Source organism: Vigna unguiculata, chromosome 1, assembly GCF_037176805.1.
Source record: "Vigna unguiculata cultivar grain cowpea cultivar isolate G323 ecotype 2 chromosome 1, ASM3717680v1, whole genome shotgun sequence".
Taxonomy (NCBI): Eukaryota; Viridiplantae; Streptophyta; class Magnoliopsida; order Fabales; family Fabaceae; genus Vigna; species Vigna unguiculata.
This window is the reverse complement of record NC_140792.1, coordinates 26,631,409-26,703,497: the sequence shown is the minus strand read 5'-3', so window position 1 is coordinate 26,703,497 and position 72,089 is coordinate 26,631,409. Positions and strand designations below refer to the sequence as shown.

At 30.7% G+C, this 72,089-nt stretch overlaps 4 protein-coding genes and 3 non-coding genes across 9 annotated transcripts in view; 5 read left to right on the top strand and 2 right to left on the bottom strand.

Annotated features, from left to right (window-relative positions):
- MGP2 (MALE GAMETOPHYTE DEFECTIVE 2) overlaps positions 1–2,617 on the top strand; it is a 9,060-nt gene extending 6,443 nt beyond the window's left edge. The window contains exons 8-11 of the mRNA XM_028085046.2: positions 1,119–1,177; positions 1,314–1,462; positions 1,640–1,721; positions 1,805–2,617. Of these exons, the coding sequence (XP_027940847.1) occupies positions 1,119–1,177; positions 1,314–1,462; positions 1,640–1,721; positions 1,805–2,197 (683 nt within the window). The 3' untranslated portion in view covers positions 2,198–2,617. The remainder of the gene's footprint in view (positions 1–1,118; positions 1,178–1,313; positions 1,463–1,639; positions 1,722–1,804) is intronic.
- A 746-nt stretch (positions 2,618–3,363) lies between these two features.
- CCL (CCR-like protein) lies at positions 3,364–4,251 on the top strand. Its single transcript, XM_028062103.2, has 3 exons — positions 3,364–3,648; positions 3,749–3,907; positions 4,066–4,251. The coding sequence occupies exons 1-3, from the start codon at positions 3,464–3,466 to the stop codon at positions 4,139–4,141; spliced, it is 420 nt and encodes a 139-aa protein (XP_027917904.1). The 5' UTR covers positions 3,364–3,463; the 3' UTR covers positions 4,142–4,251.
- Positions 4,252–19,492: 15,241 nt separating this feature from the next.
- TRNAR-ACG (transfer RNA arginine (anticodon ACG)) lies at positions 19,493–19,565 on the top strand. Its single transcript has one exon. It is a non-coding gene; the product is annotated as a tRNA-Arg (tRNA).
- A 12,786-nt stretch (positions 19,566–32,351) lies between these two features.
- On the top strand, positions 32,352–32,454 carry LOC114165506 (U6 spliceosomal RNA). Its single transcript, XR_003599723.1, has one exon. It is a non-coding gene; the product is annotated as a U6 spliceosomal RNA (small nuclear RNA).
- Positions 32,455–32,888: 434 nt separating this feature from the next.
- LOC114165471 (small nucleolar RNA U3) lies at positions 32,889–33,113 on the top strand. The gene has a single exon (XR_014984735.1). It is a non-coding gene; the product is annotated as a small nucleolar RNA U3 (small nucleolar RNA).
- Positions 33,114–38,275: 5,162 nt separating this feature from the next.
- Positions 38,276–40,937, bottom strand: LOC114162308 (transcription factor ICE1-like). Of its 2 annotated transcripts, none has more exons than XM_028046154.2 (4): positions 40,018–40,937; positions 39,250–39,480; positions 38,717–38,887; positions 38,276–38,607 (listed from the first exon to the last, which is right to left on the bottom strand). In XM_028046154.2, exons 1-4 carry the CDS (start codon positions 40,840–40,842, stop codon positions 38,524–38,526), a joined length of 1,311 nt encoding a protein of 436 aa, XP_027901955.2. In that variant the 5' UTR covers positions 40,843–40,937; the 3' UTR covers positions 38,276–38,523. The 2 variants fall into 2 exon arrangements, with proteins under 2 accessions (XP_027901955.2, XP_027901962.2); XM_028046161.2 differs by having other exon boundaries at positions 38,276–38,604; positions 40,018–40,932.
- Positions 40,938–63,127: 22,190 nt separating this feature from the next.
- On the bottom strand, positions 63,128–65,848 carry LOC114173802 (zerumbone synthase-like). Of its 2 annotated transcripts, none has more exons than XM_028058418.2 (3): positions 65,692–65,848; positions 65,421–65,501; positions 63,128–64,120 (listed from the first exon to the last, which is right to left on the bottom strand). In XM_028058418.2, the coding sequence occupies exons 1-3, from the start codon at positions 65,844–65,846 to the stop codon at positions 63,325–63,327; spliced, it is 1,032 nt and encodes a 343-aa protein (XP_027914219.2). In that variant the 5' UTR covers positions 65,847–65,848; the 3' UTR covers positions 63,128–63,324. The 2 variants fall into 2 exon arrangements, with proteins under 2 accessions (XP_027914219.2, XP_027914229.2); XM_028058428.2 differs by having other exon boundaries at positions 63,128–64,117.
- Positions 65,849–72,089: the final 6,241 nt, after the last annotated feature.

Genomic DNA, 72,089 nt, shown 5'->3' with positions numbered 1-72,089 from the left:
TCATGTCATTGTCATTGATAAGAGTAATATATGCATTGAATTATTTAAGCATATGAAACACAAAAGTAAACGACAATTTGAATCTCCTCCTTGTTTTAAATCATGAAATAGCTCATGAGAAACTTGAGTCAATGATTCCATGCACAAGATTTAAATAGGAGTAAGAGCAAAAATAGAACTGGGATTCAAACATATGAACACAAATAAGAAGCAAAGTAGATGAACATATCATGAACATGAAGTAAATTGTGGATAGAATAGATCTACACAAATAATAATCGAACAAGTTAAGGATAGAAGATAAGAACTAGAAATCAAAGATAAAATGATAATAAGACTTTGGAGAATGGAAGAATGATTGTGCCACTTTTGTAGTGGGTCTTCATGTTCCTTCACAAAGATAAGCACCAAAAGTTGAATCACTACTTGACTTCCAAGAACCAAGACAAGACTCTAGAAAAGTGATCACTCTCACAAGAGCTTCTACAAATCTCTGAAATTCTCATATCATAAAAATGATTTACGAAGAGAGGGAGTGACTATGTATATAGCCACTCAGGCCAAGCTTTGGCTGAGAATTACATAGGAGAAACAAGAGAATTCAAAAATAAAATTCAAATTTTAAAAATTCTAGATCTAGATCAAGGGCCAAGATGATCTCCATGTTTTCCAAGATCGTGTCACTCTTCATACTTGGGATGCATCATGTAGACATCGAACATATTTTTGGCATTCCTCCAAAAGAACAAGTCTTAAAAGTTTACAGAGTTCCAATAATATTGGGTTCTACAACATAGTACATGATTGAAAATCCATTGTAGCTGACAGCTGCGGACATAGTATATTGGAAACAATTGTATTAAATTGAGAGACTTAAAACATATTTAAGCCTTTTAAAAAAGTTTCTATTTTGATAAACATGTAATAAAATGTTGGATTCCTGTAACTATGTGTTGACAAATATATTTATATATCTGGGCTTCTCAAGACATGGGAAGTAGAAATCGAGAAGTTCACTAGATATTATGAGATTTTAATCCTAATTTTTTTCTTTTTTTTTTGTCTGTTAGTTTATGGTATCTATATATGAAAGGATTAACACTTTTGTTCTTTTGCAGACACTGAGGTTCTCATAATCAAAAGTCTGACACACAGAGAAATCAACGCAGTTATAAAGGTGATAATCTGTTCTTTAATAACCATTTTATTGAATGCTTTTAGGTATATATCAGTACAGATGGGAGCAGCTGGATACCTAGCTACTTACTAGAATAGGTTTATCTACATTTTTTTTAAACTACCTTTTATTGCAGACCATACCCAACCCAGTCTATCTCTTCCAAGGAATTGTACTACGTCGAGGTGCCAAAGGAACTGGAATGAAATCTATTGAGTTAGCGCTCTCCATGTGTGATATCATTGATATATATGGGTTCACTGTTGATCCAGGATACACTGAATGGTGAGTTTCTATTTTGATATTGATTATTTCTCAAATTCTTGGTGTTTCCTCCATTGATACACCAAATCTTAACTTTTAAATTATTTGTTTATTTATTTTTGTAAATGTAAGGTTGTGATACTAAAAGACTTTCGAACATTTTTATCTTCCCTTTTTATCATTTGTTTTTTCTTATAGGACAAGATACTTCTCTAAGCCTAGGAAGGGACACAATCCACTTCAAGGAAGAGCGTATTACCAACTTCTAGAATGTCTTGGGGTATACATTAATTATAAATTTCTATACACAATATATTTAGAGTGTATATTTTATAATGTTTTCGATTTGGGTTTTATTGTCAGGTAATCAGGATTCACTCGCCCATGAGATCTAAGAGGAGGGAAGACTGGTCAGATATACCTAGTAGAGAAATGATAAGGCAAGCACATGCAGCAGCTTTGCGCTTGAAAAGGAATGAAGACGGTCATGGAGGTGATTTAGGACAGTTTGGCAATTGTAAGGTGTGGGGCAATGTGGATCCAGATAACAGTGGACCTGTCTCAGGATCACCAGACATGAGTGATGTCAGGAAATATTCAAATTATAGTAAATGGGAAGTGATGCCTTTTGAGAGTTTGAGGCGGGAAGCACAGGATTATTATAAGCAGATGCAAGGGGTCTCTCTATATAAAATGGATGGCAATAGGTTGGATGATCTAGTCTGTGTGAGACATTCCTTAAAATCTGAGGCGTAAATGGTGCCTTTGCTTTCTATTATTATTGTTTGATCGCGCCCAACCTTCTATAGAATCTGGGATGAAGTTACATTCTGAGGGCTGCTGTCATAGCCCCCCAACAGCGTTCTGTTTCTTCACTTATTGCGGCCAGAGCGTAGCACCAATCTCAACTCCAAGTGAAAAAATGGAGTGAATATGCATAATTCCACCAATCCAGGTGATTCACGTTAGGGTCAAGAAATTACACTACAGGAATTCTGAACCAGAAGTTTGTTGTACCATTTTTTTTTTCAGTTCTGGAATGGACAGTCCTTAGTCTGTGGCATGATAGGTGTCTGTCTTCTATAATGTATTAATTGGCTAAAGAAGTATCTGCAAAAAACATTTTTTTTTTTGTGATAATGGATAAAGAAAATGATAGTGAGCTGTTTTGTTTTACGAGATTTTCAATGTATTTATTTCGTTGCTGAGCTTCTTTTCTCCCCTTTATTCATGTTTTTTCTCTTTTGCTCCACTTGCCACAATTCTTAAGTTCTTATCTGGCTTTGTACCACAAATTGCTGCTTGAGTTATTTTGCTGAATTTATCTTTTCATTTGCTTACTAATTGGTCAGCCTCAAGAAGATCACTAGCTCTTCAAATATTTGTGACTCATGCAGCATGTTATCTGTTGGATGTAATACTCAGAGCTGATCCTATTCTTCTAACATTTAACTAGTTCTATTAGGCAATTCTCAATTGTAAAGATGTGCAGATAAAAAGTTTTGCCTTGTTAATTAATCCATCAGCAAACTCATTTTTTTTACATTTTATTTCGTTTTGTTCTCCCTTATCAGCTTGTCAATTTTACTGTAAAATTTATAACTTAATGATTTAAAACTTAATTCCTTTGTTTACTTAAAACATAAATTACTTTGTTTACTTAAAACTTTTAAATTAATAATTAAGTTGCATTTTACGGATAGAGCTTCTCTAACAATTGCTTTATTCATTTACAAAACTTAAATTTAAAACCTCAGATGAAGAAGGTAAATTTTTCCTTATTACAATGATCAAAAAATTCCAAGAGCATAATAAATATCTGGAGTTGATGGAAGCCGCTATAGCAGAACGATCCCCAACACAAAAAGACAACCTTATCCTACACCTTAAATATCTCACTTCATTCCACTCTTGCACTGTCATCCTAAACCTTATCTCACTCCATCCTCTTCTATAAATAGGAATCACTGCTCCTCATAATCTTAATCCAAGCTCAAAGTTCAACAAACCAACACCTTCAAGATGCAAACAGCTTTAACCTTTGCTACCCCCAACGTTGTGCCTTTGGCACCTACAAAGACTGTCACCCATCTCACCAACTTCCCTACCAAATTGAAATCCCCACGCTCCTCCCCTCGTTACTCTCCAATTAGGGTTGCAACCGCCGATCCTGACACTTCAACAGTGGACTATAACTCGGCCTTCTCGTAAGTCATTCCTTCTGACTTAAAACTCTTTTGTAAATTGAGATTTGCATCAAAATTTCATGTCTGAGTTTTTGTGTTTTAATGGCTGCTTTGTTTTCAGAGTGTTTCCAGCAGAAGCATGTGAAACTGTGGGAGGGGAAGCCTGCATGGCAGAGATGTACCCTGAAGCCAAGCTGCAGCCACAAGCCAAGAACGACACACCACGCACAGCTACAGAGAACGTTGAGAGAGAGTATCTTGAATACAATGATCCTCAAACGTAACCAAACAGATACCCTTTTACAAATACCAAATCAATTGAGATCAATTTTCAAACACTCTTTTGAATTCAGAATATACTCATTTTATGGACTTCATTCATAGATTTAAATGCAGAACAGTGGGAAAGCATTATGATATTGTGGATGTGTTTTGCAGGGTATTTCGGGGAGAGGCTTGTGATGATCTTGGAGGAACTTTCTGTGAGCCCGAGTTTCAGAAGAATGTCTTCTAAACTTTTCATATCAACTTCTAGTGATTGAAGTCTTTGGTTGTACAGTACTTAGATATAAACTCTGTTGAGTTTCGTATAAATTTTACAATAATTATACACTAAATTTCATAGCCTTGCCTCTCTCTTCTTCATTAATAGTTTTGACGATTAGTTTTACTATGTTACTGTATTGACAATTGAATTATTGGCGAATAAAAATCGCATACTTTTAAAAGATTAAAAGATTAATTTTTTAATTAAAATTTGAGGGGAACCAAGTTGTACATTGATTACTCTATATAGATTAAAATTGAATTTGAGCTTGTTTCTTATTTTAAAAAATATAAATTTAAATAAAAAGTTGTCTTCGGAAAAGCGATACCAGAGGATTTAGTAAAGAAATGGAGTAATAAAATTTGAATTCAAGTTACAGGAAACTGGCGTAAATATTGTGAATGCCTGTACGCGTTTTTTAAATATATATTAGACAATCATATTGTAATTTTATTAAATTAATATATAAAATAAAATTATATTTACTAAAAATATCAGAAATAATAGAAGAATAATAGTTAATAAAAGAAAAAATAAATATATGATTTTATAAAAAATTTATAAAATTAATAGTTAATTTTTAAAAATTTAATAAATAATTATATTTTAAAAAATAAAATTAAAATTTTAAAATATAAACATAAAATAAATTTTTTTTTTATATATTGCTATAGATGTTAAACCGTAACTTTTCTTTTGACTGAAGTTTTAAAATCGAGAAAAATCCATGGGTCCAATGAATGTAAATGCTTATTTAGGCTTTTGTTGTCTTAAAGCGAATACTAACCTACTCTAAAATCTAGTGCAATATATATATATATATATATATATATATATATATATATATATATATATATATATAACATTATTCCACAATTTTAAATTCTAAAATAAATTAAAAAATATTTTAAAGTAATTAGTTATCACATTGTGAATTGTACATGTGAGTTATACAGTGTAAGAAGATTTATATTGTCATATAATTATAAATCACCATAAGTTTGTTCATTTATTAAAAGCAACACTTAATAGATACGTCTAACCTGATTTCTGATTGATTGAAAATGCAAAAATCATATGTTATTAGTTTATAGAAGTTAAAGTAATAGTTATTTTTGAAAGGCTTCTTTGTAATTCTTATTATTACTAGGATATATATTCATTCTATAATGAACAATACAGTCAGAAACTATATGTGAAACTTTTTTGCCGATAAAAATAAAATATGTGAAACTTGAAAGAGGTTAAAAAGAACAGTGTTTGAGACAATTACATTAATTTTTGTTGATGGTATAATTGAATGTGTAACATCTGAATTGAATTAAGAAGGTGCAAAGCTAAGTAAAATTTTGCAGGAACAATAAAAGCAAAGTATAGTTGGAAATGTCTAGCATTAGATGGATAGGCATAGCACTGTATCAGGCACTCAGAAGCTAAGCAAATCTAACTTTCTGAGACTTATCCATTCACAATCTGGTGAATAGACATCTTTCAATGGCAGCCACAAATTTCAGATATTGCATCGTGAAAGATGTACAAGGATTTATTAGATCACAAGTTAGATAATTTTTTCCTTAAGCTAAAAACAACTTATACAGAAGTTAAATAAATATTTAAAAAGAGTTACATAATAGAGTTTTATAACTTTAGTTTTAGTTTAAAGAGAAATTGATTTTTATTAAGTTTAGATTTGTGTATATTAAACGGAACTCTAGTAGCTTAAAGAGAAAATATCAATCAATATGTAAAATGTTATGAAATCTAAACTTTGACCCAAAAAGCCAACAAAAAAAATTATAAATAAAACTTAATAATTAAAACTTTCAAGACAATGCAAAAACTTTAACAAAATTGAATGAAGACTTAATAATTAAAACAAACCATAATCAATTTAAAACATTAAAATAATTGTGTTGAATTCGTCGAATTTCTTTTGTCTTTTAACTTTTTAGATCCTTTACTTTTTTTTTATATATTTGGACCCTAATTTTTTTTTGAATTTTTACGGTTCAATTCAAACTAACCTAAAAATTGACATGAACACAAAAAATTGACAGAATCTAACTTGCGGTCAAAATTACTCATCGAAGAAGATCTGCTCACTAGGCGAGTTGTTTAACTATCTTTGTTCTTGTTAAGTGAGATTGTAGTTCGTTGGGCAAGATTGCATCGTCAAAAAATGAAAGTTTGTGAACAAAATGTCCCTTCAAATATCTAAACTCGTGTAAAACAATGTAATTGTATTTATACACGATTATTTGGGATTGTCTTTAACGGGAAACAAAAGAAAAGTTAATTTCCACGGATCAAATGTAGAAATATTTAATTAAAAAAAAATGAAAACTCTCAAAAGATAGATATACCATGATGCCCAATGATATTTAAAAGAAATTAATAATGGAAAATTCAAACCAGACCTTATTCTGAGTTCTAAATGATATAAGGAAAAGTTCAATAGAACTTGACTCTGATACAAAAATGATACGATCCTTTACAAAAAGACGACGATATTCTCTAAATTTGAATTTCTTTTGTAAGATAGATGAAATATTAGACATGATAAATCAAAGTTGATAATTTTATAATTATAAAGAATGCAGAATAAGACAAAGATGGATGAACGCCACAATCTAGCAAATTGATAAGTCGAAGGAAGATTCGCCACAAAGAGGTCACTCTTTGATAAGAACCAATAATAGAGACACCATAATCAATAGGATTATTAAGTCAAGAAAGATTTATCACAAAGATCTTAGTATTTGATAAGAACCTGAGGCCTAAGTCAAGAATAAAAAGAATCCTCTCTTTTTTGAAATAAAATTCAATATATGATATAAAGTGATTACATTTTTTGTAGGCCAATGTATTTATAGATCCTTTTAAGATAAAAGATAAAAATAAGCCCCATTACATAGGCTCAATAAATAACAAAAACTGATTTTAAAAATAACAAAAATTGTCGCCTAGCGCCTGGCTGCATCGCCCAATGACCAAAGGCGTCTAGTGCATAAAAAACTCATTCAAGTGTTCGTTCAACGACTCGTGGCTTGCCCAACGGTTTACATGACTTGAATTCTTTGAATTTCCAACTTCTTGGATCATCACGAGCTTGTTAGAAATTTGTTCTTCTTCTTTGACCTTCGAATTGTCATGATTCTTCTTCAAGTTCCTCTTGTATGGATTGCGAAGATAGTCCTCTATCACTTTTCTTGCTTTATTCCTTGAACTCCTTTCATTTTTGGTTTGTTCTTTGGTGTAGACTCTCTTTAGATGTGAACCAATCCCTAACATCTTGGGGGTGGGGGGTGGAAACCAAAGTGCAACTCAAAGTCTAAGAGGGATTGCACAAGAAAGAGCAAAAGCACTTCGAGGTAAGAAAAGGAGGAATGGCGCAAAACACTTGGGAGAATTTGCATTATTTGAGTTGTATCTTTTATTGTTTTTACTTATTGTATCCATAACCAAATTAGGTGACTTGGGGGAGCCTTTGGTGTTCATTAATCTTATAATTAGAACCTTAAACCTCTTTAATGAATTTTTTAGTTGGTGAGTGTGCGTCCGAGGTTCTAAGGGCCAACATGCCTCACCATTGGGCCACATAGTATAACTTGCTTTACTTTTCTTTATTTGTTTTATTCTTGCTTTTAGTTTAATGTTGATGCTGCAATGCAACCAATTTTTCCAACAAGTATATTGAGTAGTTTGTAGTACAACAAGTGTCGTCGATAGGGATTTGGTAGAAAACACAAGGTCTAACTAGTTTGAGTTGAATAAAATAGTGTTTGAGTTTCATAAAAAAATATGAAAACATATTTATTGTGAAAAATAGTATTGATCTAAAACAATAAAATTGGATTAAAAATAGATTTGAGCAAGGGTTGATTTCAAAGTTAAAAGATGTATTGAAGCTAGATTTCACTTCCTTGTCCCCGTCTTGTATTGATTCAGTTAATGTTTATAAAGATACAATCATTCATGTCCTAGTAGTTCTCTTTAAATGTAACTTTAGGTCAATTCCTAGAAACCTAGAGCCTAGGATCATCCAACTTCAGTATGATTCCTCAATGACTACTTGATGAATCATCTGCATTAAGACCAAGACTCTATAACCAACTAGACCCTTAGTTATATTCCTAGTATCTAAAAGCACGACGAGAATTAGTTGGACCACAACTTGGAACTAGTTCCCACTCAATCCCAAGCCAGTGAAATAAGACAAGTGATCAGTTCATCCAACAACAAGCATAAACTAATTCACAAACATGTAATGAAAGCATACTTTGATAAATGAAACAATGCCAATACAAGAGAGTTCCAAAGGGGTTGCATCTTTTCTTCAACACTTAAAGAGATTTAGCTCCTCATACTAGATGAGAACAGTACAACACATGGAAGTAGGGGTGGCAATTAGAGCCTGGCCCGTCGGGTCAGCCCGCAGGCCCGCAAAAAAAACACGGGGCGGGCTAGGGTAGTGAGCTCGTAGTGGCCCGACCCGCATAAGCCCGTAGCCCGCGCGGGCTGGCCCGCGGCCCGCATAAAAAAACTTGTACTTGTGTATATTAATTACTTTTTTTATGGGCTCTTGCATTAACGTTTCAAATTCTTGTATAATTGAAAAAGACAAGTATTATGTATTTTTTAATGTGCTAAAATTTAAACAATACATTGTGTATGTCATAGTATGAATATCAATTTATCATCCAACTCCTCAAAGTCTTTACTTAATTTTGTGAACTTCTTAAAGTTTTCCAATTTTTAGACATTGAAAGTTTTATCATAAAAATTAAAAAAATTAAAAAAATTAAAAAAAAATTAAAAAAAGCGAGCTAGCTCGCGGGCCAGCCCGCAGGCCAAGTGCAGGGCGAGGCGGGCCAGTGTTTGCAGCCCGCATAAAGTGTGTGGGCCGGGTCGGGCCTAAACGGGCCGGACCAGGCCTAAACAGGCCGGGCCGGGCCACATTGCCATCCCTACATGAAAGTGTCATCCTCTCTTGTACAATCAAATAATGTTTACTAAGTATAGGAAGAAGTGTCTCAAAGAGTCTCTCAAAAGAACCCTCACAAATGATTGCCTAAACAAGGGTGCAACTATGTTGTTATAAACTGTCTAGGGGACTAGGGATGGCAAATAAACCCACCCTCATTGCCTGAACTCGTCTCCATTTTGACAACAAATCTCCGCATTGAGTATGGGTATGGGTATAGGGAATCTTTGACTTTTTCAACTAGGTATGGGGATATACATATCCGCCTCGTTCCCGTCCACATCCATATACCCATCATCGTTTAAATTATTAAAATATTCATAGTTAATTAAGTAAAATTATATATATATATATATTATACATAATTTCTATTTTTTATTTCTTCTAATGGTTTGGTTTGCCATAAAATTCATTCACATCTCTAATATATTTTTCATCTTATCATAACCTTTATGCAATTATGTTCAAATGATGTATGTCAATTAAATATTTTTTATGTGTTGCATTTGAATATTTCTATTTTTTTAATATTTTTATTTATTGTGTATTTTCCTTTCATATGAGAACGTTTAACACTCTCAAGTGTTCAATATCATAAACCTTCAATTTACTAGGTAATATAAAAAAATTATCTTCTTTGCCCTATTATTAATTTTTGTTTCATTTGAAGAATTATTTTGTTTCGCTAAAACAATTTTCATTATTTCTCAATCATTGACTATGTTGAAAAGTTTTCTTAAATCTCTAAAGTATTTTTCATTTTATCATACTCTTAATTATATATTTGTTTTCCTTTGTGCGATTTCATTCAATGGTCTCTCAAATTGTTTCTAAGACACACATTTGATAAAATTTTAATATATTTATTTATTTTTTATTTTTATAATGTAAAATACTATTTTGATATATTTTATATAATTATTTTTTATTCTTTAACTCATTATCATACTGTAATTTTGTCACTATAATTGTATAACTAAATTTTATTTACTATAATATAAAATTTTAATGTAATTGTCATGAATTTCTTTTTATCACCAATCATAACATATATTGAAGTTCAAAAGATACAATATCTACGTTACAATTTTATTATTATTAGTTTAATTATCATTTTTTGTTTTATTTTGATCGTGTGATGTGTTATAAATTGTATTAGTGTATAAAAAAGAGATTCATTAATGTTTGCATATTGAAGTAAACAAACCTTTAACATATATTTTAATTTGAATATTTGTTTTGCTTTTCTATTTTTTTTAATTTAAAATTTATCAACTATAATTCATTAATGTTTTCATATTTAATAAATGTTTTGGTTCTCATGAAATTTTATTTGGTATTCTAATTTGAAATGTATATAATTATAATATAAGTTCATTCTAAATATTTGATATTGAAGAAACAACCCTCATCTTAATATTGAATGTTTGATAATATTATGTTTCCTTTGCCGTAATTTTTATTATTTTATAAAAAATAATTTATTAATATTGAAACAATAAAAATGCAAGTACTCATATTGGTATGAGTATATATCCGTTACTCGGTGGGGATGAGACAAAAGTTTGATACCCATTGGGTTTGGATATGGGGATGAGGATGATTTTTTTCGATGGGGATGGATATGGGATAGCAAAACTCGTCCTTGCCCTGCCCTATTGCCATCCGTATAGGGCACTACTTAGTAGAGCACTTGTGACACGAACTATAAAGGTTCCCTCCCTAGGTGGGTCTGGCTTAAGCCTCATGCTTTTGTATTGCAGCTCTTGTGATAACTTCCTAAAGAAGGAGTCTTCATGGTTTAGCCTCAAGTTCAGTACTTGAGGTTTTCTTCTGCACTGAGTTTGCTAGTGTGGCTCTAGCCTCAAATCTGCCGCTTAACTGCACCAGTGTCAGTTTTTCCTAGAATTGATTGAAATTCATCTATTTTCTTTATTTTCCACTTTGACTCTCTATTGATATTGGAAATTGCAAAAAAAGCTAAATTAGGTAGTTTTATACATAAATTCATTAAAATAAAAAAAAACAAGATAAATTCTAAATTTGCCTTTTCATTTAAAGGATATAAAGATCATGACTTGGAGCACATTTGAAGGATAGTTTTTAAGAAAATTAGTTTATGTTTTTGGACTTTGAGTTTTCTTTTAGAAATTTGTTATGTTTCTATGTTTTTGGGTTTTGAGCTTTCTTTTATAAATTAGTTAATGTTTTTATGTTTTGGGCTTGGGCCTTCTAGTAGGGTTCTTAGGTTTTCTTAAACTTATGTGCCTATAAATAGAGGTACCAAAATCTGATGTAGACATTTATATATTGAATTTGATTTCATTAAAGAGAGGATTCTCTTTGTTCTTGGCTTAGGTCTCTGGTTCTTATCAAAGATTAACATCTTTGTGGCAAATCTTCACTTGACTTATCAATCTGCTAGATTGTGGCGTCCTTCATCTCTATCTTATTCTGCATTCTTCTCTGATTTATTCATGTAGTGCCTCTTGAGGATTTAAATTCAGAAACGATCATACTCTTTTTCAGATAGGATCGTATCATCTAGGGTTTTTGCTTATAAGTAAAGATCCTCTGACATTGTAAAAACCACTTTCAAACTAGTAAAGAAATGTTGTCAAATTTATGGCATTACTTGTCACTTAGTCCCAACCTCTCTTGAGAGCATCTAAACACCACCTCACATTCACCATAATCGAAACATTTCTTCCATTTCCATTAAGCTTCCACCCACCTTAGCCTCTCCTACATTGCTTGGAGCCTATAGTTTGGAGGAGGAGCTATTAGGACATTTGTGTCACACAAGAATATTGTTTATGTTTTGATTTTAAAATTATCAAAAGAATGAAGAGTTTTTCAAGCATTACTAAAAGTTGTATTAATATCGAGTTCAAAATGTAAAATTGTTTCATATTCTGTAATTTAAATTGATTTTTAAAATAATCTTGCAATATAGAAATTGTGTTTGTTACATAATAATTCTAGAAATAAGAAATAATAATTATAACAAAAATAAAAATTTAAACTTTATTGACAAGAGTATTTCGATCATGGTACATGGAAGGAAGTTAATTTAAAACATCACACATTAATTGTGTGAAATGGATGTTCGAGAAATGTTTGGTCATATTGTTCTAGTGTGACCAAGTGTCTGGCCTTGAGAGCAATTTTTTGGAGGGAACTAAGACCATGCCATTTCAATCTATTCTTCTTGAATTTGGTTAACCCTTTTAAATTATTTTCATTTATCGATTTGAGCACATAATTGGCCTGTGTAAGTTGGTCAACTATCGTTGTGCTCGAGTTCGCAATACAGTTTATCTTGGGAGTCTCAGATATTAGGACCCTTACTCGTACACGAGTACCATCAATGGCCCTTAAACAATCATGTTTCATACAAATTAAAAGTGTCAATAAATATTGTTGCATTCGTGTGCTTTGAAAAATTAAAATTACAATTATGTCGATTGCTACCTTAAAGTACGAGTAAAATCGACTATTATTTAGGACATGTAGATGAACCTCTATCCCTAACGGTTGGATTATAAAATCTGACTCCAAAGTTAATTCCACTCAACACATTGTGAAAATATTTGCTAACAGTCGACCCAAACTGATGGAATAAAATTGACACTTTGATTCTTCACATTATGCCCTATGATGTTCATAAATTTATTTACTTGTTTCGCCATTGTTCACCGTATGACATCCTTCACTAACCTAGATGTCTGGAGCCGTTGACATAGGTTAATAAGTTCCTCCGGTCCCATCTAAATAATGTCATGACATCAATTAATATACACTAAGTAAGACATCAACTATTGTTTGTGTCGATCTTTGTCTAGAAAAAAATCCCTAACATTATTTCTTGTACTCAAATATATATTTAATATATTCAATGCATATGCAACAATGCATAACATTGTTGGTGTAGTTAGTGTTGTGCACAATTGCAATTGTTGGTGTAAGGGTGTAACTATATTAAAGTCCACACTTACAACATCATCAACTAAATATTTGGCATCAAAATATGAAACCTCTAATTCTTCCTTCATCTAAATTACCTTAAAAAAATATAACCACTATTACATACAAATAAAAATAAAGTTACATTCATTTGTAATTTATAGGCAATTAAATTACCCTTGGCCACACATAAATGTTTTATAATATTACAAAAAATTAATTTTCTTAACATTAATGGATTATTGTGTGGAAGTATATTAAAGTGAGCAATTATTATCAGCAAATTGATAACTTATATTCATTTTTTTTTAATGTTGTGTTGCATAGCTAACTTAGTTAGGAATTTAAAAAATTTTCTAATTTTAAAGAATAATTAAAAAAATGAATATTAAAAAATGTATAATAGACAATTCTAATTATATACTTTTATATATAACATTACGGTAGATGTTATAAACTATAAAGAGTAAAGTTATATAATGTACCATCAAGACAAAATAATACTTTCAACATAAAATATGTTGTAAAATAGTTAGAGAAATTTGTGTATTCAAAAACTCCTATTTTTGTTAAACTAAGTATAAAGTTAATTTTAAACTAACTAAAAATCTTATTAAATTGAGATGTTCGTACAATCTATCAATTTCATCTTTTGAAATTTGGATTATGAAAAATATATTTCTAGAGTGGGTTCCTAAATATTGATTAAAGAAATTAAAAAAAAACTAGTGTACATGTGTATAATAAAGTTATATCTCTAAATTATTGCTCATGACGTTAATCTTATAAAAAAACATCATAATATATTTTGAAACGATTTACTATAACTATTTTGAAACTAAAATACAATTCAATCTACATAATATATACAATTTCATGAAAAATCAATATTTAATTTCACTATCCATTATAACTATAAAAACTAACATGATCATGAAAATAAAAATGGTAAGACTATTAACATTCTACCTTTAGAAGAATTGTCAACCATGAGACACCGCAATGAACTCCACAAGCACGTCTTCAACCATAAAACACTTCCTGCAGGAATTCTACACAACTACTCCAACAACAAAATCGTTCATACAACACAAAACCACATTAAACAACTTTCAAAATGTTTGGAATTGGTTACATGCACAAGAGAATCGATTATGCAATGCTATTGTGTCCATGCAAGGCCTAGATCATGCCATTTAGTGTCACCCTCAACCTCCTTAGGTCACCATGGAGCTGCACAACCCAAGGAACCCTTTCTAGTATCAATTTTTCACCTTTAACCGCTTCCCACAAACTCATCACACGACGCCACATTTATGTCATGGACTGGAACTCACCTGAAACAGGTTGAAGCCAAGCTACACCACACCCTTTCCAGCATACTATCCAAATGCAACTTGCCTACTGGTATATCATATACTCCAACAACCAACTTGATATATTCATTGCTCTTTAATGTCTCATTGAAGACACTCATCTATGCATGGTCAAAGAAATTCAAATGAAAGTTGTGAATTGTCACCTCTAAAGTCTGGCATTTTTCCTGTGTAGTTTAGGAATCTTGCAGACCTGAGCTCCTTGAAGTAAAAGCATAAGCAATAGAAAAATAAACAATAGTGCATGCCATATAAACATATTATTAAATCAAGGGTGCTTTTGTAAAAGCACATCTTTCCCCACAAATATCTTCATATGAGGGGAGATGGCATGAAAGGTGAATCCCACATATCCATTCTCACCCCCCATAAATCAATACAAAGCAATAGAAAAAACCTTCTTAAATTTGTGCCTGCCATTCTCTCAAAACAGTAAATCTATCTAAAAGAACACAGTCTAAAACTATTTGTGCAAGATTGATGTACCTTATAATCTTCTGTAAGACCCAATATTTTCTGCCCTAAATTAAAAGGGGTGCCCCATGTGAGTTGGGCCTAAGGGTTGGCCCAAAGGGAAACAAACCCTAAGTCTACCCTAAACCTCATTCCTCTCACTTTGTTGAAACAGATTTCTTAACCCCCTTTGAGTAGCTGTCACCCTTTCTGATAGGGTTCAGCCTTAGAGCTCCGTCGCACTTGTTCGAGCCAGTTTCGTTCCACGTAAGTTGCATCCCATCCCATACCTTTCTTGTTTAGCAAAGTTGCTTCGAGTTCCAACTAGGGTCGTACTAAGTGGCTTCATGTCCTTCTGTTCTTTCGTTTCCAGCTCGCTAAACCGCTCTAAGAGCTGCTGCCTTTCTCTGTTTACGCCCAAGAATCCAACTGTTGGCCCTTTTCCAGGTAAGGGAAGCTAGAACCCCATTGTTTTGTATGATGATAGTTGTTTTGATGGTATTTCATGATTTTCGTGCTTGTATGTCACTGTGAGTGTATGGCATGATTTGTATTACTGTTTGGGCATGGTTGTGTGTTGGTGGTAGAGAGGAACAGTGGCGAGGTCTGTTAAACTCGCCCAAGCGAGCCTGTCTCGTCAAGGCGAGGTTAACAGGGGCTCGCCTAAGCATTTCGCCACGAACGGTCGCCCAGACGACCCGCTGTACTTTTGAGCGAGCGAACGTCTCGCTTAGGCGAGGAGGGTTTGGCCTAAGCGAGAACGCATGCAAGGTTCTTATGCTGAAAGTCGAGCTCTCGCCTAGGCGAAGGGAGCTCGCCTGAGCGAGGGTCCTCCTCGCCTGGGCGAGACCCTGCAGCCTGAGCGAGGTGCTGGGCGAGACGGGCGAGACACGGCGTGGTGTGATTGTTTTCTTGACTTGGTTGGTGAATGTATGTCTTGAATTTAAGTGTTGTGATGAGAGTATGAGATAAATGAGTATGCATGTGCGAAGTAAATCATAACTTGTGAGTAATGGGTTGGTATGAACTTAGCATGATAATTGTATGAGATGAGTCATGAAATTTAAATGATGAGTTTGGCATGAGTTCGACAAGAGACATGAAAGGGTTGGTATCAATGTGGCATGGTAATGATATGAGACGGAGTTCCATTTGCTGGGTTCGCGAATACGGAGTTGGCATGGTGGTCGGGACGTAATCCCATGGCCCCTGTTAGTGGATGTCCATGGTGGTGCCCCATTTGTATAACTAGGTAAGGATTCAAGGTAAGGTTGCATCCTGACACTCTAAGGAGTCAGTGAGTCTCACCTAGAGCGGACTGACTCCTATGGTGAGAGTAGCAGGAGACCTAAAATTCATTAAGGACTAACCTTGTGGTGAGGGAAAATTGATTCATTATAACACTTGTAACACATAGCTCGGGGGTGAGTAGAGGTATCCAGCACAAGTGCAAGCATCCGCTGAATTCGACAGGTTATATGTATCCGGATGAGACGAGTCTTAGTGTATTGTTTTGGAAGGTCATAACATGCTTGAGTGATGTATGTATAATTGACTGTGAAAGCATATCAGATTGCATGATAAAACCACTTTTGGCTCTAGCTTACCCTTTTGTTTTTGTTGTGTATCCTGCTGTGTGGTACTCTCTTTTGCGATGATCATCAACTTGTTGATGTGAGCAGATGCGAGGAACACCCATGGTCAATAGGGAAGTGATGGATCCGCTGCTTAGTCTTTGGGTTGACTTCTGCCTTTGGGCTCTTCATTTAGGGCTAAGGCCCATGTATTGTTTTCTCCAGAAATTTGTTTAAGTCATTTTCATTCTCTTACTGTACTTTGTACCCGGCATCATGGTGTATCTCTTTTATTCGTCCTCTAAGCAATTGGGATATTTATAGGAGTGACGTTATACTCTTTTATCCTCGCTTCTTATATTATATTGTGTGACATATCCTTTATTTAGCTTTATTAAATAAATGGGGTGTTACATCTTCCCTTGTAAGCTTTGTGAGAAATAGAATGCATCACTTTCATGGAAGATTGATACACCTTATAGTCAATTGTCTCACGACAAATTTTACTGTGCATTGATTCAATATATGATTAAATGAACTAATTTCTCATTTCTTATATCACAACTAGTCATACACATATTCGTATTGACTGAAATCATTAATTCAATCTCAAAATCAAGAATTGTACTTGTGTAACATGAATGGAGCAAATCAACAACAAAATTATACAATTAAACAACAACCAACGCGATAAGAAAAGCATCATGCAAGTGGTGGAATAATACCACAACAAAGTGTGGAAAAGTTATAAAAAGCCTAAAACTAACTTAAAAAAATGTAAGATCTAGCTCTAATTACCAAATGATGGAAAACTAACCTTGTGTAGGATTATTTATGATATTTTTCATTGAAGGATTGATAAAATTAAAAAAAGAAAATGCAATTGCAACAAGCAAGTGAAATTAATGAGAAGAGGAGGATTTGCCATTTTGAATGAGAGACTTAAAAATAAGGACCAAATGTTCTAATAAAGAACAAAGAAAATTCTCACTTTAAGAAGAATATTCAGAAAGAATCTACACTAAACCTTATATATCATGGATTTTGTACTCATGGCCCAAAAAATACTAAGGCGTATTTTATTGGCCTCTTAAAAAACTACAAAAAGTCTCTAGTTGTATGAAAATAGAAATATGTACAATGTTCAATACAAAAGTTTGTCTAAACAAGGGTGCAACTTTGTTGTTATAAACTGTCCAAGGCAGTGATCAGTAGTGCACTTGTGGCTCCAACTGAAGAGGTTTCCTCCTTGGGTGGGTTTGCTTTGTGGCTTAGGCCTCATGCTATGGTGTTGTAGCTATTGAGATAAATTTTTAAAGAAGGATTCTTCATGGCTTAGGCTTAGGTTCAGTGCTTGAGGTTTCCTTCTATAATGGTTTTGCTAGTGTGGCTTAAGCCTTAACTCCGTCACTCAGCTGCACCAATATCAGTTTTGCCCAGAATTGCTTGAAATTCATCCATTTTATTTATTTTTCCATTTTAACTCTTTGTTGATACTAAAAACTACAAAAACAAGCTAAATTGGGGTGATTTATACATAAATTCATTAAAATCAAAACAAGATAAGTGCCAAATTCATCTCAAGTTTATCTAATTTGGACAATTATCATTTAGTGTGTGTATAAATTTGCCTTTTCATTTAAGTTCTCTCATTGAGAAGTTTGGTGCAAAAGGCTTGAGGTAAACTTTAGTTAGGAAAGACTTGGTTATTAAGTAATTCAAGTAATTCAACTCTCTTAAGTCTCCTTAGGAATTTCTTTGAAAGAAAAAGTTTAAGTCTAAAATTAAAGAAGAAGTATAAACACGTCTAAGGATCCTTCTTACCAATTGGGTAGTGACTCTAGTGAAAAGACTCCTAAAAGTTTGAACCAAACACTCAAGAGCTAAAGTCGATATAAATTTGGAGGATGCAAGAGGCTATTTTAAAAGAGAAAGAGAAAATTGAAAGACAAACCCATCTTGCCATCCTAGGGAAGGAACTTAGAATCTTTAAACAATTAGAAGAAAAGATACAGGAGAAGATAAGGAGTATGAGCCATTCTAGAAGCTCCAAAACTCCTACACAAATCACACACTATGAGAAGGAAGTAGGATAGTGAACAAGTTCTATCGACCTCCTTCACCAAGAAGGTATATGAGAGAGCATGAACATACCCCTAGGGAAATTAGGGTAGATTTCCATCTATTCCATGACAAAGATGATGTGGAGACATATCTAGATTGGTGGATGAATGTGGAACAACTTTTTGCTTACCACCATGTGAGTGAGGAGAGAAAAGTTCCATTAACAACCCTAAGCTTTCAAGGGTATGGTATGTATTGGTGGACATCCTTAGAAAGGGAGAGGAGACTCACCAATTCTCTTCAAGTCCAATAATGGAAGGATTTGAAAAGTGCCTTGAGAAGAAGGTACATCGCCTTTTATTACCATAGGGAGCTTATGGACAAGCTCTGAAGACTTCATTAAAAGAGCATGATTATAGAAGAATATAGGCAAAAGATGGATTTATATATGATGAGGGTGGGAATTAGAGAGCAAGAAGAGACAACAATCTCTAGGTTCCTTAGTGGTCTCAATCTAAACCTAAGAGATAGAATAAAGTCGTTGCCCTCCCAAGATCTAAATAATTTGTTCCTTACACTAAAATTGATTAAATAGTTTTTTATATGTAAATTAAATGAATATAAACTTAGGGTTAAATTGGACAAAAAATAAATAAAGGTAAAACCTTTACAAAAGTAAATATTTGACCAAAGTTACATATTTTTCAAATATCAAAGACTAATTGACTTCTTTAAAATGAAAAGATTAAATTTTTATTTAATATTCTTTTTAAAAATGGTGATTAATCACTTGAACAGTTATTTAACTAGAAATCATAATTATCGTAGAATAAATTTTGTTAATGTTAAGTAAATGTTTACCTGTTGATAATTATATCAAACAATTTATAGTCATCAAGATGACTTCATGGCCCAATGGATAAGGCGCTGGTCTACGGAACCAGAGATTCTGGGTTCGATCCCCAGTGAAGTCGTGTAAACCTTTTAAACTATTTTTTATCACTAGTGAGGTTAAGAGGTGTTGACACATATAATAGCCAAGATGAATAAAGTTCTATTGAGAGTGAGGATTCATGTAAGTATAAAAGTTGAGAATGTCTACACTTGTTATGGGGATATTAAGAACATCTTTCACACAATGTAAAGTTTTAAAACACATTTGCATTAACTATTTTACTCCATCCCAAACCATACAAACTTCAATGGCCTTATGAAGATAGAGACATGGTAGACATGATTTAGGATTATTCTGATTGATTCTCTAAATGGGGATATTAAGAACATCTTTCACACAATGTAAAGTTTTAAAACACATTTGCATTAACTATTTTACTCCATCCCAAACCATACAAACTTCAATGGCCTTATGAAGATGGAGACATGGTAGTTAATCAACACACTACAAAAAAATGTTACTTTATAGGGGTTATTAAAACCCCACAAATAAACATGATTTAGGATTATTCTGATTGATTCTCTATGTGGTGTTTGTAAATTTTTTTTTGAAGAGGTTTATGACCTCCACAAATTATAATACATTTACTTCATTAGTTTTACTCATTTCCTCCCAAAATTTTACTCGTCTAAAACGTTTTCCACAAAATAGAAAACTTAAGTGTGTTCTCCCTCAATCACTCGCATCTTTGGCTCCGTCGTACACTTTGTCACTTACGATTCTAGCTTCATCGTCCACTCCGTCACGTGCCACTTCCATTGTGTCACTCCATCATAGGGGGCTCTATCGCTCATCGAAGTTGTTCGCCCTATTCTGTTATTCCAGCACTCCATCAAAGTTGTTTGCAACTTTTATGAGCCTTCACTTCCAATTGATTTCTCAACATTCCACTATTTGTAAGCACTCATGGTACCACAATTCATAATTTTATATAATTTGTCACACCAGAGAATGTTGAAACCTAATTTTTGATAGTTTGCACATAACAATCCGAATAGAAATATCACACTTGCATACTCATTCATTGTTATGTTTGCACATGTATTGACATTCTTATTGCGGTGGATTTTTCTAGTTATCTTAGTGTTAATATTTCACTATTTAGTAGTTGATAGAAGAATTTTAGTTATCTTAGTGTTAATATTGCTATGTTTATGATTTCCGCAAGTAAGTCATGTAAAATATGTTGAAATTATGATTCTATTTTTTTTCAAGAGAATTTTCAAGAAAAATCATTTATTTCTTCATTCATTTGATAGATGGAGACAAAAAAGGATAATTAAAGACAATCAGTACTTGTAGCTTTCTTTTTTCTTTTTCATATTTCGTCTATGGTTGAAAGCTTTCAGAGATAAAGGTACATAATAGTTGCATGTCTTTAAGTAGACACAAAATTGTAGTACTCGTCATTTTCTTATCATCTGCTAGTTTTATTAATTTCTTTAACTTTACATTTCTTGGTGTTTAGACCAAACTTTATCATAATTATATTTTAGAATACCACCCATTTTTCTTACGCGGTCTTCATAAATTAGATCTTAATTTTCCAAAACTTGATGTGAAACTTTAGTCTCATGTAGGTTTGTGTTCAATGTGAAAACAATGAATAACCATAGCATTTTTTAATTCACCAACTAGTTGGGAAATTTTTTCACATCAACAATCTTCACTTTGTACAATAAAATCTCTTATTGGGTAGAATTTTGCAAGATGATCAAAATATCAAAATAATTAATTGAGTTTAACCTATGTCTTGATTTTTTGTTTAACGTGTTTTTTAAGGAAAAAATCTTTAAGATGCATTTTTTTTCCAATCACACACACAGTTAAGAACATTAGCAGGTTAGTACCACACATTTAAGAACATTAGCAGGTCAGTACCTGGTGATGGTTTGATAAGCAAGTTAACAAATAAAACCTCCATTCTTTTTACAACTTTGTGTTTACTTTAATCATGTGTACCCTCTCTCTTTGTTCTACTTTATCATAATTCTAAGAGATTTTTTTATATCATATATGTTGTTTGAATTAGGTTATCAGTTCTTTAGTCATGACACCTTTTCAAAATAACCTATTAAGTGAATTATGAAATGACACTACAATTTTCAAACTAACTACCAAAGTCAATTTTTTTATTCTATCTTTCTTAAATGACACTTTAAAAAAAATAATATACACAACATACTTTAGACCAAACTTGATCATAACTTATATCTTAATTTTGCACTCTGATATATTAAAAAGTCGCTACACACATGCCATAGTCACACATGTTAGTTTAGCACACCTGAAACATTCCATTAAGGTAATGAAATAAAGAAGTTGTTGAAACAAGGATGACAAAATACGAGCAATATGTTTTATTGCATGGCTATTCATTTCTTCATTTTGGTATGATCCATCTAATCTTATGTAGACAAAAAAAAATTGATGCATAAACAATATCTATGGTATTATGCTTTATAAAATTGACTCACAATGACCACTTGGATCAATCGTGACACTACTACACAATCTCCTCTGATTCTAAGTAACTCAGACCCGAGTGTAGGGCCTCAATCATGTCACGAAAAAAGTGTGTAGGGAGAATACAATGTATACCCAAACCCACCTATAAAACAACCATAATAGTCCCAAATAGCTATAACTATATCGTTTTCCCTAGGATTCAACATTCAACAATTATTCCAAATATCAAAATACAAAAGAATATACACATACAACTATTCCAAATATCAAAAAAGAAAAGAATATACATACCCAAAAAGAAAAGAAAAATGGGAAGAAGAATATAAAGAAAAAGCACATCAATTTTGAAAGTCTTACTTGTCTCACCTATTATCATACTCTTCCCCTTCATGAACATACTTGGTTCCAGTTTTGTTTGATGTATCAACAACATCCTTGCTTCCCTTTGGTGTGTCTTTGTTCCTTTTCGTTGGTCTTTGATTTTGATAATTTAATTTATATCGTGGGAGATGATGATACACATTTTTTGCTCCTCATTTGGTGTTCTTCCTCTAAACTTTGATCTGTTTTGATTTTCCATGTAGGGTTGATTGATTTAGGGGTATCGTGTTGAGTGTGGCTGCCATATATTTCGTTTTTCCCTTCACTTATTTTTTTAGACTCTTGGTGTGTAGTTTTAGACCAATAGTTTTTTCTAACATATCATCTCTTTATCACATTCGCACTCCTTATCTATTTCTTGTTGGGCTTGACATGATTCCTTTTCTTCCCACTTTTCTAGGCCCAAACCTGTGTTTTGTGTGTGTCCAAATTGGTCTCTAACATGAGTAAATGAAGAATTAATTACCCTATGATTCTCTCTTTGGTTTTGCTGCATGAGAAAAGGTATGTTAGTTTTTTCACCTAAGTGGAAATGATCCATTGTTGATCCTTCGTCCATTTGGAATTCAGACTTTTCTTGTTTGTTGCTGGTGGTCGCTGTTTCTCATATTAGGTTTGAAAAAGCTAACTTCTGATGATAATTGGTTTACTTCGTTTTCATAATCTCCATCTATTGAATCCACCGATAATCTCCCTCGTTGATTTATTATATATTCATTTTCTTCTTCTTTTCTCATTGTCATTGAATTACCTATTGGTAGTTTGATACAAATTCGAGCATATTCAATTTCTTCCCAATTTTCTATCTTTTTATCTATTGTCATTACTGTTCCAATTGTTGCAATCACCTTTTAAAAGCATGATTCACTCCACAACACCACCTTGTTTCTAGGTACAAATTTTCCTGACCACGACACTATTGATTCGAAGATTTTGCAAACCATTCAACATTATTTTCTATTATCTCTTTCATATTTATTCCTTCTTCTCTAGTGAGTAGAACATATCGATCTTCTAAATATCAAGTTTGAATGCAACATAGGCCCTCCATGATGAAGTTATTCTTTATTTCGTCTACTTTTGTTGAATCCAGTATAGTTTCAATCATGCTTCTCTTCATCCAATCTTTTTCTTGGTCCTCAGTCGTGAATTCTTGTCCATTCCACTACTGTTGTATGACTTTGTTCTTGTTACCACCTTGCACAACTCGCACGTAGGTGAAATCTTTTTCTACTTTTCTTCATACTTTGATCACCCTTCTTTTTCCTTGTTTATGTTGTAAGATATTTCAATGCCTTTGTAGACTGACAAATCTTCTATATTGTGGGTGTTTTACACGAGTTTTCATGTTTCCTAGTCTGATCTAATCCAATTGTTTTTCAAGCACCAGTGCATATCACTTCCCACACACTCAATACACAATGCCACATTTATGTCATCTACTATAACTCACCTGAAACATATTGAAGCCAGACTACATCACACACTCTCCAACATCAAACAGAGATTGTCCAAACACAACTTGCCTACTGGCATATCATATACTCTAACAACCAACTTGATATATTCATTGTTATTTAATGCCTCACTGAAGACACTCACCTATGCATAGTCAAAGAAATTCAAACGAAAGTTGTGAATGGTCCCATATGAAGTCAAGTATCTTTCTTGTAGAGTCGAGGAATCTTGAAGACTTGAGCTCCTTGAAGGAAAAGCATAAGCAATACTGTGATATTAAATCAAGGGTGTTTTTGTAGAAACACATCTTTCCCCCACAAATATCTTCACATGAAGGGAGATGGCATGAAGGGTCAATCCCGCATATGAAGTCTCGTCCCCCCCTCTAAATCAATACAAACAAATAGAAAAAACCTTCTTAAGTTTGTGCCTGTTATTCTCTCGAAATAATAAATCTATCTAAAAGAACACAGTGTGAAACAATTTGTGCAAGATTGATGTACCTTACAATCTCCTCATGTAAGCTTTGTCAGAAATAGAATGCATCACTTTCATGAAAGATTGATGCACCTTATACAAATGCCTCACGGTAAATAAACGCATTTCTCATATCAGAAGAAGTCATGCATGTACTTGTATAGACTAGAATCACCAATTCAATCCCAAAATCAAAAATTGTACTTGTGTAACATAAATGAAGCAAGTCAACAATAAAATTATATAAATAAAAATTAACCAATGCCAAAAAAAAAACATCATGCAAGTGGTGGAATACCAGCACACCAAAGTTTGGAAACATTACAAAAGGCTTAAAACTAACTTAAAAAAATGTAAGATTTAGTTCTAATTAGCAAATGATGGAAAACTAACCATGTGTAGGATTATTTATGATATTTTTCACTTAATGATTGACTAAATTAAAAAAGAAAATGCAATTAAAATAAGCTAGAGAAATTAGTGAGAAGAGGAGGATTTACCACTATGAACTATGAACGAGAGACTTAAAAATAAATAAGGAACAAAAGTTCTAATGAAGAACAAATAAAATTCTCACTTCTAAGAATTTTTTTAAAAAAGAAGCTACACTAAACCTTATATACCATAAATCCTGTACTCATGGGCCAAAAGAAAATACTAAGGCCTATTTTGTAAGCCTCTTAAAAAAAACTACAGAAAATCTCTATTTATAAGAAAATAGAAACATGTAGAATGTTTAATACAAAAGAACAAATACAATTATAAGCCCTAATAAATATTCAACACCAAAATTTACAAAAAAAAAAAATACAAAAATGATATTTTAGCTCCATTCCTATTATGTGGTTCTTAAGGATTCTCAAATTTCATTTTACACCTCCATCATTTATGTGAAATTTCGATACTCACCTTATAGGTTGTTTACTTTAACCTTAATTTTTTGTGTTTTTCTACAACAGTCGTGTTTGTTCTACTTATTTAAAATAGTTAAAAATTATTTAATTAAATAATTTTGGTAAAAATACTTTATTCTAATAATACTATAATTTTTTTATATTTTAATTAATTGAATTAAATAATTTATAGTTATTTATATTAATAGAATGAGTAATTGGAAAATTTATCAGAATTAAATTAGAATAAATACTTTATTATTATATAATATAGTGTTGTGATTTTAATTTTAAGATTTTAGTTAATTTAATTGAATATAGTTATGGATGTCTAAAAATTTGTACGTGTAACAGGTATACGTATTCTTTTACACCCGCATGTTAACAGGATGGGTACAAGTATCATAGTATTCGTACCAGTGGATATTCATATTCGTTATACTCTAATTTAAATTAACAAAAATAAAAAAGCATGATTACAATATTAACATATTGATTTTGAATGTGTTATTTTTGATCAATTGGTTTTAAAATATTACAATTTCTTTATAAATTGTCATTCAACACTATTTAAATGAATTATTTAGACTTTATTTTAAATTTATAAATATTATGTATTATATTTTATTTGAATTTATGATTCAATATGATGTTAAATATTTATTTTTTTCAATACTCGCGGGTACCCAGTTGATATTAAAAAAATATGCAAATACCCGTATAACAGATACATATATGGGTATAAGACAAATATTTATCCAACGGATAAAATAAAAGAAGCTACTATCTGTATCATACTTGCCCACTAATATTCCTAAATATAGTTATTTATTTTAATAGAATGAATAATTAAAAAAAATTAATAGAATAAGTTCATACAATAACTAAATTTATGTGATTCCCTACGGAAGTCATGTTTGTTGTACTTATTTAAAATAGTTAAAATTTATTTAGGGTTTAGGGTTTTCACAACACAAAGGTCACAACCCCAAAAACCTTATTTTCACAACAAAAGTTTGGAAAAGTTACAAAAAGCCTAAAACTAACTTAAAAAATATAAGATCTAGTTCTAATTACCAAATGATGGAAAACTAACATTGTGTAGGATTATTTATGATATTTTTCACTGAACGATTTACAAAATTAAAAAAAGAAAATGTAATTGCAACCAGCAAGAGAAATTAATGAGAAGAGGAGGATTTGCGACTTTGAGTGAGGGACTTAATGATAAGGAACAAAAGTTCTAATGAAGAAGAAAGAAAATTCTCATTTCAAGAAAATTATTCAAAAAGAATCTACACTAAACCTTCTATACCATGGATTTTGTACTCATTCGTCCAAAAAATACTAAGGCCTATTTTGTAAGCCTCTTAGAAAACTACAGAAATCTTCTAATTGCAAGAAAATAGAAACATGTAGAATGTTCAATACAAATAAATAGAACAAATACAATTACAATGCCTATTAAACGCTCAACACAAAAAAATACACAAAAATAATAATACAAAAATGTTACTTTAGCTCCATTCATATTATATAGTTCTTAAGAATGTCTAATCCATTATGTCATCAACTCTTGAATACAATCAAAAGTAATACAAAAAAGTTAGTCAAATAAAATAAAATTAGTAGAAGATATAGAAAAATAAAGTAAATAAAAGATTAAATAATAAAATATTAAATGATAGGAAGAAATACAATTATAAAAAGATGAAAATATATAAAAACAATGATAAAGAAAATATGTTGATTCTACTACTTTTTTAAAATAGGATTCATTATCTATTATCTAAAGATCATTGTTCAATTGATTATTGCCTTAGATTTTGAAATCAATCAATATAAATTTTCAAATAATTTGTTATCGTTTTTATTTTTAACCAAAGTACAATCTCAATTAAAAATAAAAATGTTTAAAAATAATAATAATAAAGAGTATGTGTATAAGCTAAAAGCTAAAGAAGTAGTAGTACGAACTAATCTCTTCGACAATGATAGAAGAGATTTGATGAGTTTTTCGTGAATATAACAAAATTCCTTATAATCTATATTTGACTATTATGAAGAGCTAAAAAATAATGAATTATCTATTATTGTATGTTGATAATAATTTAAGACGAGACATAGATAGATATAGGTACAAATAAAAAGATTTTGAAGATGGAAATTAAAAGAAATCAAGCACAAAATCAATTTGTTTTATATTCATTGCAACCCATCAACATTTATGAAAAAAAATATATTTTTTTATGTATATCCAATTTCCTATAATCTCATTCCTTACAAGTAGAGATGGCAAATAAACCTGTTTTCGTGAGTATTGCCCAAACCCGTCCCCGTTTTGATGGGGAATCCCCGCATTGACTGGGTATGGGTATGGGTATAGGGAATCCCCGACTTTTTTAATTAGGTATGGGGATGGGTATGATGATGTATATATCCCCGCCATAATACATGTTCCCGTCATATCTTTATCTTCATTTAAATTATTAAAATATTCACAATTAATTAAATAACCCATATATATATATATATACTTTCAATTTTTTATTTCTTCTAATTATTTGGTTTGTCATAAAACTCATTCGCATTTCCAATATATTTTTCATCTTATCATAACCTTTATGTAATTATGTTAAAATGATGTATGTCAATTAAAAAATTGTATGTCTCACATTTGAATATTTCTATTATTTTTTAATATTTTTATTTATTATATCTTTTCTTTTCATATAAGAATGTTTAGTACTTTCAATTTAAGTGTTTAATAACATAAACCTTTTATGTATTAGGTAATATAAAAAAAATTATTTACTTATTATTATTCATTTGTGTTTCATTTGAAGAACTCCTTTGTTTCGCTAAAACAATTTTCGTTATTTCTCGACCATTGAGTATATATGTTGATATTTGAAAAATTTTCTTAGATTTCTAAGGTATTTTTCATCTTATTATACTTTTAATTATACATTTATTTTTCTTTGTACGATTTATTTAAATAGTCTCTCAAATTATTTCTAAGACACACATTTGTTAATTTTTTAATATTTTTATTTTTTGTTTATTTTCATCATGTAGAATACTAATTCAATATATTTTATCTAATTATTTTTTATTTTCTAACTTATTATCAATCATACTGTAAATTTTTCACTATAATTATATAAATAACTTTTATTTACTACAATACATAAATTTAATGTAATTGCCATGAATATTTTTTTATTACCATCCAACATATATTGGAGTTCAAAAGAAACAAGATCTATGTCAAAATTTTATTATTATGTTTATTATTTATTCTTTGCATCATTTTGATCAAATGATGTATTATAACTTTTATTAGTGTATAAAAAAGAGATTCATTAGAATTTAAAAAATTGAAATAAACAAACATTTAAAATATATTTTAATTTGAATATTTTTTTTTCCTTTTATATTTTTTAAAAATATTTTTAAAGTTTATCAACTAGGTTTCATTAATCTTTGCAAATTTAATAAATGTTTTGGTTCTCATGAAATTTTATTTGATATTTTAATCTAAAATGTAAACAATTATAATTTATTTCAAAGTATTTGATATCAAATAAATAATCATCTCCTAATATTGAATATTTTCTAATATAAAATATAAACAATTATAATTTATTTCAAAGTATTTGATATCAAATAAACAATCATCCTCCTAATATTGAATATTTGATAATATTATGTTTCCTTAATCGTAATTTTTTTTATTTTATAAAAATTAATTAAAATTAATATTGAAGTAGTAAGAGAACGGGTATGGGTATGGGTACGAGATTATACACGTTACCCGGTGGAGATGGAGATGAGACAAAAGTTTGATACCCGTTGAATTTTGGTACGGGGATGGGGATGAATTTTTTTACGGGGATGGGTATGGGATAGCAAAACCCGTCCCCGCCCCGCCTTGTTGCCATTCCTACTCTGCCACTTTAATTTCCTTTTTTTTTTGTTAAGTTTTCCTTTTTCTTAAAAAACCGTTTAAGAATGAGAAAAAAAAAAGAAAGAAAAGGAAAATAATAAAAATAAAAAAAGGAAAGAGAAAAAGAGAAAAATAAAATAAAAAAACAAAGTAAAGGTAAAAGTAAATAGAAATAAAAAAGAATACGGTGGAATGAAATGAAAATAAAACCAAAGAAATAAAAATAAAAAAAGAGGTAAAAATGATATATATATATATATATATATATATATATATATATATAAATACATTCACTCTCAAATTAATAATATATTTTTTTTCTTTTTTTTTAAGTTAATTAATTATTATTTTTTTGTCGAACGAAACTGGGTGTTGACAGTGAAAAAATAAAATAAAAATAAAAGACATAAGAAAAATGCTTAGTGTAAATACATAATGTCTTTTCTCAAAATACAGGAAAATTAAAATCGTTCATTACATCATCATTACTGAATATCCATAAATTCCAACAACCATTATAAAACTCAATGTTTAGTAAAACACTATTTACAAAATCATAAAAGAAAATTCATGTGATAATAAAACTCTATGAAAACGTTTCTTAGCTAGCCTTTCTTTGAATGTTATGCCTCACTAGAACCATCTCCAACATCATCTACTCACATGTAACGCATTACACGATCATAACCAAACACAAGCAGATAGGGTGAGCTAACATATAAATATATATATATATATATATATATATATATATATATATATATATATATATATATATATATATATATATATATATATATAATTTAAATATATGGACACACACATCAAAGGAACTCTATCTTTTGATTCCATACCACATTGTCACCACCATATTATTCATGTTCTACATCATTAGATGAATACCTCAAGAAGCCCTTTGCTACCACACCTACAAGCCACGACTTGTAGAACACCTTTGGGAAACTGCTACGGACCACACTCCGTAACACCAAGTGGAGTTCTCAATACGAACTAGAGTTCGTACTCTCGACACAAGATTAGCACATCATTGACCACAACCTGTGATTGCTCAATTAAGTGGAGACCCTCCATACGAACCACAACATGCACACTCACATCGGCAACACTCCTTAATCTGAGTCACAACTCAAAGGATATTGTTTCGAGCCACAACTCAAAAGATATTGTTTCGAGCCACAACTCAAGAAACACTCCAGAAAGAAGATAAAGAAAAATAAAGTAAATAAAAAATTAAATAATAAAATATTAAATGATAGGAAGAAATGCAATTATAAAAAGATGAAAATATATAAAAACAATGATAAAGAAAATAAGTTGATTCTACTACTTTTTCAAAATAGGATTCATTATCTATTATCTAAAGATCATTGCTCAATATAAAATTTCAAATAATTTGTTATCGTTTTTATTTTTAACCAAAATACAATCTTAATTAAAAATAAAAATGTCTTAAAATAATTAATAATAAAGAGTATGTGTATAAGCTAAAAGATAAAGAAGTAGTAGTTCAAACTAAATCAGTCTCTTCGACGATGATAGAAGAGATTTGATGAGTTTTTCGTAAATATAACAAAATTCCTTATAATCTATATTTGACTATTATGAAGAGCTAAAATACAATGAATTATCTATCATTATATGTTGATAATAATTTAAGACAAGACACAGATGGATATAGATACGAATGAAAAGATTTCGAAGATGGAAATTAAAAGAAATCAAGCACAAAATCAATTTGTTTTATATTCATTACAACCCATCAACATTTATGAAAAAAAAAAACATTTTTTTATGTATATCCCATTTGGTATAATCTCATTCCTTACAAGGCCATTGTTTTATGCATTTTTTTCAAATTTCATTTTACACCTCCATCATTTATGTAAAATTTTAAAACTAATCTCATAGGAAGTTTAATTTAACCATCATTTATGTGATTCTCAACGGAAGTCATGTTTGCTGTACTTATTTAAAATAGTTAAAATTTATTTAATTAAATAATTTTAGTAAAAATACTCTATTCTAATAATACTGTAATTGTTTTTTTAAATTACAACAAATATACAACAAGATTTTACACAATAAATTCTACAGACGATACAGAAACAAAGAAACATACAGTAAGCTGAGTTCCCACTTTACATTCCCTATATACACTACAAAACCTGGTTCTAATAGAGGAAGATGTAACACTATAATTATGTTTCAAAGTGTATGAGATTCTAAACAAAGCCCTTCAAATAAAATTTAAGTTTATAACGTAAATCAAAACGAAATTAAGTTTTATTTAAGTACAAATAAAATTTGACTTTGAAACATAAAAGAAAAAATGTTCATAAAATTTATGATGATGAGTGCAACACCATGATTTTCATTTTTCTATTGGAAAATTTTCTAAATGCGGAGCTAACCATATCCACGAATGAAAGTAAAAAAACGGATGAGGTCGCAATTAATTACTAAATAAAAGTGAAATTAAATGAATAATTATAAAGTCTATGGAATGGGAGAGGGAAACTTCCATCAATTTTCAATGCATTGAATGATTGATTAAATCAATCACGAAACAGTCTTTTCATTTCTTTTCGAAAAACGTTGTAAAAGGTAAGAATACTACGGATTAAACATATAGTGAAGATTAAAATTATTGTAAAATAAATCATTTATAACTGCCATAATATAAAAACCAAAGATGATAAATGGTGATAAAGTACATAAAAGCAAAGCAAAATGACGACAGTAAAAAAAAGAAAAAAAGCAGAGATGCAGAGAGAAAAAAATAAAAAAAAGGATAGCAGAAGTAAATAGAAAAGTGTAAAATGAAAAATAGGGTGCAGTCTGAGAGCAGAGTAATGATAAGGCTAAGAGGGCAGCTACGTTAGCAGTGTTTAGAGTGAAATTGTCTTACCTTATACTTGTGTTTCAAAAATCCATTAAAAAATATCTTCCACTGCCCAAACAACTAAATCTTTTACACCTTCTTCTTCTTCTGTATTTCCGGTGGATCATGTTACACTTCATACTCTACTTTCCTTCCACCTACTCCCCGTTACAGACCCACTCTAGTTTGTTTTCACTTACTTTCCGTTAGAGTCCCACACCGTATAGTTTCCCTAAATGTTTAGTGTTTATAAACATGCAGTCTGAAACACAGCTCGTCCCTTCGGGGACATCCGATAAAATTGGAACGATACAGAGAAGATTAGCATGGCCCCTGCGCAAGGATGACACGCACAAATCGAGAAATGGTCCAAATTTTTCTTTCTTTTTCTCCCTTCGGGTGAGTTTTAGTTTGAAGTTTATTATTGTTGGTAATGCATAATAATCAGAAGTTCTCTCACAATCTAGCTTTTAAAGTGTTTGTTTAACGATTCTGGTATTCAGAGACACTGTTTCACACATGGCCCCAAGAACCACCATGAGCTCCAGAGACAACACCATGTTTGGCACTTGATGCAAAATCTTTCTTGGCCAAACCTTCTAACATCTTTCCTTTGAACTTCTCATAATCAAAATAAATAAACTCATCAAAAGGGCACCCCACTTGCCACCACAAACATCATCTTCAGATTACAAGCAACAAGAAACTAGCTAGACAGGAAGTGTTCACAATGACAACCGCTAATATAGTCCCACATCGAAAGATTTTTGAAAAGAAGGTGCGTTTATAAAGACAAACCTCACAGGTTTGGTCACGACCTTACTTGAACAGGATCTGTTCTATAGGCTCGTACCTCTGTATTCTTAAGTTCTAAGGAGACAGGAACTGAAGTCTGGTGGATGAATCATGACCCTGTGATCAGAGCGTGATTAACGGTATAGGATGGTCTTTGTCTCTGGACTGGACTCACCTTCCACCGTAGAGGATCGTTCTCAGTCGTTCACGACCTGGGATGGTTGCAGGGTTGTCTGACAGACTCCCCCCATTTAAAGTTTTGTTTTTCCTAACTTGAAGTTCATACTAAAGTTTAATTAATTACCTAAGTTTTAAACACCTGCATATATCTTCTCTTTTCTAATTGAAATACTCCTTTCAGAATTTGTAAAATGATACGAAGAACTCCTTCTTCCCTTTGTATGGCATATGGAATGTGTTTGTGTTAACTCTTATACTTTTATATTTGCATTTAGTACTTTAAAAATCATTAATTAAATTGAATATAGAGTATAATAATTTGTTTACTAGATCCATATTTAATTGTTATCTAAAGTAAAATATTACTCTTAATTAATATTATGTGAAAGGGCAAAATGCTAAAACGAAACTTTAACACCTCATCGACACATGAATGAAATTGGTGTTGCCTTCCTTTTAGTTTGTTTTCCTTTTAAATGCACGATACTTTTAATTAAAAATGACATACAATCTTGATTAACATATATTTCACAAGATTCGGGAAGTTAACTTTTTAGACATTTTGATCTTTTTCACATTCATGCATTAGAGACAAACATAATTTCGATTTTTTAATTTTTAGTCCCGTCTCTTTTCTTATTTCTTCTTATAAATTGTTCTCTACTTTTAAATATCATTTATTTATTTATTTATTTTTCTCAAAAATCACATTTTCTTGTGAGCTCTATAACTTTTTTCTATAATTAACATTGTACAAAATTATTTTGGTATTATAAATTATCACTTTCTACTGTGTATAAATATTTGATATCACGTTACAATAAATTTAACAGGGTCATTGTATCGTTTTGGAAAACATTTATTTTTGTGATGGTGGATAAATTGATTGATCATTTCATATCACTAACATATCTCCATAATTTCTTTATAATGTCAGAAAATTGAATCAAATACTTAAATTGCCTAGGTGTCCATATTAAATTTTTGGTGACAGAGATATTGTATTCTTATGTTATGTCAATTTTGGTAAGATTTTATGCTTTTTCAAGGGGTTGAAATTCAACTTTCAACTAACAATCATTTACAAATGGATGAATAGATGAAGGAGGTGAATGGTGTCTAGAAACCTATTTTAGATGTATGTGTGTAGATTCTCCACTGAACTAGTCCAGATGGTTGGTTGAATTGAGGTATAACACCACCTTCATATGTAGTCACAATTCACAATGTCTTTCACATTTCACAACTCAAAAAACATGTTGGAGGCACATTGACACCTTCTAACCTGCCATATCAAGCTAAAAATACCTTCACATGTAAGGAATAATAAGACATCGTGGGTAAGCTAAATGTCAAAAAAAGAGGAGTAACTTTGGCTAAAGTTTTAGTTAAATGGAAGCATCAACTCCCACTACTTGAGAGTTCTAGAATGAATTAAAGGAGAAATACTCTATGTTCAATCCTTAAGGACAATAATGTGTTTAGAAGGGGTTTTCATATGATATTTTGACAACTTTCAAACAGTTGAAATAACTTGGTTAGATCGATTAGTAAGCTATATGTTCTTTGAGTAAGCCTTATTCCTAGAACTAAGTAAATCTTACAATAGTGTGGTTATTTCTCCACCATGTCAATCATCACTACTTTAGTTTATTGAATTGAATCGATGAACACCACTTACTTCATGTTTTTGGAATCACCAAAATTGAATCGCAATAGCTTAAATTACAAATTCAAAGAATAACACCAAAACAAATCCAAAATGTTGAAAATGAAACCTCACCGAAATCACATAGATATTGCATTGAAATGAGAAAATGAAGATTCAAACTGAAATCATTGAAACTATTTGTGCATGATTGATGTGCCTTATAATCTCCCCTTGTAAGCTTTGTCGGAAATAAAATGCATCACTCTCATGGAAGATTGATGCACCTTATAATCACCCACCTCACAATGAATTTTACCATGCACTGATTCAATATTTGATTAAATAAACTCATTTCTCATGTCACGAGAAGTCATAGAGGTATTCGTATCGATTGGAATCACCAATTCAATCCCATAACCAAGAACTATACTTGTGTAACATGAATGAAGCAAATCAACAACAAAATTATATAATTAAAAATCAACCAACTTGCAAAAAAAAATATCATGCAAGTGGTGGAATACCACAACAACAAAGTTTGGAAAAGTTACAAAAAGCCTAAAACTAACTTAAAAAATTTAAGATCTAGCTCTAATTACCAAATGATGAAAAACTAACCTTGTATACGATTATCTATGATATTTTTCACTAAACGATTGAGAAAATAAAAATAATACAACTTCAAAAATTAAGATAAATTAATGAGAAAAGGAGGATTTACAACTTTGAATGAGACTTAAAGATATGGGACAAAAGATTTAATGAAGAACTAAGAACATTCTCACTTCAGGAAAGGAAAATGATTCAAAAAGAATTACACTAAACCTTATATACCATGGACCTTGTATTTGTGGATCCAAAATATACTAAGGCCTATTTAGTAAGCCTATTAAAAAACTACAAAAACTCTCTGATTGCAAGAAAATAGAAACATGTACAATGTTTAATACAAACAAATAGAAAAAAAAAATCAATTATAAGGCTTTAATAAATGTCCAACACCAAATATTACACAAAAAATAATATGTATAAAGAAAGCTATGACTAAAATAGTAAGCAAAGGTTTAGATGGGCTAAAAATACAAAATTAAAACAATTATATGAAATGAACATAATTTATTAATAATGAAAGAAAGTGAACTAAAAATCGAAAATAAAGCAAATGGAAAGTGAAATCATTATGTAATAAAGCTATAAATGTGTGTTCAAAATATGTGTTATCGAACTCTCCTTCTTTGAAGCTTTTGCACTTTCCAACAAAAGAAAAACTAAGAAAAAAAAAAGAAACACACAAAAAAAAAATTGTTAAATGGATCCTAAAAGTAACTGCGAGCAAAAGGAAAAATGAATCATTCATCCAAAATTTCAAAGAATAAAAATAATACAATAACTATTTCGAAACATAAAAGTGAACAAGAATCACAATCAAATCAGATTACGGATAAAAAAATGCTAAAATTTGTTGGGGCAAATGGCTCTGAAAAGGGGTGAGGTGTGTGTGTTGAATAAAGCTCAGACCCCTTTCTCCCAACATGAACCGAAAAACTTAACAACAGACAAATCAAATAAAAACCACATAATGTGTGCTGATTTATCTAAAATTGATGGGTTACGTCCAATTCTTCCTTAACCACAAAACATAAAAGATTTCACTAATAAAATAATATTTATTACAATGAAATCAACCTCCCAGGTAACACAAGTATCAATTTTTTCAAGTACCACGAGTAACAACTTCTGAGGTATCATGAGTATCAACCTTTCAAGGTATCACAAGTTTACCCTCTTCAAGTATTCTTCTTAATCTCCCCCTAAGATTAAGAACTTTCAATATAATTTAGAGAAAACACTTTCAAAGAAAGAAAACACATTTTAAGTAGACTTGGGTATATTTTACAACGTGAAGGATAAACATGTTAAAACGGGTCAGAAATCGTGAACCAACCCGACTCACCATGGGTTTGAGTAGGGATGTCAAAATGGACCAGGCCTGCCAGCCCGCCAAAAAAAGGGCGAGTCGGGTTGAAATTTTTAGCCCGTCAGCCCATTGTAACTCGGCCCGCCAGTTTAGCGGGCCAAAACGGGTCGGGCTGGACTGTTTTGCCACCCCTAGGTTTGAGCAGGACTGGATTGAAAATTGAAATTTTTTTCGATTATGGACAAAAACAAGTTGGTTTCACTTAATTCACGAGTTATGTAGGTTCGAGTCGAGTTAGGCTCACTTAATCCACAACCCACTTTTTTTTTGTAAAACCTATTTTTTATCTTTGAACTAGAAAAAGAAACCTTAATTTCATTGTATTTATCTGCATTTCTTGATATCTTTGAGATCCTGCAAATTTCAAGATCCGAAAAATGATAAAATTGTTTCCATTCTACAAATTTAAATATTTGAAAATTATTAAAAAATAGATTTTTTTTATTTTTATATGGATTAGTAATTTAAATCACTTAACCCTCTAACACATGGTGAGTTGAACTGGATTGTAAAGTTTCTGGTTCACAAAAAAAGTAAATCGGGTTAGACTCACTCACTTTTAACATTACATAGCTCTATTTGAAAGAAAAAATAAAATTAAAGTAGTGCTATCTTGTACAACTTTAAATAAGACAAATTTAGCTTATCATACATATAGTGAAGTCGGTATTAGAAGTAACAACTTCACCTATTCAGAATCGTATTGTCTAACGTGGATTCACTCAAATCACGTGATACTTAAAAAGCAGCAGTCTCTATTAAGTAAATACCATTCAAAATTGTCGCCCTTTCGCAAATAAACCTAGAAATAGAATTTTAAAAAATATGGGGTGGAGGAAGAAATTAATGAGGTGCAAGAAGCAATTGCCTCGTACAAAGGCCTGGTTTAGTGTTGCTCATACTTTTGTTTTGTTTTTTTCTTTTTTCTCGTTATTTTTTAATAATATTTGGATATACTGCAAATAATTGTTACTAGCTAGTGTACCAACTTAACAGAAACTGTAGCAGGATAAAGCATCAATTACAACTTAAGTCTAATTTCCTCTAATATCCACAATAAAAAACAATATCTTCATAAAAAGTGTAGAGCGTTGTTTAAGCTGTTCATAAATAACAAGATCATCTCAATCAATCAAGTAACTGAAGCCCAGTTATGACCTAAACAAAGGAAAAAGGCATATTGCGCTAAGATAAAATAAAAAAAATTAAATAAAATAAAGCATCTCAAAAATTGCTCTTTTCTTTTTCCACGATAAAAGTCTAATCATTATTCTTTTTATATTTAACAATCTCAAAACGTGAACTATATGAACATATATAAAATGGAGTCACTTTCCTAATATTCCATTAAAACATGCCAAAGTAATTAATAAAGCTATTAACTAATTTTATCTAAAAATGGGTAGGGTGAAATTTGTCCAAGCATGAATTTGAAGCCAAAATAACTCATTTGGTTTAATTCTAGAGCGTAAACTGAAATATTTGAAGAAAGTGAATGATTTTCATCGCTATTCTCTTGAAAAAACTCCTTTGAAGACTCATTGAGTTGCACCAAATTGAAGATGAAAAGACGAGAATCACAAGACTGGGAAAGAATAGAAAAGAAATAAAACGATTTATTACATGAGTTGAAAATAAAGTAAACAGCAGAAGTTGGCTTTTGTGAAAAGAACGATTAAGAAAAAAGTACGAAAGATAACTCAACCTACAGATTCAGCTACCTATTTGATCTTGTCCAAAACAGAAAAGCCTCTACAGAGGAGAAGAAGCACTGCATTTACAAACTGCAAGCCACAGCAACTATGGTTGGTTGCTCTATAAGGAAAACTCATCAAGCATTTTCTTCACATCATGCCAAACCCTGCTGAATCCATGAGCACTGCTTTGATTTGCTCAGGTAGCACATCCTGTCCTTCTCTGCATTGCTGCTAAAAAACAGCAAACATTACATTAAAGCCAAAACTTCAAACATCATATGCAACTCAGAAACTCAAACATAAATTGTTAATGATGTTAGTGCTACAAGTAAGTTAATACCTCAGCTTTAAACACATCCAAAGCAAAGCCGTTGAAACAGCTTATAACAGCCTGCTGTACATCCAATCCGAGGTTGTCCAAAGCCCTCATGGTAGACAGCAAAAGGCCTGGTCGGCGGGTGCAAAACATGTGAATGTTCACAGCTCTCCCTTCTCTTGCTCTAACTTCAACCTATGTATCATATCACAAGCACCAAAGTCACTTTAAAACAATTTACTCAATTTTTCTCTGCTTTCACAACCACTTTTTATACCAGGATCTATCACTACACCTTAGAGTCTCCTAGTTTCAAATTTTCAGTTCATTCTTGCTGTTTGAAGCATATGTGTGTTTCAAAGTCCAGAATGAAGCTTATACATGTGTGACTGAGAAACTTCTATGCATCATTCAGCTTCAAAATTTTTTGAAACTTTTCAAAGTTAACTTTCTAAAAGTTTCAATTGCAGCATAGTTCACATGCTCAGCATAAAACAAGCTGCAATTTCGATCTTGTACAATCACCAATTCTGCAATTAAATCATCAAAAAAGTTACCTTTGCAGCTTGATTTTTGGGGCTTGGCAAGGTGGCAGGATACAGTTCCTCCTTGACCCTGCAGGGAAGAGTTGGCAGGGTGGGGGTGAGAGGCTGAAAGCTTGTAGAAGCCGACGGCGGCATCGATGAGCCCGCCGGAGTCGACTCCAGCTCGTTATGGAGATCATTAATCCGCTGCAGCAACTCCTTCAGGTAGTCAATTGCATCCCCAAGTATTGAAGCCCTATCCATCTGCAAACAAATGCAACAACATCAGCATGCACCTTTCCTATGCTCCTAACACGAATCAACTACAGATTCTTCAAAACTGTCATCAATATGCACAACCACACACCAGATTCTCCACCAAACATAAGTCACAAAATGACATTTCTCAGTATAGGAGACAACAACCGGAAATAGATAACCTCAGAATAATGTCATGTTTAGAAAATTTTCTCCACAAACAATTCTTTCAAAAACAACTTTCATATTTCTCCTCAGGCACAACCCCAAAATTAGATTCTTTTGGTAGAATTCTTCTACCAAAATCAAAATTCCACCTCAATAATTTGCATTAAGATCTAATGTAAACTTTAATTACTCAGATTACCAAAGTAGAACACCAAAAAGGCTTCAAAATTTATGACATTTCTACTTTTGCATGATAAAACCAGTCACCCCCAAAACAAAGCAAAACAAAATGAACATTGAAACAAACCAAGAATCAAGAACAATTAAGAAGCATTTATGAAAAGTTTAATTCTTTTGGGATTTTGGTTTTCATACCTTGCTAATCTTGGGCACAACAGACCTGAGCATGTACAAGCGATCATTGAGCTTCTTCCTGCGGCGCCTCTCCGCCATGAGATTTTTAGCAGGCAACCCCTTTCTCTTCCCCTTGTGATCTTCACCATTCTCACTTCCCTTCAAACCATTATTTCCATTATCATTCTCATCAGACTCATAATTCAACCCAGAACCATCCACGTCAGCACTGCTCCCTTCCTCAGCCTCCCTCTCCTCCCACTTCCTCCCCTTCCTCCTCACCGTCTCCAGCCCCGGAATCTCCGCCGTTCCCCTCCGCTTCCGGTAAAGGGTCGGCTGCACCCTCTCAAGAGGGTTCTCCACCTTCGCCCCCTCCATAAACGGCACATGCCCAGGTGCAGCAGCAGTCAGAGCTTCCAGTTCTCCAAACTCGAAGCCCGGCTGAACCTGGGGGAAAAGAGGGGGGCACGAAGAGTGAAGCCCGTTGTCCAGGCCCATGTCAAAGCCCGGGTCAAAGGGCATGCTGGTGTTGCTGCTGTTGTTGAAGAAAGGAGATGATGAAAGTGATGGTGAGAAGGGGTCCAGAGGGGGAAAAGATTCCATGGTTGGAACAAAGGGAATGGGAATAGCAGAGTTCATGTTGAAGTTGAAGTAAGGGTCAAGTTGTGGTGGCTGTGGCTGTGGTTGTGGTTGTGGTGGAGGTTGTTGTAGAAGCATGGATTTAAAGGAAAGAGGGGCACCCAAGGCAATGGCAATGTCCTCTTCTTGTGAATTGGGCCTACCCCATGACGGCGGTGGCGCGTCCTCTTCACCGGGTGGTGGTGGAAGCGCGTAGCCTTCCATCATGATGATGATGATGAGAGAACGGAGAAGAAGGTGGGAAAGTGAGTGAGAATGGTTATGTTGTGTGTGTGTGTGTGTGTTGCGAATGAAATTTATATTTGTCTGTTGTGGTGAGAAAATGAATGGAGAGGGAAACGGTTGAAAGGGTGTGGTTTATCCATGTGTGTGAGAGTGTGTGTCGTGATTTTTTTATTTGGAGAAAACTCAAAACTCTTTGCTTTAACTCTTGTAATCGCATCAGAGTGTGTTGTATGTGTCTTCTGTTATGGTAGAGTTCCTAAGGAAGGAAGTGGTAACTGTGTTCTGTTAAAGTTTCAAATTGCCACAGCAAAGAACCTTGTTTTGTGTAACAACATTTGTAGCTAAAACCTTTGATTATGTCCTTTTATCATGTACTCTTCTAAACTTTTAATTTGGTTTATCACTACTTTATTTCAAGTTTTTATGATGATATACCACAAGATCTAAAGTTAAAGTAAAAAAATTATAATAGCAAAATCTACATAAACATTGCCATTTGTATATTACAAATAAAAACAAAAGGCTTACGTTTTTTAGAAGTTACCCTTCTTACTATTATTCATTTTTGTTGTTTTCTCACTGTTTTTGTATTCATGTAATATCTATTCAACAGTGATGGTTAAAACATTTCTCTTTGAAATAAACTTTAATTAGATTAAATTTATTATAATCAATAACAAATACTTACAATGTCCAAAGACTTTGCACTTCCTTGTTTTAACTTTAAAGAAAAATTTATGTTCGCATATATATGTGCCTTTTTAATAATATATTAATTATTTCGAGTTTTACAAGGTATTTATAGTGCAACTAAATGTTATTCTTTTTAGCAAAAAAATGGTTTATATGAATATACATAAATTAGTTGGAATGGCACAGAAAAATTTATAAACAACAAGAGTGGATAATTTATGCAAGTTAAATATTTTTAAATTTGCATAAAAAAATCCTAAAATCGTATCATTAGTTCAAAATGGACAAAGTATTTATTATACATGTAAAAAAGAAGGATTATTGCCTAGAATTATATTTTAATTAATTAATTAATTAATTAACGGTGTTGAATTTATTTAATTTTGCTATCCAACCCGATTTAAATACCCGTGGAGTTTTGAATTTGATCAATTAAATTTTAATAAAATCAACTAATCAATAATGAGTTAGTTTTGATCAAGCTAATAAACTTAAAAAAAAATGGTTTTGAACATGTTCTTTGGGAATTCAAAAGCAAAATCTCATTGCTCAAATTAAACATCTTTAATATAAGCAGCAAGTCAGGTCGAATTCAGCTCCACAATATCTTAAATCTAAATCAATATTTTTCTGGTAAAATTAAATATGGTCAAATTCGTAAGTTAGCTGAATACTTAAACAATCTATAATCAATCATTAATTTTTTATTATCTTAATTTTAATCAATAACTTTTAATATTTATATAATTTTTAGTTTAAACACTTGCATTGCTTTTAAATGTTCAATAATCCTAAAAGTAAACTGTCCAATCAATTAATTAAGTATTATGTTTATAACTCAATTAAATATTTATATATTAAGGAAATTACAAAAGGAGGCAAATCCCAAAATTAAAAATAAGAATGGGTAACAATTCTTTTGAAATTTAGAGAAAAATAATATGATGAGTAGAATTTTTTAATTAGAAAATATCTGTTTAATTTTTTTCTAGTCAAAAGTTTAGAAAGTAACTCTAATTAATTAAGTTATTATTATTTAATATTTATTAAATTTTTTATTTTGTTGCAAGATATAACGGTTATTCATAAAAGATGTTTATGCGTGTCCTTTACTCATATTTCAGTTACAACTTATCCTTATTCCTACTTTTTGAGAAATTAATTACTATGTATCTTTAACAATTACATAAAAGTTTGTTTCTCTATAGTTATTATAATAAAACTCTCGTATATGAGTCATGTCCCTTTATAATCATTACAATCCTTGTATTGATTTATAATTAAACACACGTAATAAATATGAGGAAGAGTTTGTTTCTTCCTAATCATTACACTACAAGTCATAGTGAGTCATATCTTTTCCTAATCTTTACAACATTTATATTTCTGTTTTAAAGAATCATCACACAAGTATAATAAAAATTATATCTCATCATAATCATTTCATTAGTTACAACCTCTATTGAATTTTTTTTTTCATAAACACATAACTCAATCCTTGTATTTATAACTTTAGGAATTGTTACAAACTCATACTAAGAAGTATCTATATTCTTAATCATTTCCATTATTGTGTTTAAAATGGTTTAATTGAGTATGTGTTCCTTGTATAAATACCCTTGTTTTATTGAACTTGTAGTTTATACTAATCTTTGAATTTCCTAAGTAACATACAATCTAACGAGGAATGGAAAAATAATTATTTAGAAATTAATAGAGTGAGAAACATTATCACTCCATATATTTTACTATCCAAAAACTATTTATTTAACTTTTAAAGTAAATAAAACATAGCGAAGGAAAAAATGTGACAAAGATCTCCGTGATGGTTAAATTTACGTTGTATCTGGTTGAAACGTAAGGTGGACAAACCCACATGTCCCCAACTTTGGTTAAAACAGTGATTTAACATGTGCAAGAGAGGGTGGTAGCTGTTAGTGTTTACTACACTTGCTTCCTCACACACTCAACACTCATCCAATTATGTTACTACTAGAATTGGTAAATCACCAATTAGTGTGGATGTTGATGAAACAGAAAGCATTACTTAACCATAGAGGTGTTGTTAGGATGTTGAAGAAGCTAAGAAAGATTTTGAAAGTTAAGAAGAGAAAACCAGCAGCCAGAATTTAATGAAATCACAAGGTTGTTACATGTCTATCTAGTTTCTCTTGATTAGTTTGCATTTTGAATGATCTCTGACATACATGCACATATTCAATTATTAATTCATCCAAGATATAAACAAGATTTACTCATTGGGACCAGAAAGCGAAACATCCTATTTTCAACACACCAAGTGGATTTTCTCTTTCCCACTCTCTCTCCCTCCATTTTTTTCATTTTCTTATTACTTTCAAAATATATTATCAACTTTCCACCATGCAGGCGCCAAAACCATAAATTGCTTATTCTCTTTTTTTTACAAGACTTTGGAAATGTAAGTGTAGCTTTTAAGACTTCTAAATTTGCACTTTTCCTGTATTAATTTATTTTTCTGATGAGTTCAAGACAAGTTGTTTTGTTTTAATATTATGAAGAGAACACTTTTTACAACTTTTTATTGGATTAAAAGTATATTGTTTGTCCTGAAATTTGAAGTTTCTTCATGACTTTGTTCATACAAACTATTGAACATAGTAGAATAGGTCTTTAACGTTTATTTTGTGACACTTCTCTTTTATATGACCATTTGAATATCATTATTTTTTGTGATCATACATGTATTTATAAGTTTTAAGACCTATGAAATAAAAATCTAATAACAAAAACATATAATTAATTATACAAGTATTATTAAAATAATACTATATATCTTTTAGTATAATACTATTTGATGGCTAATTATGATAAATAACCATATGATGAAGTTATGAATCAAACACCCATAATATAAATACTCAATCTAAATAAAAAGGTGAAAATTTTGAAAAATAGAAAAACTAAATAATCTAACAAAAACCCCTGTATGGTGGGTTGAATAAGAAAGTGAACACCAAGTTGCCATTTGAATGAAGCAATATTCAAAGCCAAGTCTTTGGAATAAAATTTTGAAAAGAAAGCCAAGCTTCTCGTGATCCCTTTTACCCCTGTTTTAATCACACTGCGTACTCTTCAATCTAACTTCAAACTTTCATCCTAACTTTTCAATTTCCATTCTTACACACTTATTATATCTCCCTCCCACTTGTCACTCTCTCCTTGCATACCCAAATTAATTAACAAAGTCTTGTCAAATTTTTAACAAAATTAAAATTTTACACAAAAACATTATTCATTTAATTTCTACAATTATACAAATTTAATCTATAATAATTCCGTTGTTTCTTTAAGTCTATAGTTTTTAATAAACAACCTCTTTCTTTATCAGTATTGTTAACTTATTAACTCCCTTAATGAGTATTGGTACATGACACTTATGTAAGGTTGTTGTATATTAAAATGAATGGTTAACTGAAAACATAGTATTTATGACTAAGACATAAAACATGCAAATAATATGAGGATTTGAGTTAAAAGGTAAGCTCAACATATGTGAAGGTTCTATGTTTCAAGGGTAACAAAATAAGTGTGTTTGAAACCACCACCACACCCTAAGTATCATTTTCTATATTTTATAAAGTTAAATTGTATCACAATATGTTAAAATAACTTTTCAAAATTGCTAAATAAAGAAGATATTACTGTTTATCTTAACATTTGTATATTTTGAATATTTCTTATAAAATATTATTAGCTTGTAATACAATCGTTATCGTGTGACTGATTCAAATGAAACTAATTTGTATATATCACGTAATTTGAGTTTTCTAAAAATGAAACTTTGTTCTTCTTTGTTAAAGTTTTTTTTTTTTACTGAGATTAATGCTAGGTAATTTTGGTGAATATTTTACCTCGAATATCAATTCAAAAGAAAAGTTCAATCTACTTTCAAATTCATCAGACTGAGCCAGTAATATTCATCGAACTCTATCGCAATGGCAGAGAAAAGAAACAAAAGATCATTGGATCATTGGTTGCGTATCCAACGTAATTTTTTTGTCCATCTTTCGATAATTCATATGCTAAGAATAATTCTAAACCTAATTTACTAGGCACGTGACACCATTATCACTGTCTTAGCAATACACGTGGCTAACATGCAATCATGGTTGGTAGCGAAAGTGAGTGAATAACATGCAAGAAAGACAACGGCAAGTTCTGTCTTCCTTCTCTTGCTTCAATGCAAGCACAACAATAATGTCTATAATCTTCTGAGATGGTTAATCATTCGTGTAAAAATCTTTATTATATTAAAACATAAAAAAGTTCTATATTAATCTTTCAAACTAATTGTAGAAGTTGTTTCCAAGAGAAAATAAAAATACATAAATATGTTGCTCAAAGTTTAATACTAGATTCAAGTTATGAATCTAAGCTATACAATTTATATAAGTAAATAATTAATGATCAGCATCTTTGGAAGAATAAAGGGTTTTTGGAGGCTTTTGGGATTAGAAGAAGATGAGAAGAGGCAGATTACAGAAGTCAGAAGGGCATGCAGGGTTGAAACCAAAGTCCCGACAAGAAAGTGGGACCATAGTAATTGAATGGCAAAAAGGAATGTATAAAAGTCATTGTCTTCACAGCTCACAGGCTCCATTTCTACCATTTTCTTTTTTAAATTTTTGGAATTAAAAGAATAATTTATTTATTCGATGAATTTGAATTTTTTTTTATGTTTGTTTTTAGTATTTACGGTTTGATGGAAGGACTAGAGAAATGAATAAGATGGACAGAATAAAGAGATGAGAATTACGTTTGTTGTTGAGAATTATTGTTGATTCATGTGGATGAATTTGAGAAGGAATAAAATATTTTCATCTTTATATGAATAAAGAGATGAAGAGAGAAATATAAACGTTTACCTAAATGCCTATCACTTTTTTTAAGGTTTAAATACGTATTTATTTTTGTTTGTGTCGTTTTTATTTAATTTGATCCTCATTTTAGTTCAGTGTTTAATTAGGTCCTAATTTCTTTATTTGATGAATTTGAAATCTTTTATGCTATGTTTGTTTATTAGTATTTACTTCTTGATGAGAGAATTAGAGAAATGAATGAGGATGGACACAACGCGTTTGTTCATAAGAATTATTGTTGATTTGTGTAGATGAATTTGAGAAGGAATAGAATATTTTTTATTCTGATATGAATAGGGAGATGAAGACAGAAAGATAGGTGTTTACCTAAATGCCTTTCACTTTTTTTTAAAGGCTTAAATACACATTTGGCCCCTATGAATAAAGAGATGAAGAGAGAAATATAAACGTTTACCTAAATGCCTATCACTTTTTTTAAGGTTTAAATACGTATTTATTTTTGTTTGTGTCGTTTTTATTTAATTTGATCCTCATTTTGGTTCAGTGTTTAATTAGGTCCTAATTTCTTTATTTGATGAATTTGAAATCTTTTATGCTATGTTTGTTTATTAGTATTTACTTCTTGATGAGAGAATTAGAGAAATGAATGAGGATGGACACAACGCGTTTGTTCATAAGAATTATTGTTGATTTGTGTAGATGAATTTGAGAAGGAATAGAATATTTTTTATTCTGATATGAATAGGGAGATGAAGACAGAAAGATAGGTGTTTACCTAAATGCCTTTCACTTTTTTTTAAAGGCTTAAATACACATTTGGCCCCTATTTGCTTTGTTCGATTTGGTCCTCATTTTGGTTCAGTATTCAATTAGGTCCTAATTTATTTATTTGCTGAATTTGAAATCTTTTATGTTGTGTTTGTTTTTTAGTATTTATTGTTTGATGAGAGGATTAGAGAAATGAATAAGGATGGACAAAACACATTTGTTTATAAGAATTATTATTGATTTGTGTAGATGGATTTGCGAAGGAATAGAATATTTTCATTCTAGTATGAATAAAGAGATGAAGAGAGAAAGATATGTGTTTACCTAAATGTCCTTCACTTTTTTTAAAGGCTTAAATACACATTTGGTCCTTATTTTCATCACTTTTGCTCGATTTAGTCCTCATTATAGTTCAGTATTCAATTAAGTCCTAATTTATTTATTTGATGAATTTGAAATCTTTAATGCTATTTTGTTTTAGTATTTATTGTTTGATGAGAGGATTAGAGAAATGAATGAGGGTGTGCAAAATGCGTTTGTTTATAAGAATTATTGTTGATTTGTGTAGATGAATTTGAGAAGGAATAGAATATTTTCATTCTAGTATGAATAAAGAGATGAAGAGAGAAAGATAGGTATTTACCTAAATGTCCATCACTTTTTTTTAAAGGCTTAAATACATATTTGGTCCCTATTTTCATCGTTTTAGTTCAATTTGGTCATGATTTTGGTTCAGTGTTCAATTAGGTCCTAATTTTCGTCTTTTGATCAAAATTTGGTCATTTTTCTAACTGTGCTTAAATAGTGAACGTTAGTGTGAAAAGTGTATGTTAAGTATTAACTCTTGTTTTTTTTAAAAAAATTAATTTTTTTTAATTTTTTAATTTTTTTTAAATTTAAATTTTTAAAAAATGATTCACGTGTTAAGTCACCACCACTATGCCACATGTCAATGTTAGTGTCATGTATCAGGTTGGGGTTGTGTTTTTTTTTTGTTCAATTTAATTCCTATATTCGTTATTTTTGTTCATTTCAGTCTTTATATTCATTATTTTTGTTCAATTTAATTCTAGTTTTTTTTTTCTGAAATAGAGCAATTTTGTCTGACTAAATTTAATTTTTTTTAAATATTACTCTAATATTTTGATTAAAACTGAAATTTTAATTAATTAATTTTAAAATTCAATTATAAATTATTAGATTTAATTATAAATTGAATATAATTCTTCGATTCAATTGTTAAATAGAAAATAATTATTTAAAATATTATTGGAATATAAAATTATTAAATATTTTAGAAAAATATACTAATATTTCTGAAATTGACATTTAAATCTAAAACAATTAATATTTTTGTTGTGTTTTAGAAATTAAAATCTAAAATATTTTTATTTAAATGTCAAATTTAAAAATATTAGTATTTTAGAATATAATTATTAGAAAAAAATATTTAATAATTATATTGTAATAATATTTTAAATAATTGTATTCTATTTAACAATTGATTCTAGTAATTTATAATTAAATTTAAAAATAATTAATAAAAATTTAATTTGAAATAAATATATTAATATAATATTTATAAAAAAAAATTAAATTTGGTCTCAATTAAAATTACTTCATTTTAACCAAAATTAAGACTAAATTGAACAAAAATAACAAATATATGAATTGAATTGAACAAAAATAACAAATATAGAGACTAAATGAACTAAAGGAAACAACACAAACACAAAGTGACATGTTGTAAGCCCTCTTTTTCTCCTTTTCAGCTGAGTTTTTGGGCCTAGCCATTCGTGGGCCTAAGGCCGGCCCAATAAGGGGACCCAATACCCTTGCCAACCCCTAACCCCTTCATTTTGTTCTATTTTCAGAAACCAGCTTCTGTTCCCTCCCTTCATCTCAAGCAAGGTGCTCTACTAGGGCACACCATCCTTACGTCTCCAAGTTAGCAAAAACCCCTTCTATTTCCAGCTCTCTAATATAGTTCTTGGAGCCGTGGTATTTCTGTTGCGGGTCAGTGTCGTGTTGTTAACATCTAAGCAAGGTAAGGGAAGCTAGTTTTCTTCGTCTTTCGTTGTGGGTGCTTGTTTTCCCTTCTGTTGTTGCATAAAATGAGTTGGAAAATGTTTGTGCTTGTGTGGAAATCAAAAGTATGATGTTTGGTTTGTTTGTTCTGGGTTGCACGCGCGGAACAGTGGGGGAGAACTGGTATTCTCGCCCAGGCGAGCTCGTCTCGCCTAGGCGAGAATAGCAGAAGCTCGCCCAAGATTCTGCCTCGAGCGCTCGCCTAGGCGGCCAGTCACGTTTTGAGCGACGCACTGTCTCGCTCAGGCGAGAAGGCCTCGCCTGAGCGAGATCTCGTGAATTCTCCCAGGGACCACTGTTGCATGTATCGCCTAGGCGAGAACCCACGATTTTGAGCGAGGCAAGCACCTCGCCTGAGCGAGGTCCCTAGCTTGGGCGAGGTTAGTGCAGTGGTGAGTGAGGGCACTGTCTTCATGACTGTTTTGATGATTTGATGCATATATTGTCTAAATTATTCGTCCTAAATATGATGTACGTGAATATGCTTGGGTGTTTGGACTTATGAATGAAATTGGCATGCTTGGTATGAGGTTGATCATGGATTTGTGGCTTTGAAATGTCTTAACATGAGAATTGGATGAAGGTATTGAGGGAAATGGAATTGTATGAGAAAAATGATTCTGATTGTGTGATAGGCGTAATTCCATGAGTCTCGTGGGGAGATCTCATGGTGGTGAGTAGTGTATATATTAGGATAAGGATTCAAGTAAGGATCGCATCCCGAAACTCTAAAGGGTCAGTGAGTCTCAAGTAGAGCAAACTGACCCAAGTGGTGAGAGTAGCGGGAGGTCCTAGTCTTTCGCAGGATAATGGCCTTAGACGCTTAAAGGCTAACCTTGTGTGTGGTAGGGTGAAACCCATTGGCAATGGCTTTACAGAGTAGTAGAGGCCACCACAAGTGCAAGCGTCCAGTGAATCCGATCCTAGTATATGTATCGGGATAATTGAGTCATAGAGTCTTTCTTATTTGTTAAAATGTTATTCTCGTGCCTACTGTGTTGGATGTTGGACTGTTTCTAAATATTTCGCCGCAATAACATGTATAATTTAATTCACTCTAGCTTACCCTGCTATTTCTTTTGTGTGTGTGTCCTTGTTCTGATTTCCCTTTTGCGATGATCACCATTGGTGGGAGCAGATGAAAATACTTCTGGAGGTAGGCCTGATGGTGGTAGCGGTGCAGGTTAGTGGGCTCGTTGATGTGGCCCTCGAAGAACAATTCTCTGGCCTTAGTGCCTTTGAAATCCCTTGCTCTAGGGGCTTTTATTTTGCATAACTATGAATCTGGTTGTTTCTGTTTTGGCTATGGCATGGTTGTATGCCTAGAACCCCCCTTTTCTAGTGCTCGTTTGGATGACTGTAAAAGTGAATTCTTTGTCTATTGTTTTCATCAGTTGCCTTGCTCTTTATTATCAGGATCATGTGATATTTTATTGAGTAGTCAATTCTATTTAAATGGGATGTCACACATTATTTTTAAAATTTGATTTTTCTAAAAATGTTAACTTGACACATGGACAATACTTTTAAAATTTGATTTTTTTTAAAGAAATTTAAAAAAGGTTTAAAATAATTAAAAAATATAAAAAACTAGGAACTGGCATGTGGCATGCATTATTTACTATTTAAACATTGTTAGCAAAACTGGCCAAATTAACCAAATATTGACAAAAATTAAGACTTAATTGAACATTAAACCAAAATGTTGACCAGATTGAACAAAGGTGGAAATAAGGACTAAATATGTATTTAAGAATTTTTTAAAATTTCAATAAAAATGATATTGATTATGAAATTAAAACTATTGAGTAAAAATTATTAATAATTGTAAAAAATATTATTTACCTTGTGGATAATTAAAATAATAATAATAATTATTATTATTCTATTAATAATAATAATAATAACATTTATAATTATAATAATATTAATACCACTAATAATAATTATTATTATCATAATAATAAATATAATAATAATTATAATTTATTTTATATTAATTTTAATCATAAGGGTAAACTTGTTATCTAATAATTTTGTTTATTAAAATATTTTTTTTATCTATCACATCGATTACATCATTTATCAATTTTATTTTCAAATCTCCTTACTTTTCTCTCTTAATCCCTTAAAACAAACAACCTCACTTTTTTCTCTCTATCCCATCAAATTTATTACTCACACTCTCAAACCCATCATTGGAAACAAATACAAATATTACTCACACTCTCAAACCCATCATTGGAAACAAATACAAAAGAAAACTGAATTGTTTGAAGTAAAATGAGTTAGTAAAAATAATATAAATTTTAAGAAAATACTTTCTAACAAATAAAATAATATAATTTCAAATTCAATAAAAAGAGAATTAAATTTTACAACTAATCGTTTCTTATACACATTATACAAATAGATATGGGAAACAAATATATTTAAATATTTAAATTTAACTAATACTTTTCATAAGTTTTAATTTTAAAATATTTTTTTTTTGAAAAAAGCAATTACTTTATTAAAAAAAGTTGAAATATAAAATATTTTAATTATTCTATCTAGACAAAGGATATAAAATATAAAGATAATTTAATTATAAATGTTGGATCTCATATATCAACTAGAGATAATGTAGGTTTCTTTTATATAAGCGGTGTAAACTTCACTTTACAAGTCAGTTTTGTAGGATTGACTTAGGGTTAAAATCCATTTCTCATGGTGGTATTACAGATATCCAAAGTCTATCTTGACAAAATTTATTATTGGTTATGTTAGCATAGGCTCATGTTTTAGGCTCATTTATTTGTGGCTTCTAGGATTAACTTTGTGTGTATATATAACACACCTCTTGTAACATTTTATACACAATCAATACTACATAATTCCCTTCTTCATATATTTCTTTTTTTTTCTACATGATATCAATAGCCCAAACGATCCATAAATGAGAAATGATTCTTGTAAGTTCTCCTTTCCTAAGCCCTATATATGAAACGATCCATGATTGAGAAATTTTGATGTTCCAAATGTCTTCTAAGGAAGCTATTCTTACAACAACTCATGTTGTGAATCAAATCCTGATTTCACATAATTCTGGTTTGTCTCCTTTTGAAAAATTGTATGGTCATGCACCTAATTACTATACTTTGTGTGTTTTTGGATGTACCTGTTTTGTTCTAAAACCACAATTTGAGCGTACTAAATTATCAGCTAAGTGTGCTTTGTGTGTCTTTTTGGGATATGGTCTTGGTCAAAAGGGATATCGTTATTTTTGTCTAGTTAGTAAAAAAAAAATGTATGTCTCACGTCATATGTTGTGTTTTCAGGACATAATTCATTCTTTTCTATTCCAGCTAGCTCACATTATTTGACTATATCTAATGTCAATAAAATTGATTATTTTGATATTGATGACACTACACCTACACTCGTACCAACTCTAGAGCTTGTCTTAGCACAAATTACAAACATTGTACCATAGGTTGTACTTATTAATTCCCCTACTATGCCTAATCAATCATCTCTTGAGGTTGTGGTTCCTTTGCCACTTGTTCGACCAAGTCGCAATCATAATTCTACTTAACTACTAGATTTTGTTTATTCCTCTTATTCTTGTTCATTTGCTGCTTTTATTGCCTTTATGCATCGCCTTCATGAGCCTTCATCCTATACATAGGTTATTTCTGATGCACTTTGGCAGAATGTTATAGTTGAGGAAATTACTACTCTACACCAGACTCATACATGGGATCTAGTTCCACTGTCACCAGGAAAATGTCTATTGGATCTCGTTAGGTATACAAAATCAAGACAAAATTAGATGACTCAATTGAAAGGTATAAAACTAGACTTGTTGCTAAAGGATATACCCAAGAGTAAGACATGGATTATGAGGAAACATTTGCTCATGTGGCAAAGATAACTATTGTCTGTACCTTGATTTTTGTGGCTTTATTTTTCAATGGAAGATTTTTCAAATGGATGTGAAGAATGCCTTTTTGAATGGGCTTCTACATGAGGAAGTATACATGATTCCACGACTAGGTGTCTCAAAAATATGGTGAAGTTTGTAAATTTCAAAAATCCCTCTATGGTCTTAAACAAGCATCTCGTGATTGGTTTTAGAAGTTTTCTACAATAATTGTCTCTCTTAGTTTTGTTGCTAATCATCATGATTCTGCATTATTTGTCAGGAAAATCAATGCAGAACACATTTTGCTATCTTTGTATGTTGATGATATGATTATTACTAGTGATGATTTTAATGGAATTTCATCTTTAAAAACTACATTATCTTATCGTTTTGCTATGAAAGATTTAGGTGTACTGCATTACGTTTTAGGTATTAAGGTTTATTCTTCTTCCAAAGGTTATCATCTCTCTTAGTCCAAGTATATTGTTGACCTATTTGAGCGTGCTTTACTTATTGACAACAAGATTGTTGATACTCCTTTTAAGACAAGTGTACAATATTCCCCATCAGATGGTGTTGCTTTGACTAATTCTACTTTATATCGAACTATTGTTGGAATTCTAGTTTATCTTATTGTGACTTGACCAGAAATTGCACATATTGTTCTACTCTCTCAGTCAAAGTATATTGCTTTTTCCTTTTAGGTGTACTACGTTACTTTTGGGGTATTGAGGTTGCTTCTCCTTCCAAAGGTTATATTCTCTCTTAGTCTGTGTATATTGTTGACCTATTTGAGCATGCTCGACTTACTAATAACAAGATTGCTGATACTCCTCTTGAGATAAGTGTATGATATTCCCCATTAGATGATGTTCCTTTGACTGATTCTACTTTATATTAAACTATTGGTTGAAATCTAGATTATCTTACTATGACTTGACCAGACATTATGTTCATGTTGTTAGTCGATTTGTTTCAACTCCTACAATAGTTCATTGGGGTGTTGTTCTTCGTATTCTCAGGTATATTTAGGGCACTCAATTTCAGTCTCTTTTATTTTCTTCTACGTCGTCTTTAGACTTGCGTGCCTATTGTGATGCAAATTGGAACGATGATCCTAATGATCCAAAATCCACTACTGGTGTGTATTTTTCTTGGTGATTCACTTATACCATGGAAAAGTATGAAACAAGATGTTACATCTCGATTGTCTACAAAATTTGAGTATCACGCCATGACTTTGATTACTTGTGAGATTATTTAGCTACGTTGGTTACTTGTAGATATGAATGTCTATTTGAAAAATCCTACGCCTCTACATTGCAACAATAAAAGTGCTATTCATATTGCTCAAAACTTTGTTTTTCATGAGCGAACCAAACATATTGAAACAAATTGTCATTTTACTCATAATCATCTTCAACTTGGCATTATATCTTTACCATTTGTTCCTTTTACTCTACAAATTGCAGATATATTTACCAAGCCGTATTCCATTTTATGCTTTTGTTTTTTTTATTTGTCAAACTCTCAATGCATTTATGTGTAGGGGTTTTCTTCCTGCATCCCCAATTTTTCTTCCTGCACCTCCAACTTTTTCAGATTTCCCATATTAACTTACCTTTGAATGAAAGTTGATTCGGGTAAAAAAGGGTAAAAAACCGTACATCTTTCTTACCTTCTTTCTTCCCCTCCTAGTAGTAGTCGCATACCCCTTTCACTTTCCCTTTTTTTCACTTTTCGTTTCTTTGCTCTTCTTTCACACCACTCCTCTGTTAACCTCCTCAACCATTTCTCACATTTCCAGTAGTGCACGAGCTCAGCGGTTCCATTTTGCAAGGTAAGTTTTTTTTAAGGGTTTAGAGTGTTATTATAAGTTTTGGATGTGTTGAGAAATGTTCAAATGTGGTTGCTGATATGCATATTGTAACATCCTAACCGGATATTACTTATTTAAAAAAAATTAAAAATTGAAATACTATTAAACTGCATTTATTAATAAAATACTTTCCCAAAAATGTGGGAAAAGTAAAACTTTAGTTTATACACGCCAAAAAATCAAATCCATAAATGTGTTCCATGCTTACAATTATCCAAACAGTTAATGTAAAATGATTACAAATTTAATACGAAAATCCATGGCGTATAAATCCATGAAAAAGTCCCTAAGCTAGCCCCCTCTCCGGCTCTAAGCATTCATGGGCTCACTTGCATCAACATCTGCGTAATAATTTACATAATCATCGCCAAACACATGGTAAGCTCAAATAAAGAGAAATGCAATATACAATAAAGTACTAATTCTTAAACCCATTACTCTAACGTGAAACCCAACTGTCAACTCAACATTCACATCTTCCTCTAGACGCCTCTTGATTCTACACCCTTTGATGATTACCTTGATCAATCCTTCCTTATACCCAACACACAATCCTCAACAACAAAAAAATATACAAACTAGGAAGAACACACAACAATTGCCCCAAAATATTGCACGAACAATAAAATAGTAATAATCCTATTAATAAAAACAACAACAACAACAACAACAACAATAATAATAATAATAATAATAATAATGAAACGAAACAATAAAATAATAATAATAATAATAAAATAAAATAATAATAATAAAATAATAACACTAATGAGATAAAATAATAATAATAATAATAATAATAAAATAAAGCAATAATAATAAAACAATAATAATGATAATAAAATAAATAAAATAAAACAATGATAATAATAAAAAAATAATAAAATAATAGTAAAATAAAATAATAATAAAAATAAAAATAATTATAAAATTAAATAAAACGAAAATAATAATAACAATAATAATTAAAATAAAAAATAATAATAATAATAATAAAAATAATACAAAAATAATAATAAAAATAGTAATAAAATAATGAAAATAATAATATAAATAATAATAATATAATAATAATTATAATTATTATAATAATAATAATAATAAACGAAATTTAAAAAATAAAAATAATAATGAAAATGAAAATAATAATAAAATAAAATGAAACTATAATAATAAAACAATAATACTAATAAAATAAAATAATATAATAAAATAATAATAATGATAAAATAAAGTAATAATAATAAAACAATAATAATGATAATAAAATCATAAATAAAATAAAATAATGATAATAATAACAAAAATAATAAAATAATAGTAAAATAAAATAAAATAAGAAAAATAATAATAATAAAAATAGTAATAAATAATAATATTAACATAAATAATAATAATAATAATAATTATAATAATAATAATAAGAAAGAACAAAATTTTAAAAATAAAAATAATAATAAAAAAAACAATAATAATAAAACAGAATAAAATAAAACAATAATAATAAAATAATAATAATGGTAAAATAAAGCAATAATAATAAATCAGTAATAATGATAATAAAATCATCAATAAAACTATACAACGATAATAATAACAACAATAATAAAATAATAATAAAAATAATGATAAAATAAAATGAAATGAAAATAATAATAATAATAATAATAATAATAATAATAATAAGTGTGTTGTATATAGAAGAAAAACTCTAAATATCACGTCAAGCCAAAAGGAAGAATTATGATAATCATAATAAAACAGGAAATGACAACTCCCTTAACCTGGAAATTCCGCTAAAACTTTTATCTACTAACGATCTTCCTTGCTCAAAAGTTGATCTCCCCTCTTGAGACCTTTTTCCAACCGTCTTGGCAGCCACACAAATTTATGTTGTTCTCTCTTTATTTTCCAACCCTAAAACTAATTTAATTGAATTAAAATGAAATTAAACTCAAATCAACTCGTTAATTGGTCCATAATAGCTAATCAATTCAATTTAATCTCTTTGTCTACGTCCAGGTTCATAGTACTTAAATTCAACTCTTCATCTTCTCAAATTCGTCCCCAAGGCAAAAAAAAAAATGTTATGAATGTACTCTAACCAAGTTTTAAACACACAACCATACCAATGTTAAATCAATACACAATCATTCAACCAATTCATGTTTCATGATAATTCTTGTAAATCTAGGAATTTATAATCACTCATCATGATCAAGCATATCCTAAAAATAATATAATCAAAATAATATTTTATAATTGACATACTAATAACTCAAACCCAAGTCCTTTTAACGCAATCAAGTACTCTTAACCACTTGAGCTAATACTTTTCCTCATTATAAAAGTCAGCATTAAATGCCTTAAAGGCTCCCACTACTCGCCTTTATTAAATAATTATTTATTTAATTATTTGAATTCCTCGAGTCTTACACATATTTTGTACTTTGGTATTGAAAACCGTCTTCACTGGCTTATAGGCAGCGAAACCACCAGTTTTTCGTAAAATATTATCTTTCTCGGGTTTTAGAAACCGATAGTTCTGGCTTTGAGGAACTAGTAGCATTAACTTTAAGGAATCAATATTTCTAGCTTGTAGGAACCGATGGTTCTGACTTTTAGGAACCGATAACACCGTCTTCCGTAACCCAGTGTGTATTTACGGTGCGTCATTACCGACTTTCGTAAGTCAGTGTGTTTCTTCCAGTATTTAGAACCCATGAATTCCGGTTTTTGTTAGCCAATTTTGTGCCATCAAGTTTTGTAAATTGGTGTTACCGACTTTTGGTTGTAGACATTTCGAAAAAGGTTTGTTTTTTTATTTATATTTGTTGGTATATTTGAATTGATAAGTTTTTTTTAGATGACAAGAACTCGTGGTGCTCATTTAGTTGGAGGAGAGAGCTCTGAACAAGGCCAAAGAATAAGACCTACTACGTCTACTCGTAAAAGAGCCCATGAATGTGATGCTGGTGTACCAAGGGTGGATGTTGTTCATGAACACCAACATGTCGATGATGGCCCCGTTGTTGACGAGCCACAAAATGTTGGAGAAATGCAAGAGGAGCACGAAAAGGAGTTGTATATCCTGGAGGTCCATATGATACCTCTTTTACTTACTAGTTATTCTGATCATGTAGCATGTTTACTATGGCGAGGCAAGGTTAGTGTTGTGCTTAACCATTAGTTGTATTAGATTTCTTATAATAATAATAACAAAACCAAGCTTAAAAGTAACACCCCGTACCCACTCAAGTAAATCATCACGTGTAGAAAATACCTCTTAAGTAGTAAAATTTATAGTGTAATCACCATCGATTTCAAGAATAAAGATTAAAGAGTCTTCCATATCTAAGCTTTGGTTCACTCCACAGAAGTTAGTCAATTCTTAAAAATAGTCTTCTATCTCCAAATTAACCAATTATAACCAACTAAAAAACACAATAACATAGTGCAAAATACATCTATAATTAATCAAAATCAGAACCATTGGATTTCAGAAATCGATAACACCAGATTGTAGAAGCCAGTAATACCGGCTTTCATAAGCTGGTAACACCGACTTTCAAAAGTCGGCCTTATTTGATGACACACATCCAACCCTCACTTACCGGTTTTCAAAATTTGGTATTTACCTCCATTTTGAACGGGTTAATATTGGTTTCCAAAAGTCGCTAATTTTGGTTTTCACAAGCCAGATCATATCAGAATCTTTTACACTTTTTTATCGCTTTTCAAATGTCAGTTGTTACGGCTTTCAAAAACCGGTTTGAATGGGTTTCATAAGTTGATATTATCGATTTTACATCCCAACGACTTTTAGAATACGTAATGACCGACTTTCAAAAGTTGGTTCTACCAGTTTTCATTTTGTAAAATCCAGTGGCACTTATACCAGAGAAACAAAATAAAGGTGTTTTAATGAAATAAAAAGGTTAACAAAACTGTTCAAATGAAATGAATCTTATCTGGATGAAGTTGAATAATGTGGAGGAAGACAAAAATTAAAAGAAAGCAAGATTCTTGAAGTGTAAGAACGAAAGAGAAGGAAACTGCTTCACATACAACTCTAAGATAAAAAAAAAAGAAAAAAAAACTCGTTAAGTGGTGGTGCACTAAGAGTACGGGCGATGGAAAAAACGTTTTGGGGTGCATATTTAAGAAAAACAAAGTTGTTGAAGAGTAAATAAAGTTGGTATGCGGTAAGTAAGGAGTAATTAGTGCTTAACTATTCATATAATAATTTATATTTATTTTGTTTAACGAAATTATGGTCTGCAAAAAAGTTGGGGTGTAGGAAAAAATTTGGGGGTGCAGGAAGAAAACTCCTTACCCGTATTATTGTGAGTTTGAGGGAATGTTAGCATAGGCTCATGTTTTAGGTCCATCTACTTTTGACTTATAAGGTTAACTTTGTATGTATATACAACACACCTCTTGTAACATTTTACACAATTAATACTACAAAATCTTCTCCTTCGTATATTTCTTTGTTTTCTACATGTCTATTGTGTCATCTGCTATTGAACTATTTGTTTTGTTGGGTCTATCGTGTCACCCACTATTGGATTACCCTTTAATGTCTATTAATACCACAATGAGATGTACATGCTTCAACGTGATGAATGTGTTAAAAATTTACATCAACTAGAAATAAAACAAGTTTATAATATATATGTAGAAAAAAAATTTGTAATCCAATTTTATAGAATTAAGTTAGACTTAACATTTACTTATTATAAACAAATAATTCAAATATTTTGTATTTTTTGAAATTATTAAAATTCCTACGTCCAAAAATCACATATTCAATACTCTGCAATTTAAACATTTAATTAATATACTTTGCTATCCTCATGCGGTACACATTTTTACCCATATACTTTTAATATCAAGATGGTTACATTAAATTAGTTATAAATAATAAATTTTCTTCTTTTTTGAATATAACACTGTTATTCACTTAAATTCACTACCAATTATAATATATAAGATATAAGTATACAGTGTCTATATTTATATAAATATATTGTACTGAGTTTATGAATAAATTTTATTTTTCCATTAGTTTTTTGCTTTTTTTTATTCTACCTTTTTCATTTAAATTAGTTTTGCATTCTTTTTTCTACTTTAACGTGTAAAGTACAGTTCCTTTTAATATTTTGTTACATATTTTATAAACTATTAAATTAATTGAAAATGACATAAAGAGGGATTCTTTTCCAACATATACAAAGGCTAATAGATTATTTTCAGTTTAATTGAAAATTATTTTATTATTATTTTCAGTTTAATTAGTTTGGAGATCATATTATTATAAAGAAATATTAAATATTTGATACAATTCATTTTGAATATTAATTTTAATATAATCAATATTAATTTACACACGACCTTAGAGTGAGATATGAATGATTTTCATTATTCGACCAAAATTTCTTAATTAAAATTTTATATTCATCTTTATTTCCATATTTAATGGATATGAAACTTTTATCACATCCTCTTATCTAACATATAATAAGTATATATGTATCATGTTCATATCCGTTTTTTATCATTTCAATGTATATAATTAACTTTATTAAAAAATCATGAAAAAAAAATTGAAATTATCAAATATTCAATAAAAAAATATATGTTGTGTAAAATATTTAAAAATAAATAATAATTATATAAATTTTAAATCACAATACTAAATAATTGAATAAGATTAAACTAATTATATCAAATATTACACAATTACATATAAATAAAATTTCATTATAAAAAAAATTCCCTTAATTTTGAAAATGTTAATGAAATAAAGTTGATAAAGTTAAAAGGTATTAAGTTTAAAAATATATCAAATTTCTACTTCCTTTTCTAAAGTTGTGAATATCCTGTTTATAAGGATTGAAAAACAAAGACTTTGTTCACTTAAATAGATGAATTTGTAGGAGAGGAAGAATTTGAAAAACACAATGTCCTGTTTTTTTTTAAGGATTTTAGAGGTGATTGTAAGCGAATTTGAAAGTCAAGTTTATGAGAGTTGATAAGTGATTTAATTGATGTGATAGATAAAAAAATGTTTTAATATATATATATATATATAAGAGATTACCATTTTGCCCTTTAAATAATAAGTAGTATAAATTATTATTTGTATGAGTTATAATTATTTTTAAAATTTTTATTTAATACTACACTTTAAAGAAATAAATTACAATAATTAATAAAATAAATTAATTGTTTTCATAGTATTGAAAAAAATGTTACGAAGCTTTTGTGAATGACATTTTATTTTAAATAAAAAATTAGTATGGAATTCCATTATTGTATAATCCATAAACTCGACCACCAAATTTATATTATTATATTATATAATTTATTATTTATATTATATTATTATTATTATAAACAGAATAGTTTATTAAGTCAAAATAAATTATTATATATATATATATATAATATAATAAATTATGTTGAGATGTTTTAAGATATTTTCTCAAATTTAATTGCAAATCTCTTCTCTTATATGAAGAAATTATATAGTAACAAATTTGCATTGATTTTTGTGTTTTTCAAATTGTTTTCTTTTGGTAGACTGTGCTTTTTATGCTCATAGTAAATTATCTCAAATCTGTCTAGTGAAACCAAGAGACCCATAAGGTGTAAGTTTGTTTCCTTTGATTAAGAGAATTTATGAACGAATATTTCTAGGAAAGGGTGAAAAACAATCTTCGGTCAAGTGCCAAGATGAAGTGAGAAAGCCAACTCATGAAGCATAAGTGCATTCTTTTTGGACAATTTGAACATTGAAGAATCCATTTTGGGATTTATTTACATGTTTCGTATGTGACACCAATCAATAATGCCTTTGGCAGTTGCGCTAACGGGAGAAAAGGTAGTGTGATCGCAAGTAGTTGAGTGGTTGAAGGAAAAGCTTTGATGTAGGAAGAAGAAGAGGTATTATTATGAAAATTTTGTTTGGGAAGAATCTATTCTCTCATCTTTTTGTTGTTAGAAAAAAACATGATTTGTTTATGTGATTTGAAGGAAGAAGGGAATGTTATATGTCAACCTAACTCTAAATCATCCTTTCTCTTCATCCATCCAAATCCAAGAATCCACACTACATCTTTTAAGGTTTTGGCCTGATATAAGGTTTAACACTCTTTAAAACTATATTTCATAAATTATTTTCAAATATATTAATACATAAAAAAATTATTTTCACCACAGGAACTAAATTAATCATCAGTTTTTTACTCTCTTTAATAAATACATTTTGCAGTGTATTTCCCTACCTCTCTTCCTTTTTATGTTCCGTCCCAATCGAAACGAAAACATACTCACATACGAATTTTCGTGACAAAATATAAAAAGCCAAAAGTTATCCTTACCTTCATATATTTACATTTGAAATAACGATTTTTGAAAGCTGTGTACTGTCTGGCTACTGTCCTTCTGTTTTGTCTTTCGAAAACTTCCTTTTTGTCTTTATTAATACAATAAATGAGCTTTTTATAACTTAAGACAAATATCATTGGATACTTTTATTTCCTTAAAAAAATTATAATCAACCAAAAATATATAAAAACATGACACATATGATTCTGTATCAGGTTCAATAATTTCTTATTAACTGTCATAAAACTTCATTATCCAATAGTATTTTACCTTGAGGTGTTAGGTTTCTAATAACCAAGTTAATTAACATCTTTTACACTATATGGTTGTCGGGTAAGTTTATTAATATTTTGAGCTGTGAGGCTCGTGATATGAATAAAATTTGAAAATTAAACTTTTATATGTAGAAATGGAGTGTGTTGTACCTTCAATCACATATGTCCCATCACAATAAATGTGAGTAAACAAAAGTAACCCTAAAGAATGATCAAATACAGGCCACAGCTTGGTCATGTCTACCATCTCTTGGGTCAGGCCAGATATGTGTAGGACTCTTATCCCTATCTCTATGCCTTAAACAACTACCACAAGAGTTTCATCCCATCTCATCACCCTTTTGGTGTCCTTCCTAAGGACTCTAGTCACTCTCAAAATAGTGCATTGGATCAAAACATGTACACACAAAATGCTCCAACATATTCATAACATAACCCACTCATGTCATAAAACGTTACACCAATAACTAATTAACAAGAGAAAAGAGAAATTTTACACTCTCACAATCATAAATTAATAGTTAACATTAACATGATTTTGGATGATTGGTCGATTTAGAAACTAAACTCAATGAGCATTTTGTTTGTTAAGGTTAGCTATGGAGAAGGGAATGTGAGAGTTTTAAAGCTGGTGAAGCCTCCATCAACTATGAGATTGTGACCTGAGATAAACTTTGCTTCATCTGATGCTAAGTACAATGCAGCTTTTGCCACATCAATGTCCTCACACTTGGCACCTTTGAACCCTACAAAACCATTCACAATACCCTCTATCTGTTCTTGGGGTAAACCAGGATAAAACTTTTGTATCTGAGCCAAAACCATAGGTGTAGGAATTGGAGCTGGTGATATGCAATTGATCCTCACCCCAACATTGCATAACTCACTAGCCACTGATTTCACTATTCCAGGTATTGTAAACTTTGATATGGTATAAGGGTGAGGCCCAAGCCCACCCATTACCCCACTTATGCTTGATGTGCATAGAATGGAGCCTGAGCCCATGGGTATCATCACCCGGGCTGCATGCTTTATACCAGCAAGCATTCCCCTTATGTTGATTCTCATGACTTTGTCAAACTCATCCAGGTCTAGATCTGCTATGCTTGGGGGAATTGATGGGCCTGGGATGCCAGCATTGTTGTACATGATGTCCAGCTTGCCGTAGTGGGCCACGGCAACATTCACAGCCTCTTCAACTTGGGCCTCCACAGCAACATCACATTCAACATAACGGGCTGATGGGCCCAAGTCCTTTGCAACTTGTGGGCCTAGGATGGTGTCGTTGTCAGCAATGATGACTTGGGCCCCATGGTGGACAAAGTGATGGGCCGTGGCCTTGCCAAGTCCACTTGCCGAGCCTGTTATGAGTGCCACTTTTCCCTGAAGCCTGCTTTTGGAAGCGAAATGGGTGAATGTGAATGATGATGGGGAAGAAAAGATGAAGATATTGTGCAGATGGGATGATGGGAATAATGGAATACTCATAAATGATGATGGCCTCTATCTAAATAATGCTGTCACCTTTATCTTCTTCATGTCTAAATCAGAAAGCATTATTTCTTTTTCGCAAAGTTGGAGGATCATGTCTTGGACCAAACCAAATCCTCTTCCTACAAGATTGATTTAGATTGCATGTTCCTTAACCCCTTCAAAAAGTAAGACCAAGTACTCTTGGTAATGGGAACAACAAAGTTGACCAACTTTTTCTTTCTATGTACCAACTTAACTAAATCTTTTCTACCAACATTTATATAAATTCAAATCAACTAAATCAAATTCTGGTGACCAAGAAGAAAATGGCTTTGTTGTGTGCTGGATGGATCCATTATTAGTTGGGAAATGTAGAAGAATCGCTTAATTAGCATCTGACACGTTAAAAAATAAAATTGGGCCATGAAATCGCGTTCGCTGTTTGTGTTTGGTAGATCTGCAGCATGAGAACATGCAAATTGGAGGCAGCTAGCACCATTTGTTCCATGTGCTTCACTTGTTTAAATTTATTTCCATGTTTCTGATAACTTCAAGGCTATGTGTACTTAACTATATATATATTCTACAGTGTCTTGCTTTTTCTTTGTCAACGCCACTCACTCAAATTCAATTAACTATTGCTCTTAGATTTTTGCAGTAACCCTTTTTCTTTCACTTTTTCTTTCTTATCTCATATACATTGTATTAACCGTTCACATCTTGCGATGACACAAAAAGAGAGAAAGAGTTATATAGGACAGGTTTCATCTGATGTTAAGAACAGGATACATAGTTCTTAGGTTTTTACTTCCTATGTGGTGGGAATATGTATAAACTCAAATCTAGAACAACTTAGTTCCAAGCAACACCGTCACGTTTCAAAAAAGAAAATTGAAAACTTGAAGAGAATAACTTTTTTTCTGCATAAAAGCTTGCTCCACAATAACCTAGTGGAGATTTTGAAAGGGTAGTTCATAATTATGCTACTTCTGTGATATTTATTAGTTCACAAGAAGATGGGGGTGAAACTGTTAACAAGTTCACATTTTGAAGACCAATTTGTCTGAATACAAATTTTGAACAAAAGTTTCTGCTATGAAGGATGAAATTTGTTTTTCATTTCGTTACAAAGAAAGAATTTAGATAAATAATAGCATTCATTAAATGAAAAAGGACTTAAAAGTCTGGCAATGGTAGTAAAGAGCTTTAAAGAGACTCACCTTCTTTCACCAACCATAGCTGCATAGAATCTGCTGCGTTTTTGAAGCAAATCATTGGCAAGGGTGGTGTGCTTGAACACCCTGCAGAAAGATTAATTAGTGAATCATAATCAGAAGAAAAAGGTTTACATTAAAACACAGAATAGTTGAAAACTTGAAGTGATGATTAATTAAGAAGAGATAAGACATGGAGAAAAATAATTAATTAAGTGATTAAGGTTTGGTGTGAGTGTGAGTGGTAATGAAGGGATTGATGTTGAAGATGAGGAACCTGGTTAGTGTTGTGAGCATGGCTACTACTGGTGTGAAGATCTGAAGAAAAGAAGAAGAGTGTGGGGAGTGTACTTTTATGGATCTCAGGTTAAACTGAAAGCACAGAAAGAAATGAAGGTTGATGACAGTATTTATGGAAGCAGAAGGAAACATTTTTGTCTAGGGTGTTGTGTGTGTACTATTATTATATTAAGACCACATTTCCTAATATATTCTTTTAATAATCATCAAATTTATAAATCAACCAAAAAGTTATTGAATATAAATTGATTTTATATTTATTTTTTATCATAATTAATAAATTTGAATTAGTTAAAAAAGTTTTTTGTGAGATTTTTCGTACTGACTAACTTGTTGCAGTATGGTAACTATTGCTGCTTTTAAGAGTTTTGACATTGTTCAATTCAAAAGGTTATTCTTTAATATTTTCTATTATCGATAAAATTTGCTAAAAAAATTAGATCATGAGTAAATTTCACTAAATGCATTTCTTGTAAGTCAAAGATAATTACGAGGTTCATGCTTCAATGGGATGCAAATAAGAGAGAAAGTTAGGAATGAAACCAAACGCAAAGTAGATATATTAAGTAAATTTTGTACAATAGTACTTTCAACAATTTTTAAATTAGTAAAAAGTATTGTTTTTAGACACGTAGCTTGATGCAATGTATAAAATTAAAATTAATATGCATCTGTTATTTTTCTTAATAATAAAATTAAAATTATGAAAAGTGTTTGCATCAAAACAACTAATAGTACGAAATTAAAAAAAAATTAAAATTAGTCCTTTTTTAAAATTTTAGTCTAATTTAGACCTCCAACTTTATGATTGCGTAAATTTAATCATTTTAATTATATCGAAGTTTATTTGACATTTCATACACGTTTCTCAATTAATATTGAGATGTAAATGTGTCAATTAGTATAAACAACTCAAATGTAATCATGAAACGAGTTTGAAACATCGAATAAACTTAAACAAAATTTATTTAAAAAAATTAAATTCATAAAATTTCTAAAATTGGGAGACTAAATTCTAATTTTCACTAAAAAAGTTAAAAAATAAAGAAAATAATTAACAAACAAAATTTGAAAACGTATTTATTTAAATATTTATTCGTTTGGTTTTACAGAAGACTTGCCTTTTTTTTTAAATAAGAGAAATATTCGAGGCATATATATTTACTTTACCATTAGACATTAAATGTCTGAACAAAAATTCAACATACTCTTGAATTTGTCTAATAGAAATAAATTGGCACTAAATAATTTTATAAGTGTACATCTAATACCTGTAAAATAGTTAAAAAGTAGAATTAATTTTTATACATAATACCATTGATTTATTTAATTATTAAAATGTTGAAATATAAATAAAAATTTAGTTAATCAATTTTGATTTTATAAAAATTATTTTTTTCTAAAAATTATTCTTATCTTTTCTCTATCTCCTTTCTAGATTTTTGATCCCATCTTTTATCTCTTTGAAGATGAGGTTATCATAGGATTCTTGACTTAGCACAACATATCTATCCGATTAGATTTGTGATCAAAGTAAGAGAGCTCATTATTTTGAGTCATTTTGATTTTTGGTTTGCTTGTGACAATGGTATGATTGCATGTGGCTTAAGAGAGCTCTAGAAGAATCACTGTCTATTTATGGTCAGTAGGGTATGTTTATATTGGTATGAATTTTCTTTGTGTAGATAAAACATCTTGTGAGAGTTAGAACTTTTGAAGCAAAAAGCAAATTAGGATTTCCATCTAGGAACATGAAGTTAGTATATTTTTCTACTATTATATTCACCAGTGCAGGAAAGAATTTTGACACCAATTATTTTGGACATTGTACTTTGGTTCAACAACCGAAACATATCCAGACGAGGTAAAAAATGGTGACTTTTTTGGCTTTGGTTATAAACCAAAGCATAAAGTTCCATATTATGTTTCGATTTTGGGAGAACAGAAGTATGAAATCATAAATAAATAATAGAAAAACATGGTGATTAGGGCTTCAATTCTTTTACCAATCGAAACATAAACCATAAATAAATAATGGAAAATAAAAAAGGGCGATTTGACTTTGGTTCACATGGTAACCGAAGCCCAATCCCTTTTTGATTTAAACAAAATTGTTCAATTTTAAGGGTATTAGGTTTTGATTATTACCCATAATCGAAACTTAATACCTTTAAAATTAAAAAAAAAAATAAATGAGAAAGGTATTAGGCTTCAATTATTACCATAATCGAAGCTTAAACTTAAAATTAAATAATATGAATCACAAAGGGTATTAGGCTTTTGTTGTTATAATTGAAGCTTAATGTAGGCGTTTTTTTAAGATAATTTTGTTGTTGTTTTTGTTTCTACTTACAAATGAAACTTGTACAGAACATAACAAACACATTATACTTATCACCCCCATAATATTAAGGTCCTTACCAGTCTATTACATGTCTCGGATGGTTAGGGGAAGACTTGTGCAAAAAGCAAAATCACACAATAAAGTTGTCCTTAAGGGAAATCACGAGTAGATACCAATGACACTTGAATTGAAAATAACTTCATGTTATACCTTAAAATGACAGATTATGATTACAAGTAAAAAAACTACACTAACGCAACAATATAAGGGACAAAATATATTTGCTTCCCCCTTTTGAAGCATATGGTGACATATGCTTGGATGTCGTCAAACTTATTGCCTTCATGAGTGAGTTAGGGTCTATGATCCCATATAACTCATTTAACCTCGTATTGTTACTGACATCAAACATATACCTAAACACAAAACATTTATTTCATATAAGTAACTAGATAAATCAATTAAATATAAAGAATGGTTTAGAGACTTATAACATTCATAATTGAATAATAGTAATATTTAGTTCTTATGTCTCCGGCACGACCTCTAAGACATCTTGCTTATGCAATTACAATGGGATGTCAGTGTCTCTCTCGAATACATCAGAATCCCATGGAACAGGCATCGACTCATCGCTTATGATGTCAGCAAGCTCATGTAATGTACCAAGAGGATCGCCTACATATAAAGGAATCTTCTTAGGTTTAGGATTTTCCTCTCAATATGACTACCATTACATGGAAAACAATTTATGTCTGAACATAAATAACATGTAAACTTATAAATGAATAGTGTATGATAGTTTTGGGAGTCTGTACTAGGGGATCATAAATAGAACCAACCAAATCTCTAGGCAACACGATGAAATATTGAAATATATGTGCTATAGTATATCTCATTTGTTGGTAGATGAACTAAAACATCTGGTATGATAACTTCCAATATTGTGACCTTAACCTCATTGTCCGATAGCTCCATACCTTGAAGAGTTGTGACTGGCTCAAATACTATTCCACGGGCCACTAGTGTCCTCATTGTATCATCTAAAATATATAGTTGACATGGAATAATTTGTAGTATGTTTTTGTCTTGAGTAGGAATTATCGCTATATGTCAAAAGAAAGTGATTGTAATTGGTTATTGAATTATTGAGTATTAATCTTGAAATGAATTTTGTGGTGATTGTTTAGTGGTATGAATTGTTGAGTTGATTTTGACATATCATTTTGGTCAATTTGTTCAATCTGAAGGCATTTTGAACTAAATGGTAGTTTTTTTGTAACATAAGAAAGGAGTATAACTGCTCAAATAAACCAATTGATGATCAAATATATCATATCAATTTTTGATAATATGTAGACTTGTTGGGTCAGGCAACCAACTGTTGAGTGAAAATGTGATTCTTTGAGATTCCAGAGCTTGATTGATCTTACTCGATAGGCGAGATTATGAGATAATCTCCTAGGGGCCTTACTCGCTAAACAAATAAAACACTCACTAAATGAAATCTTTTTGTGGAAATGTTGTGAGTTTAGGTTAGTTGTATCATTGGCCAAGCTCTATTCTTATTAGGCATATTTATATATTTTTGCTTCCAGTACTCGCTCGCTAGGCAACCCACACACTTTGTTAGATGATAATGCCTTGTTAAAAACCTAAAGAGATTAAAGAGGGGTGTAACATTTTGGTCGGATATTACTAATTTTAAAATAAAATAAACAAAATAGAAAGTCAAACTGCATTTATTATAACGTCTTTCTCAAAAATGCGGGAAAATTAAAACCGTACATCAATCTCAATTACAATAATTGTAAAATTAGTCTCCAAGCTTTCACATTCAAAAATGTTTTTAAAACCAAATTACAACATAACTAAAATAAGCTGAAATCATAAAATCCCATGCTACCCCGCTCCGATATATGTCTCACCAACACCACCTGTAACATCATCTGCTCCCATGATCATCGTCAAACACAAGCAGATAGGGTGAGCTAACAATATAAAGATATATATACAACTCAAATATATAAACATACACTCATCAAAGAAACTTTATCCTTTAATTTCATACCACATGGCCACCACCATGTTATCCATGGTCTACATCTTTGGATAGTAACCTCAAGATCCCCTTTCTTTCCACACCTACAAGCCTACAAGCCACAACTTGTAGAACACGTGCAGGAAACTTACTACAGACCTCACTTAGTAACACTAGGTGAAGTTCCCAATACGAACCATAGTTCGTAAATGTCCCAAGACTACCAAACTCGTCGACCGACGCCGAAAAGGGCAATCTTTATGGACCCATTCGTATGAGCCACAACTCACACACTCACACCGGCAACACTCGCCAATCCGAGCCACAACTCAAGGAATGTTCGTGTTCATCCGCCATCCCGAGCCATAATTCAAAAGATGTCATTCTGAGCCACAACTCAAGGAATGCCACGTGTTTACCCTCTATCCCGAGCCACAACTCAAGGGATACCGTTCTAAGCTACAACTCAAGGAACACTCCAGCAAGTCGATCTTTAAGGTATCATCCAAAGCCTTGTAGACCACACAGATTCAAAGCATACAAAAGTTCTGCCTCAACAGTATTACCTGGCGTTGCTCTAGAGCCACTAGGCGAAATTCAGTTGTAGACCGCCTGGTGGAAGCCTCTAGCCGCCAAGTGCCAGGCACCATTGTCTTTGTGGTTATTGTTTGGCGGGACGAGCCTCATCACCAAATGAATGTGTAACAATGAGGTGTGTTGAGGTTTGAATAAATTATATATATGTACATAAATAATATATTTCATGAATCTCCAAATGAATTAATTCTTTATATTTTAAAGAATTTAATTAACGTGGCAATATATATATATATATATATATATATATATATATATATATATATATATATATATATATATATATATATATATATATATATATATATATATATATATATATATATATATATATATATATATATATATATCGATGTTGAATCTCAATTTCAATTTTAGAGTTAAGTTTTAGGGTGGGGGATTGTTTATAAGGTTTTGATTATTCTAAAGTCTAATTTTGAAACTTTGTGAAAAACTTGTGGTTAATTATCTAATTTTCTCCTTTAACAAATTGAGTATCATTGAATTTTAAGAGTATTTTTAACTACAAATGAAATTCTAAATATTCATCATATAATATATTCTTCTTTTTGTTCTTGGCAATCCTAAGATGAAATTCACATAAATATTTGTCTAAGGTGAATTAAGGATGGGTAAAGAAGTATAAGGCCACAAGATTGTACCTTAGATTTAGTCTTCTACATGGTATACATCTTTTCACAAACGTTTTTGGAATGTTTTATTATCTATAGGCAAAAGAAATGTTCTTGTAATGTTTCTAAGGTTTTAGATACCCAAAATTGACCATTAATCCTTTCACATGGGTCTCTCTAATAAGATATCTTCTCAATGACTCCCAAAGCTCACAAAGTTTCTTATCTTTGAAAAGAAAGTTATTTCGTATAAGAAAATATTTGCATCTCTCTTTTAGCACTCTTGAAAGATAGTAGAAAAACCAGGATCAACAAAGTGGAACTTCTTTACATGATTAAAATCTAAGAATTTTGTTTCTAAGGTGATTAGTGAGACATATATCCATGAGAGATAGTAGTCTTACCTTGCTTGTTTTTAATCACATAATTAATTGTTTCTTTAAACTTTACCCATTTAGTATGTCTCTTGTTATGTTTGCTTTAGCCTTTCAAATGCTTAAGAGATTTATTATCACTATGAATTACAATTCTTTTTTTAAAGAAGATAATGTTCTCAATTTCACAAAGTATTAGCAAGACCATATAATTCTTTGTCATCATGCACGAGTATTTCAATGGGACTATGAGTATTAGTTAGGCCAAAGGAATGACCAACTATTTGTATAGTTCAAATTTGATATTAGGGATTTTTCATTCATCCTTGGGTTTAATTCTAATTTGATTATACCTATTTTTTATATCAATCTTGGAAAATATGTGAA

Bases quoted from the DNA above. Each gene is read 5' to 3' on its own strand.
- LOC114173802 (XM_028058418.2), bottom strand. From the start codon at position 65,846: ATGTTTCCTTCTGCTTCCATAAATACTGTCATCAACCTTCATTTCTTT. The intron at 65,502-65,691 runs GTTCCTCATCTT...ATCTTTCTGCAG, and splicing joins ATGCTCACAACACTAACCAG to GGTGTTCAAGCACACCACCC. The intron at 64,121-65,420 runs GTGAGTCTCTTT...CGCTTCCAAAAG, and splicing joins GCTATGGTTGGTGAAAGAAG to CAGGCTTCAGGGAAAAGTGG.
- LOC114162308 (XM_028046154.2), bottom strand. From the start codon at position 40,842: ATGATGGAAGGCTACGCGCTTCCACCACCACCCGGTGAAGAGGACGCG. The intron at 39,481-40,017 runs GTATGAAAACCA...ATTTGTTTGCAG, and splicing joins TTGTGCCCAAGATTAGCAAG to ATGGATAGGGCTTCAATACT. The intron at 38,608-38,716 runs GTATTAACTTAC...GCTGTTTTTTAG, and splicing joins TGGATGTGTTTAAAGCTGAG to CAGCAATGCAGAGAAGGACA.
- CCL (XM_028062103.2), top strand. From the start codon at position 3,464: ATGCAAACAGCTTTAACCTTTGCTACCCCCAACGTTGTGCCTTTGGCA. The intron at 3,649-3,748 runs GTAAGTCATTCC...CTTTGTTTTCAG, and splicing joins GACTATAACTCGGCCTTCTC to AGTGTTTCCAGCAGAAGCAT. The intron at 3,908-4,065 runs GTAACCAAACAG...TGTGTTTTGCAG, and splicing joins GAATACAATGATCCTCAAAC to GGTATTTCGGGGAGAGGCTT.